The sequence below is a fragment of the Eumetopias jubatus genome, unplaced genomic scaffold (assembly GCF_037043125.1).
Source record: "Eumetopias jubatus isolate StellerSeaLion01/CBP00866 unplaced genomic scaffold, mEumJub1_p1.0 scaffold_11, whole genome shotgun sequence".
Taxonomy (NCBI): Eukaryota; Metazoa; Chordata; class Mammalia; order Carnivora; family Otariidae; genus Eumetopias; species Eumetopias jubatus.
Genome location: NW_028274817.1, coordinates 14,252,889 through 14,315,957, shown reverse-complemented (window position 1 = coordinate 14,315,957; position 63,069 = coordinate 14,252,889). Strand labels below are relative to the sequence as shown.

Here is a 63,069-nt window from a genome sequence, read left to right as displayed (position 1 = left end):
AGCAGGGTGACTGTCACCCAGGAAAAGCACTCGATAAATGTTGGCAAATTTACTTGTACCTCCAGCACCAAAGGCAGTCTGTTACCTGCCATGCAAGCCACAGGACCCTTCCCACTTGCGAAGCAAGATGGGGTGTTGGCTTTACGGTCAGACTTGAATTTGAGCATCAGCCCTGCTTCTTCCTAGTTGTACGAGGTTGAATAGAGTGCCAATCTGCACCAATCTGTGTCCTCCTAGGTAAAAATGAATACCCACCCTCACAGGGCCTTAAAAGATGACTAATAATATAATCCCTGGCACATGGCACGTGTAAATTAACTACAATTATTGCGAGACTTGGGGAACCCCTGGACACACCCATCCGGGAACACTGCAACAGCAAGGCGGCCTCTTCCAGGGCCTGCTTTGACAAACCAGGCCTGCATGGCCCCGGGGGCCGGGGCGGGGGACCCAACAGGGCCACCACCGGGAATGGGCCCCTGATGGAATGTGGCGTCCAGCCTGCCTCCAGGCTTTGGCTTCTTGGCACAAACTCCTGTGGCACTTTCTGCCTCACCTCCTGATCTGGCTCTCGCCACAGGGAGGGATTCCTCGGGACTAAAAGGGGACTCCGAGATGATAGCACAGTCGCATGAAAACGCAAGCCAAGGGGCGCCTGGGTGGCTCAGTCGGTGAAGCTGTCTGCCTTTTGCTCAGGTCATGATCCTGGGGTCCTGGGATAGAGACCCGCGTCGAGCCCCCTGCTCCGCGGGGAGCCTGCTTCTCCCTCTGCCTCTCCCTCCGGCTTGTGCTCTCTCACTCTCAAATAAATACTTAAAAAAAGAAAGAAAGAAAGAAAACGCAAGTCAAGTCCCAGAGCAAACTCCCTGCCCCCTCAGCGAAGACTCAGGACTTGCAGTCCCTGCGTGGCATAGCGCTCGGCGGCGGCGGCCCGGGGGCGGGGCCGTCCCAAGGCTTCGTACCTGCCCGAGATGACGCAGGGGCAGGAAACGGGCTCACACGCGGAACCCACTGGCAGAAGCTAGGGACCTGTCCCTCAGGGGCAGGGACCCCAAGAGACTGCCCAGAGAGGAAGGAACACGTGAGGCAACCAAGGTGTCCTGTACCCCCACCAGGTTCAAGGGCACCGGCCCAGGGAGAGGAGGGGGCCTCGGCCAGCGTGCACCACCTGGGAGCTGTGGGCGTGTTGCGGGTGGTGTGCGCGCCCCGGGGCGTCCCGGGTGGGCAGCCGCAGCAGCTGGACCAACAACGTGGAAGGCCAGGTGGGGCTGGGTGCCGCTGTTCTCCTCGGCACCAGACCCCAAAGACGGGATAAATGGGGACCTCGTCCGACGAAAACAAAACCGAGCAGAACAGAGCATGTCTCCCATGTCTCCGGGTGGGACACTAAACATCTGCAGTAGGTCAGAACATGGGGTTTAGCCACGCACGGGAAAGGGGAGGTCAGGAAGAGAGATGTGCACGTTAACAGCCACGTCACCACCTGAGCGCACGCGCAGTTCTCCTCCATGCCAGGCGCCAAGAGTGAGGCGCCTAAAGGGGCTGGGGAGAGTGTGGGGAGTGACTGCTTAAAGGGGACGGGTGTTTTGAGGGTGATGAAAATGTTCTGGAACCAGATACAGGTGGTGAATGTGAATTTCACCAGAGTTAAACAGATACTTTTTAAAAAAGCTTTGTCAAAGATTTTTTTTTTTTTTATTTACTTAGAACACGCGAGCTGGGGGGAGGGACGGGGGGACGCGGGGCTGGATCCCAGGAGCCCGGGATCATGACCTGAGCCGAAGGCAGACGCTTCACTGACGGCGCCACCCAGGCGCCCAACAGAAAAATACTTTACAATCACCGGCCTCAGGGAGAAGAGCCACGGCTGGCAAGGCTAACAAGCACCGAAACGGGCACAGAATGCCAAGGCTCGCACCTCCGCGCCACATCACCGGGAGCTGGGGGGTGGGGGGGGCCAGCGGAGGATCTGCTCGCCTCCCACTGAACTTGCCACTTGCCTCCATTCAAAGCCTGGTTACCTATTACGGTCACCTTTACACCACCAGCAGTAAGCAGTACGTGTTTTGTGATTAGAATGAAAAAGAAAACTTGCTTTATCTGCAAAGTTTATTTCACAGAGCACACATACAAATGCGGGGGTAACAGTGTTCCAACATGTGACATTTGTGCAGAAGAATACCAGAAACTCATTTGTCAGGATGATTGTCTCTGCCTTCTATACGGAAGAGCTAGTGTATAAAAACAGTTTTCAAATCTAAGGCACCAAGCTCTAATCCACAATGGTACAGTCCTCTGAATGGCCAAGAACTAAGGGATCAGAAAGAATTCCTTCCTTTTACTAATCCAAGGCTGGTGGCTAGAAAGGAACATAGGCCTGCTTGAAACTCGTTGTGATTCACCAGAAAACCCATTAGGAATAGGAGTTTGTGCATTCAAGTTTTAGTCGATGGTGTGTATAAGCAGAATTTGACGGATTTCAGGAAACCTATCCTGTGTGTGTGCGCATGCATGCAAACGTGTGTGCGCAGATGTGTATGCACATGCATACGTGCGTACACGTGTGTGTGCGTGTGTGTGCACGCCTATCTATCACGGGGACCAAAGAATGGCACTGCTTCTGTGCTCACTCGCAGCCAGTGGCTAGGGAAAGGCAAGCAGCTCTGGGCCCGCATCCCAAGGCTGAGTGGGCACCAAAGCACAGGCCTGGTGGGCACAAGGACCCAAAGACGACACGCTGCCAACAACTAGGGGAATGACATGTGCCCCACCAGACAGCAGCCAAACACCGCTTTAGGTACAATAAAAACACCGCACGTTTTTGGAAATAAACCCCCAAGGTGCACTTCAAAAAAGTAACACTGATGAGCACAGCAGGTGCTAACACTGTCCCAAGAGCACACTTCCTAGGACCTGGAGCATTTGGGGGTGCCAGGGCCTGTGCACTCGGGTGATGGCAGAGTTAAAAACAAACAATACATAATGGTAACATGTGACGTACTGTATTTTGCAACCTCCTGTTTATGAGAAACAAGCCAGGAGAGCTCTTGTGAGCAATCCTGAGTCCCTCGCACACCCCATACGGCCTCTACGAGATCGAACGTCCGTTCTGAATTGCTTAAGTAATGTAACTGTTAAATAGGATAAGCAGTATTTTAAGAGAAAAAAATTCCTCCTCAGCTTAGAAACTCAAGAGTGACCACTTCTGGGTGCACTCACACACCCCGGCTGGAAAACAAGAACGAGACAGTGGAGGTTTTTACAGGAAAACAAAAATGACTCTTTACTCAGAGCCCTTGCTGTTGGCAAGAGTCAAGATGATAACATGCTTCTGAGATATACATTAAGGTGTCTGTCTGATGTTTTCCCTGTTTTTGATGGTCATTTTGGTAGTCAGGTTCAAGTCAGAGGCAGAAAAATTAGGGGGTCTGGAAGTTGAGATCCAAAGTAGATGAATTCTCTTCTGGGCTGCGCGAAGTTTAACATATCTGACTGGAGGGAAAAAGAAAAAGAACAGTAGAGAAGATGCTGGTCTTACTGCCACTGGGCCCCAGCCTCTCTTCGCGGTGGGTCCGGGACCTTCGGCAACGGCCCCCCTCCTCGACCCAATGTTGCTGACACACTGGTGCCCCCAGGACCCCAGCCCCCAAACAGGCCCAAGCTGCCTCTCAATTTCAAAGAAAGCTTCTTAAAAGAAAGAAAAGCAAAGGCCTTTTGGTTTTGGAAAGTCAGGCTGAGAGACTTAAGTCCAAAGGGCTGACTAACCCTGTGCCCTAAACGATTATCTGCATGCTAGAAAGCAGTTGGTGGATCAGGGGGGCTGACGAGAACCTACTCTGTGTATCTGGTAGGAAACGCAGGGCATCAAAACTAGAATCAAGTCATTTACTCTCTCAAAACCAACTTAATGGAAGACCCTTTGATACCAACCTAGCCTTCAGACTCACCACCGTCTCCCTACTTGCCTCAAAGTTACAGGGTGCCAAGAAGGCCCTGGAAGCGCCATAAGCAGGAGGGTTCATGGCCAACTGCCTTTCAAGCAAGGTAAAAACAGGAGGAGGCCTTACCCGATGGAGCAGGAACAGATTTGCTTTTCTTGTTGTGTAAAGGCAACGGGGGACTCTGGTGGAATGTCATGGAACCTTTCAGATGGTATTTTCGGCTATCAGGAGGGATACTGGACATAAGGGACTCTGCCTCATTTCTGATGTCAATAATTTTGTCACAGATCCACTCCTGTGCCTCTGGATATAAACTCTTGGAGGGTCCCACGGTGTTACAGGTTTCACTTGCCTTTCTGGTTTTTGCTGCTCGGCTGGTCATTCTTTAGATGGACGAGCTGGAAAGAGATGCCTGGGTTAGAATCCTGACTATCCCAAAACCAAGGTTGTGTCCTGAAAGAAGCTTTATCCTTAAATGAAGGGTAAGGAACTTCTTCAGAATCCTAGCATGGGAAGGCAGGAAGGGAGCCTGGAGACCACAGAACACACTGGTTTCCAAATTGTGTCCTGCCAAGTCCCAGGGTTCAGCAAACACTAAGCAAGGCCAGGAGCAGCTGAGCACGCAGGGCTCCAGAAGCCCCGTCCCCATTTCACGCAGATCCGGGACTCAGGCAGAACCGTGGAGGGAGAACGGACACGGCTCTCCCCGCTCCAGCCCATCACTGCGCCTCTCGGCCCCTCATGTTCCCGTGGGCCTTGGAGGTTCATGTCTTTTTAAGCAACCCCCAGGGAGCCTTCCTAAGAACCTATTCCCACTCTTCCGACCTAACTTCTGACCCTCAGTTTCCCCGTATGTAAAATGACATCCATACTAAAGTCAGAGTTGCAATGAGCATCAGAATAGGCAACATCAAACACCGGGTATGCAGCAGTCACTCAATGCCCCCCACCCCAGGTTTTATGAGCAAATGCTAACCAGTGGGCACAAAAGCACAGCTTAGAGCCGGATGTATCTGGTTTGAATGTGGGCTCTGCCCTATCACCATGGCATGCTGGGCAAATAAGGCCCGTCATCTCTCCGTGCCTCAGTTTCCTCATCTGTAAAAGTGAAGATGATAGCCCTTACCTAGTAAGGCTGCTGTGGGGATCAGTTTATTTCTGGAAGTACTTGACACAGTGCTTGGTACAAACTAAGAGCTCAGTCAATAATCTCGTATATGACTCCCACCAAGTTTATTCTGATAAACTTGCTGAGTGACTCACCTGGTACCCTTTGCCTGAGCCAAAGGGTCTTTCGCACTTTTTTGTCTGAAGTTTTTCATGTCGCCATTAAAAAATGTTTTTGTCTCTCTATGGACTTGGCCAGAAGTGGCGTCTAAAAACACCAGCTTGGGAGTGTTCTTCTTCATGTTTTTAAAATGTGTTTTGAGTTTTGTGGATGAATCCATGCCATTTATAAAGGCTTGGAAAACAAAAGGAAGAAGATTAAAACGGGAGTTTTGACAACGAAGGCAACAGAGGCGAAGGCTGTGATGGTGGTGGGCCAGGGCACAGCGGCCGCCTACAGGCAGGGAGGGCCATGCAGCGGGATGGTTGGGGTGCAGGGTGCCGCCCAGCGCACAGGCCTGCTCCGGCCTCAAAGCACAAAGGGGCCACCTCTGAGGAACCTGCCCTCCTTCCTCTGCCAGGCAAGAGCGGTAGCCAGACGGCAGCGGGCAGCGGGCTGCTTCCCCCTCCTCCCGCCTCTTCTTTTAGCCTTGATTCTAGTTGCTGCATCCTGCCTGCACCTGGCCCTGCTCCACCTGCTCTGTTCTCGCCGCGTCTGGGCCAACCAGCCGGCGGCCACTGTGATGTCACTGTGTGCTCCTCCGTTTCGCCACGGGCTCCCTCGAGGAGAGGTCCCCTCCCCTCTGTACCCTTGCTGCCCCAGTAGAGGGCCTGGCTTGCATGTTCGTTTCCGTTTGTGGGGTAAAGAGTGCCTCGTACTGCTGCCATAGAGCGGTTCCTACCCAGGGGGGACTCGGCCAGGCCTTTCGGACAGCTGTGACGGTTCTCTCAGGGAGGTGGAAAGCGGCAGTCCGCCTGTGGTCGGTCATGAGTGCCGTACAAGGCCGGGAGCCAGGACGTGCTCGTAGGCCTCACATCCGGGTAAGAGCTACTACCTACAGCCTAACAGCACAAGCTGTACAAGAGTAACGGTCGCCACCACGGCGGGCTTTCCCGAGAGTTGTCTATGCGTCAGGTACTGTTCTTAGCATGACATGGATCAGCCCACTGCAATCTCGTGCTACCCTAGGAGGACCACATTCGCTTCCCCTTTTTCAGGTAGGAAAACTGAGTACAGAGAGGTTCAGTAAGTTGCCCAAAGCCACACAGCTCAGAAGCAGAGGAGCCCCTAGATGAACCCGGACAGTCCAACTCCCACATGGTGACTAACAGAGCTCCAAAGGCAAGCCAACCTGATGGATGCAGGTCATCAAAGGAACCGTTGTCACTTTCGTCCGCCTCGTCCTCCTCGTCCGTGTTATCAACAACCGGTTCTGCAGCCTAGGGCAGGAAAGGAGGTCATGACTACATCTAACAGTCCATCAGCCGGACTCGGCTATTTCAAAGAGAACAGGTTTCATGCTGGATTCATGGCTATTTTTCATCATTTCAATTAAAAGGTAAAAAAATCTAACCCCTTGGGCCCCAAGACTACAGGGGACAGAACAGGTGGCCCTGGCTGCGTCTTTCAGTTAGGGAAAGACACTCAAGAATGAAAGACTTCCCCGAGTGGGAGCCACGGTTGGCATGGGCCCTCGGCCTGCTCAGAGTCCGAACTAAGCCAACATAGGGCCAACTGATGGAACGGCTGAAAAAAAAAAATTCTTGGCTGCCTCTTGAGGGGAAACTCGTCAGGCCAGCAGGCTAAATGATCTTTCAGATGGTGACTCGCTGCATTTTCCAGAAATGACATTTGTAATTCTAAATTGTCATGATATGAATGACCACACTGGGGAACTGAAAAGAGCTAAAATACCAGTCTGGTAGCACAAAGGGTAAAGGGCACAGAATTTGGAGGGAAAAGGCCTTAGAGGCATGCGATGCCTCAAAAGACAGGATGCTGGGGTAAGCAAATACTTGTGAGATCGACCCCAAAAAGCACTTACCATAAAGGAAAAAAACTGCTCAATTTGATTTCATGAAAATGAACTTCTGTTCATCACAAGGCATTATAACGAGAGTATGAGGCAAACTACAGCAACACCATTACGCACGTACAGGGCCCGTAAGCAGAGGAGGTAAAAACTACCCATCAGTAAGAAGGAGGCCAGCCACCAAACAGAAACATGGACGAAGGGCTTGACAAGGCACTTCACCAAAGCAGATCTCCAAATGGCCAAAAAGCAGATGAAAAGGCACTTGAGTTCATTAATCATCAAAAACTACTGATCAACTCGGTGCAAATGAAGAACTGTGCGACAGCAGACCGCGCGTTAAGACAGGCCGCGAGCTGGCAGAAGACAGATGCAGCACACACAAGCAAGGAAGTGGTAGCGTCCGGAACAGCTGAAGAACCACGAGGGAGTGAGAGAAAGTATCAACCCAAAGGCTTTGGGCACAGACCCGAACAAGCGTCTCCCACAAGAAAAAAAACAGGACAGCTAATTAAGGATAGAATGTGCTCCACCTCTTTCATAATCAGGGACATGCAAGCGAGATGCTTGAGTTACCACCAGACTGGCAAAAATGGCAAAGTCGGCAAGAAGGTGAAGCGACAGGATTTCTTACGCACTGCTGGTGGGGACACACAGACTACCTTTGAGGCATTTGAATCTGTCTTTCTCGTCCGCTTCATAATTTCCTCAATTCTCTATTTAAAGGAAAATAAAAATTCAAACATGAATACAGATGAAAAAAAAAAACAAAACCAGCGGTCCCGAAGAAGTTGATTACTTCCATTTTCCACAAGCAGATGCATCAGAACTGCTCCCAAGCCACCGATTTCACCACCTTGAGACCTCGGGGCGGCTGCCGCGGCCCTCCCAATCCCAGGGTCAGTCATCCAGAAAACATCTGGAGGGGTAGCAGCTACCCTAGCCATCTTAACCCCGAAATCCAATTACCTTTCACTCCTAATTTTGTAGACTTAGAAATCCATGACTTAAAAGAACATACTATTGCAAACCAGTTAAGACTTTTTAACGTTTTAGTCTGAACAGACCATGACTGAAGCAGATATTAATGAAAAGAATGCACCCCAGTGATGTGACATTGTCAGAAGTCTGTGGCTGCAAAGAGCACACACACACAGGAGGGAAAGAATTTTCTCCTTGGCGCACACCTGGCCTCCTCAGGGTGACCTATCTCCCAACAGAGAGGCCCTGCAGCCTGGACTAGGGCCTCCTCTGACCCCAGACGAGCGAAATGAGTTGCACAAAGTGAGGTCCCACCTTACAAACGGCCTGCACCTCGGCCTTTGAGAGAAGCCTGCACCTGCTGCTCCCTCCCACTCAGTTGCTGCAGTTTCCAGCCCAGTCCAGAAGAAACTAACTTCTACCAACCACTCCCATGACCGGAGTGATTCTGTTCAAAGGAGCTTTGTTCCCAGGGGTTTGTGATATTGAGGTGTCACTGTACTGGTCGCCAGTGGTCCGTGATGGACAGGTGAGGTCAATAAGAGGAGAGACCCTTCTACATAGGAAGGGTGAGATCCTTGCAAGTGGGAAAACTACCAGAGGCTAGCACACCACTTACTTGTGACTTTGAAGAACACGTTTTAAAATCATGTGCCCAACATTATATTCGAAACGAACCAAACTCCCAAAACAGAAAGAGTACCTTTTTTCTCTCTAATCTCTCCTGCAAATTCTGTAACATAATTCTCTCCTGTTCCTTCTTGCGTTTGTCAGCCTCCTCCTGAGCTTTTATTTTGGCGGCCCCTTTCTAGAAAATTTGCATAAAAATACCACTTACTCTCAATATATGAGTGATAACTGAGAACAACAGCTGAAAAAGTTAAATAAAGGTTATCCAACATAAAAGAATGTAACCTTCTGATTGACAGTACCTATATACACGACATTTGTAAATTCTCAGTTTTCAAAGCATTAGCTAAAAATGCACAAAACCAGGCTAACCATCGTCTTGAGGATTTAGAAGCCATGTCAGTCCCCTCCAGGACCTCAGGGTCACCATTCCAGCACAGGGGTTATCAGGCCACTACAGTTCCAAAGTCAGTGATTATGTAGCTATCCATTAACACAGCAACAGGGGCCAAAAGTCTTACACCTTTCAAAAGCACTGAGAGGATCCTTAAAGGTAGCTTCCTGAGGAATGCAAATGCACACAACCATTTATGCGACATACAACTGATTTTATTAAGTGATACACTAAAACTGGAATATTAAGTAGGCTGTGTTAGTGATTCAAGCTGAGTGGAGTCTGAGCTCAGTTTGTGGATTTATTTACCAGATGATCTGAATGTGCATGGGTGAGACAGTCTTACTGAGGAACTGGAGGACTTAAACTTTTAGAGGCATTTGTAATTTTTATCGTCCCTGTCCAGGGGGTATGTGGGCTGCAGCTGTGAGCATCACCAAAGAGCGCAGGATTGGGAAAACTCACACAGGACATTTAATCTGTGTGAGCAATGTGACTTCCTGAAACCAAGCTGCAATGTTGTTTATATAGACAAAATAAAAAACTACTAATTTATAATTCTCAGCTTTCTGCTTCTGTTTCACTTGGAAAATATTCTAGGATTTTGCCAAGGGTGGCTGGCCATGACCTGCAGCAGCACTGGGTAGCAGCTAGACTATAATGGAAAACTGCAGCCAGAGAAGGCTGCATCTGTTCACCATCTTTCTTGGAGAAACAGATTTTTGCCTTGGGTTTCAAATGAATTTTAGAATCTGGTACTCAACCCCTGATAAAGTAGAGAGCCAGCAAACCTGTAGTAGCACTTGCTGGTCTTCTGGATCTGGACATCCTTTCTTTATTTCCTTCTGTTGTTGCCCTTCTTCCAGTTTCAAAAATTCTTCTTGTTGGCCTTCCACAGCTTTCTCTGCTACGTCCTTCACTTTGCTAATGACACAGCACATTTAAACAGCTCTTAGTATTTGTCTCAGTCTCTACCATATACAGCTTGCAGCAGTACGTGCATTTTTTTAAGTCATCTCTCCGTCCAACATGGGGCTCGAATTCCCGACCCCAAGATCAAGAATCGCGTGCTCCACCAACTGAGGCAGCCAGGTGCCCCGTACATGCATTTTTTTTTTTTAAGATTTTTATTTATTTGAGAGCGAGAAAGCGAGATTCACTTATTTTAGAGAGAGAGAAAGAGTGCACCGCACACGTGCGCACATGAGTGGAGGGAGGGACAGAGGGAGGAGGAGGAGAGAGAGAATCTCAAGCAGGCTCCATGCTCAGCACGAAGCCCAATGCGAGGCTGAGATCTGACCTGAGCTGAAACCAAGAGTCAGATGCTTAACCAACTGAGCCACCCAGGTGCCCCTGTACGTGCATTTTTATAGTGAAACTGCTTATATACAGGAACACAACTTATACTTACACCAGACTCACTTGACATTTTCTATGTTACTGCACAGAATTTACAAAATTTCACCTTTTTATTTTTTTAAGATTTCATTTATTTAGGGGCGCCTGGGTGGCTCAGTTGGTTAAGCGTCTGCCTTTGGCCCAGGTCATGATCTGGGAGTCCCGGGGTCGAGCCCCACATTGGGCTCCCTGCTCAGCGGAGAGTCTGCTTCTCCCTCTGACCCTCTCTCCTCTCGTGCTAACTCTCCCTCTCAAATAAAATCTCAAAAGATTTATTTTAGAGTGCACATGCACCTGTGCAAGTGGGAGGCAGAGGGAGAGGGAAAGAAGCAGACTCCCCGCTGAGCCTGAAGCAGGGCTCAACTTGGGGCTTGATGCAGGGCCTGATCCCATGACCCTGAGATCATGACCCAAGCTGAAACCAAGAGTCAAGACGCTCAACCGACTGAGCCACCTAGGCACCCCAATGTTACCCTTTTTAAACGCGGGAAACTAGCTCTTGGTAGTAGAAAAGGATTTTTATCAATTAGTGGGCTACTCTGCATTTTCAAAAGAGAGGAAAAAATGGCACTCCTTAACTGTTAAACACATGGGGCCCCCAAAAGGCCTCATTATACACATGTTCACACCCAATCTCACACATGATAATTTAAAGGAGGGTCCGGTGGTGCCCAGAGGGAAGCCCATCCACAGTGACCAGTATGCAGGGCTTTTAAAATGTTAAATGAGCTGTTTACACGAAGCAATGAATGATGTTCTTCAAGTTAACATGTTATTTTTGCTATTCACAACATCCCCTTCTTTCTTCCAAACCCATATAAAGTGTACTGAAAGCATGTGACTGCATTTCAAACACTTAATACTTCAAAACAAACTCAGGCCTGTAGTTATTCGGTGCAGGAAGTGAACAGAAGTTTATATTCCAGAGCTCTAAATCAAGTGAGCTTCAAGACTGAGGGTCAAGAAACCTTGAGATGGAGTTAGAATGAACCCAAGTGTACATGAGGTTTGCTGCCCACAGGCAAGCCTTCTGGCAAGGACTGATGAGACTGAGGTGTCACAAAAGTCACTGGAAAGCACCCCTAGCAAACCATGAGGAAGTACACTTTCCAGGTTTACAAATTCTGAAGTTACAAAAGACTTCTGAAACAAAGAAAGGGGCTGACCCCAGTGAATGCCAACAGAAAGAGCCTGGCACGATCACTCGGGTGTGCCTGCTGAGATATGGGACCCTGACCCAAGTGCTGGCCTCCTTATGCATCTTTTCGCACAATGCATGGCTACCACAGACGACTACACCCTCTCTCTACAGACCAGCGTCCTCTCTGCTGGAGATGGTCCCCACATTTGTTTCGAAGGCAACAAGTCATTTCTGATTCACACTGAAGAAAAAGTCAGTTACTCTTTGATTATCTATAGTACATCTAACCTGAAGGTACATTTTGACTTTCAAAATCTGGGCCCCAGGCAAGACTGAGTGTAATAGGAAGAGTGGGTTTGTGCTGACCTTTGCCCCCTTTCCTTTTGTATTCTTTCTTCTTTATCTCTTCGTTCACGAGCAAGCCGTCGTTTTTCTGCCAAAATTTTTGTTGCTTCCTTGGCATTCATGGTCCCTGGTGTACTTTTATTACTAGACTCTAGTAGAAATTAATACATAAAACAGTTAGCTTAGGGAACTTAACACCCTTAAGTCCAATAAAGAGATGCAAGACAAACCAAAACATTAAAAACCCAAACAATATGCACACGGTCTATAATTTATAAATAACTAGCAATCTAGAAGTAACAGGTTTGGTTCAAAACCCCAACCCCACTCCCAATAACAGAATTAGTAGTTTGTCTCTTTTTAACAACTACTTGCTCCAAAATGAAATAATGTACTCCCACTCTGGCTTAGCCGTTTTGAGAGATATCTGACTAAACTGACCTTATGGGGAAAAAGATTAAGATACACTGAATATAGAGGAAGACAAACTTATGAAGTAGAGAAAGTCTATATGAAGTATATAAAGTATACAAAGTCTATATGAAAGTATACAAATACCTGACTAAACAAAATATCCAGCATGCATTTTGAAATTTGTGCATAATTTTTACTAAATAATTACTATTTAGATGAACACTGGTAACAGTATATTGTATCTGATTGATCATATAGTGGCTAACTACATAACCAAAGAAACTAAGACATTCAGTAAAATAAGGTGACCACATGGAGGCAGACTGTAATTATTTCAGTCCAAATGATGACTATTTTAGATAAACCACATATGACAAGGATCTTAAGACATCAGGAATGAGTAATTTATAATAAAAAGATTATTCCTGTGATTAAAAAAATCACTGTGAAAATCCTTCAAAAAGAAAAATTTATTAGTGTATTTAAAATGTTATGGCCTTGGGGCACCTGGGTGACTCAGTTGGTTGGGCATCTACCTTTGGCTCAGGTCATGATCCCGGGGTCCTAGGATCAAGCCCCGCATCGGGCTCCCTGCTCGGCGGGGAGCCTGCTTCTCTCTCCCCTTCTCTCTCTGTGTGTGTGCTCTCTCTTTCTCTAGTTCTCATTCTCTCTCATATAAATAAATAAAATCTTTAGAAGAAAAATAAAAGATAAAACGTTATGGCCTTTGTATGGAAATGACCGTCAGCTCTCAATGGACACCTGCTCAGCCACAAATGACCAGATGTGCTCTCTCCAAGTATGGACAGCACCTTAGGGCCATTCACGGAACCATCCACTATCAGAGCTGGAAGGGACCCCAGGGATAACCTAGAGCAATGAGCTCATCCAACCAGTAGTTTTTTGTTTTTTAAGGTTATTTATTTGAGGGGAGGGGGCAGGGGAAAAGAGAGAATCCCAAGCAAACTCCATGCCGAGCACAGAGCCTGACACGGGGCTCAATCTCACGACCCTGAGATCACGACCAGAGCCCAAACCAAGAGTCAGATGCTTAACTGACTGTGCCACCCAGGTGCCCCCCAACCAGTACTTTTACATCAGTTCCAAAAATGGATTTCCCAAAACAACAAGGGGGTGGGGGTAAGAAGCTCTGGCAAGGAAAAGTAAACAGTGTGCCAATGACTGGTTAAATTCTCTTTATCAAGAGAAGGCTCGCTCCCTAACGTCCTCAGAATTGGGGAATAAAACAAAGTCGACCATTCCCAAACTACCTTAAGATTTTCCCTGTTGCCAAAATAAACTTAGTAAAGGAGCTTACCTTCACAGACCATCTGCTTTTGGCTCACAGCCTCGGAGCTGTTAGCAGCTTTAGGCACTCCTTCTCTTTTCTTTCCAAGAGTACCTAATGCATTTTGTGCCAAAAGGCTACGCTGAACAGGGATTATTTTATAGGAAAGAGGAGACTGTGACTGTTTTGACACGACAGGTGACGGTGATGGGGGACGATTCTTTTGCATTTGCCTGCTGGGAAAAAGTAACCGTTAATGGGGGAAACCTGATATGGTTTTGTAATAGGTATGTGCTAATTAAGTTTATAATGTGCCATTTCATAAAATATCATGTCTTGATATTATGAGATACTATTTTAGGATGGGGTAAATCCATTTTTAAAGGTTTTTTCCTCTTTATATTTACATTGTGATGTATACTACATTATTTCATTTGTGAAACACTGATGTAAAATTTATCCTGGTAAAATACCTATGAGGAACAGGTGCAAAAAAGCCACTTACTTAACAGTGATGGGGGAAGGCGGGCGCCGCCCACTCACAGAAGAAGACGGCCATTTATAACACGGTATGTGCGACACCGGGCGCTTCTTGGTAGCGGGCTTTGAGGCCTGTTTGTCCAGCTCTGATTTCTGAGCAGAGCAAGATCATCAGATTAAGAAATGAGCATTTACTTTACTGCAGCTGGCTTTTTTTTTAGACAAAAATACCCTGAATATAATACAATTAGAGCTCCTTAAACTCATTTTCTTTTCAAGCATGAGAATTAGGTGCAGATATATTCTTCTCGACTAACTATTCAGATTACAAAATTCAAGGTCACAGAAATAATTATCGTAAAACATCTTTCACTTCAAAACCTAATTCTATTTCTAAATCCTGATTAAGAGGTTTGCAATATTTCTCAAAAAGACTTTTCTTCACAGTTTAGAAACAGTTCAAATAACAGTTACTCCCTGCTACTAAAAATGACCTAATATTCCAGCTTTGAGGGGAAACTATACAACAAATATCACAGAATTTTAAATGAAGTTAAGTTATCCTATTTTACTAATTTTATGACAGAATGCTATAAATATTAACAAGTTGCTTATGTTGTGAAACCTGACCTATCATGACCTACACAACTAAATATACAGATTTTAATAGAAAATTTGTTAATAAAGGGCACTTGACAAACCTGTGGAGAGTCGTTCACTTTCACCTGGGAAGATGTTTCCGTGCCCACCTCGGGGAATGCCTCGGGGGACGCTTCCACACCCTCTTTGGGGAGTGCTTTCACACTGGCCTCAGGCGATGCTTCCACCGTGGTCTCAGGTGACAGGCCCACACTAGCCTTGGGAGCCACTTCCACGCTGGCTTCCACACTGGCCTCAGATGACACTCGCATGCTCACATCGGGGGATGCATCCATGCTCACCTCAGGAGACGAGTCCAGGCTCACCTCAGGGGATGGGTCCGCGCTCACCTCGGGGGACGGGTCCACGCTCGCCTCGGGAGACGACAGGTCCGCGCTCGCCTCGGGGGACGACACGTCCACGCTCACTTCAGATGATATTTCCATGCTCTCAGGGAGTGCTTCCATACCTGCTTCACGTGATGCTTCCATGCTCCCCTCAGAGGACCCTTCTGTGCTCACCTTGGGGGTGGCTTCCACATTCACCTCAGGGGTCGCTTCCACTCTCGCCTCGGGGGCCACTTCCACGCTTGCCGCGGGGGCCGCTTCCACACTCACGTGGGGGGCCACTTCCACCTTCTCCTGGGGAGGCCCTGCCACTGCTGCCTTGCGAAGCACTGTGGTATTCTTCAATTCGTCACTGCTATGGCTACGCAAGGGCATGTTTATATACTGGATTAAAGTACTGTGGGTGCCTGTGGGTGAATGAGGACAGAATGAAATTGCATACACGCAGAAACCGGACAAGACAGAAGTGCACCACGTAACAGTATAAGAACAGGAAGAGAAAAAAGAGAGACTATGTTCATTAGTAAGTTGCAGGAATTACCCACAGCAAAGAGGCGTTTAGTGAAAAGGAACCCAGACAAGGGACAGAAGCATCTCGAAGTCGGTTACTTCAGAAGCGCCACCATTAAGAGGTGTTGTGAAAGCAACAATCCACTACAGATGAAAAGAGGATGCTTCTCCAAAGTTGATGTTTGCAATAAGCCAGTTCTCTTTTAATCATACTATGGTTTTGAATGATTTTCATAACACAAGATATTCAATACTTTTAAAAAGTAATCTAGAACAACTTCACCAGGGCCAGAGATCTTACCATTTCAAGTGATTATGTAAGAAACTCCATATATGGCTATTTTATTTTTTTATTTTTTTTTTTAAAGATTTTATTTATTTATTTGAGAGAAAGAATGAGAGAGAGAGCTCATGAGAGGGGGTAGGGTCAGAGGGAGAAGCAGACTCCCTGCCGAGCAGGGAGCCCGATGCGGGACTCGATCCCGGGACTCCAGGATCATGACCTGAGCCGAAGGCAGTCGCTTAACCGACTGAGCCACCCAGGCGCCCAATATATGGCTATTTTAATGTTAAAAAAAAAAAAAAAAAAAGAGCACTTTCTCACCCATACTAAAAACTATAATAAGACATTAATCAGAATGGGCTAGATTTTCAAGGTCTCTTCCATCTTTAACAATCTAAATATTTTTTGCCTAATAAATGGATAAAAAAGGTAATACTTAGTACCAGCAGAGGAGGAAAGAAAGTGATAGTACCAATGTTGGGAACCAGGCAGCCCCACACTGCTGGTGGGGTGTGGATCTGTATATGCTCCTGGTAGGAGGGATTGGGGCAATAAGGCATCAAAAGCCATTAAAAGGACATATTCTTTGTTCCCACAATTTTACTTCCAGATCTATTCTTAGGAAAAAATCAGACATGAAAACATATGTAATAAGGTTACTTATAGCATTATTGATAATATTGAAACAAAACTATAATCCAAATATTCAACAGGAAATTTAGAAAATACTAAGGCAGTCATTCACAGTAATAATACACAATTTCTAGACATAGAAAATGGTTTTAAAAGATTTTATTTGAGAGAGTGCCTGCACACACGGGGGAGGGGCAGAAGGAGAGGGACAAGGAGACTCCCTGCTGAGTGGGGAACCCAATGCAGGGCTGGATCCCAGGACCCAGAGATCATGACCTGAGCCGAAGGCAGACGCTTAACCAACTGAGCCACCCAGGCGCCCCCAGAAAAATGGTATATATTTAGACAAAAGCAGATCAAAAAAACAAAAACAGGTTACAATCCCATTTTGTGAAGAAAACATATCAACAAAATATTCAGTTACCAGTGAGTTACTGGGATAATAATAAATTACATTTAAAATTTTTTCTACACTAAATATTTATTGCTTGTATAATAAAGAAAAGTAAGTATTTTTTAAAGTATTTGGTGGTAGCTTTTTTAAGACTTGGTAAATTTGTCACCTCCTCTTTAAATCTGGGTGGTAAACTTTTACATGATCTCATCAAATAATCAAAATAGAACAAATTACCAAAGACTGACTACTCATGAATAAACAATCTGACTGACTTAAACGTTATTTTTTAGTCCCCCCACTTTTGGTGGAAAATGTATTTTATTTACATATCTGTATGTACCTAAACAGTCACATTATTTAACACTGACAATCTGTGCTACAAAAAACATATTAAGTATAGGTATAGAAATTTAAGATAAAATATTACATTTTAGATGGAAGTAACAGATTATTAAACAAGAATGAAAGTTAATACAAGAAATATCTTACAGGTGGGCGCCTGGGTGGCTCAGTTGGTTAAGCGACTGCCTTCGGCTCAGGTCATGATCCTGGAGTCCTGGGATCGAGTCCCGCATTGGGCTCCCTGCTCAGCAGGGAGTCTGCTTCTCCCTCTGACCCAACCCCCTCTCATGCTCTCTCTCTCTCAAATAAATAAAATCTTTAAAAAAAAAAAAGAAATATCTTACAGGAGACCGGGGAAAGACTGGCAGAAAATAATCTGACATACATATAACAGGGCAAAAACAAAGTCAGGAATCTGAACCAAAACAAGTAAAGCTGCACTACCAGAAAGTCTATGATATAGCACTGTAATTTATTTTACTAATCATATGAATATTAACAGAAGAAAAAATAAAAGAATAAAGGTGGTGGGATAAATTCTGGAAAGAAAAAAGTGGAAGATAAAAGACAAAGAATGATGGGAATGGGGCATTTGGGCTCTCCACTACTGAGGACTTCTTACTACCCACAGGCATGTCTAACACTCTATGTGATCTCTAAGTGAGAAAATCCACATAAGCCTGAAGATGGGTTTTATTTTACTAGCTATTAATAAAAAGCTGAAGAGCAGCTCAATGTCATTCTTCCGCATTTTAGGGAAAAAAAGGGTGGAGTAGGAAACTTTCTCCCTTGATATTATAAAAATTTTTGATACTCTTAACATCCCGTACCTTTTACTGGATGGCACACTGAAGCACAGGTCAAGAAACCCATAGATCTTTAAACATTTAGGGCTGAGGGTGCCTGGGTGGCTCAGTTGGTTAAGCGACTGCCTTCGGCTCAGGTCATGATCCTGGAGTCCCGGGATCGAGTCCCACATCGGGCTTCCTGCTCAGCGGGGAGTCAGCCTCTCCCTCTGACCCTCTTCCCTCTCGTGCTTTCTATCTCTCATTCTCTCTCTCTCTCTCAAATAAATAAATAAAATCTTTAAAAAAAAATAAAATAAACATTTAGGGCTGAGGCACGTGGATGGCTCAGTCGGTTGAGCATCCAACTCTTGGTTTCAGCTCAGGTGATGATCTCAGGGTCCTGGGATCAAGTCCCGCGTGGGGCTCCCTGCTCCACGGAGAGCCTGCTTCTCCCTCTCCCTCTGCCACTCCCCCTGCTTGTGCTCTCTCTCAAATAAATAAATAAAATCTTAAAAAAAGTCTTTCAAAAAATCATTTAAAAATTTAACAACCACCACACCACAACTACCTTATCTCATCCTAGCAATTAACTATCACCCAGATAACTAATCTACCACGCTAGGATAAAATAAACATGCAACATAAAATGTTGGGTATAATCAGTCATCTGGAAACTACTGCTTCAAATTATTTTTATGCCTTACTGCAACAAATCAAATGACATAACCTGCTTTTTCAGTGCAAATACTAACACTTTCAGGCTTTCTGCTTTGTGCCTGTTACCTGGAGTATCTTTCCCAGGGACTGACAAGGAAGCAGCACTTTTGCTCCTGGCTATTGATGCTTTTGTAGGGACAAGTAGGCGAGTGATTAAATCATTCTCCCGAAGACTGGTATACGAGTGTCGAGCTAAATGAGAACAAACAAAAAAGATTCAAGTTGAGGTCTCACAAATAAATGCAAAGCAAGAAAGAGCAATGTGAACTGCTGCAAATGAAAATTTTCCCAGCCTAAAAGTAGAAGCTACGAAAGCAACATATATATATATATATATATATATATATATATATACACATATATAATGGGACTGAACACCGCCACTGGATCAGACTGCCTTGCTAGGGAAGAGAGCACCTGAAGTAAGGGTCAAAGGCCCTGGCATACACAATAACCCCAGTGAAGAAATCTAGGTAACATATCTAACGAAGTCCTATCCAATGTATAGTCTCTACGGAGGAATTCACATATGGAGAAAGAAGTTGTATGTGACGAAACAACTTTGGCGTGGATTTCTACAGATATGCCACTGACAGTCAAAGTGGTCAAGTTCATTACCAAAAGCTCCAAGGGACTGACTGAATTCTTTTGTTAAAAGTGCATCTTGTAAATACCTTGCTCCAAAAGTTTTTAGGTTCCTAACGATCCCTGTGACAATGGCATTTGTTATAATAGGATCTGACCTGACTCAACAAACTGGAAAGTATTCTGTAAGTGAATGGTTTGGTATAAAACAAAAAGCAACAGTCCTGTTTGACAGAGAAAAGTTGTGGGGGGAAGGTGTTAGAAAGAAACTTCTTTAAATAAATAAGTACTTCAAGGGGCGCCTGGGTGGCTCAGTCGGTTAAGCATCTGCCTTCGGCTCAGGTCATGATCTCAGAATCCTGGAATCGAGCCCCGTGTCGGGCTACCTGATCAGCAGGGCGTCTGCTTCTCCCTCTCCCTCTGCCCCTCCACCCCTGGCTCATGTGCACTCTCTCAAATAAATAAATAAAATCTTTAAAAAAAGAAAAAGTACTTCAGTAATAAGTATGAAATTTTGTATATAATAATCAGCAGTGAAACCATGCACAAAGGTTAGATGTGGGTAATGCTATGAAGCAACACAGCAAAGCTTTGAAGTTCAAATTATGGTCAATAACTTAAGACCTTCTAAACACTAACTGATGAAATGTTTGAAGAGAATCAAGTCCTCCAGCACAAATCTTTATCTATACCAACACTCTGGGATCTAGTCCCTCAGCTTCATTACAGACTTCTTGCTCAGATGACAGCAGAATTACATATTTCATTTAAGGACAGACTCTTGGCTTCAGCCAAGTAAGTATGGCATCAAAGGACATTTTTTAGTTAAAGAAGGGATATCCTGGCTTCGAATTTTAGGAACGACTTCTCAAGCAACCAATGTTGACATAGATCCTTTTTTTCTGAGAGAGAGAAAGACAGAAAACACGGGGGTAGGGAGGTGCAGGGAGAGAAAATCTTAAGCAAGCTCCAAGCTCAGCATGGAGCCCAACTCGGGACTCTATCTCCCAGCCCTGAGATCATGACCTGAGCTGAAATCAGGAGTCGGAGCTCAACTGACTGAGCTACACAGGCACCCCAATAGATCTCTTTTAAACCACTATTTAAGACTGGTACTTAGAAATAACTAACCAGTTGGTTTTTCTTCTACTTGTACACTGTCTGCAGGTGTCTGCAGTTTGTTAGATCTTCTATTCAAGGATGAGCTTCTCTTCTTTTCTATTTTTTCTGGAGATCAAAGGCAAAGGAATATTATTTTTTTAACAAATTATTTAAATATATTATTTCAGGAGTGAGTCACTCCTCTTTTCAAACATTTTTTATCTTCTCTACTCTTGATTGTAAAAATTTAAATTTCAAATCTTATGTAGATTCTACATCCCCAAACTTAAAACTAGTTTACTCTTTATCTGGAAAATAAAATTAATTAGGAAAAAAAACAGTTAAAAATTAAGAGGACAATGTCTAATACTACCTGACAAGATCAACATTCCCAAATTGGGAATATACAACCTTTAATTTTGGACACAATCCATGACATCTATTACTAAAGTAACGTATACTTTAGTTATAATGGTTATTATTTTAAACAAAAATGATCATTAACTTTTGGCATAGATGGCACAATTTTAGCAAACTAATGAAAAACACGGTTTGTGTAGACACTTTGCCACTTCACTTGAAATACTCTGGCCCAGGATACTGAGGAGTGTCTACTTAAAGAATAACTTCTCTTTTGGGAACCTGTAAATTAAATTGGGGACCTGTACATATTGACAACATAGCACCATTTGAAAATTCCTGAATTGACAATGTAATTGAACAGCATGAACCAGAGGTATAATCAATTCAATCATGTGATTAAATCACACATCCTTTATTTTCATACTGCACGTAATGACAAGATAGTGTGAACTGTTATTATGAGTCAGCAATGAGCAGAAGAAAAATAGACAATTTGAATAAGCCAAGCTTTAAAACAGGGCTACTTAAAATATTACAGGTTATTAGACTATGAACTTCATTTGAGTGTGAAATGTTCATCTCTCTGGATCAAACAGGTTTCATTTCAATTGGCAGAGATTTTACAAAGGTAAGCCACCACCAATACGGATTTTATTTTCCCTGACATCATTAATTACAACATTCACTGTTTCAGAGTGTGCAATATACTGTACCTGTAGGTTATTTCACAAAGTATCTTCCACACATACCTTCTCGTATTAAAAACTAGTAAAAAAATCATTTAAAAAGTTACTTGGAATTGCTCTTTCAGTGTAATTTAACTAATTATTATCCTAAAAGTAATCACCTGTTCCTCCTCTTTACAAGTCTCATTAATACAGCATGAGGCCTATTAATAAAAGCATACTAGCATTTGCTCATTATATTAAAAACGTCATACACATCTGTGGAAGAAATATTTGCTAACTCCTCAAAGCAATTAGATAGTGAAACAGAGTGAATGCTTGTGAAACAAATAATATATATCAAAATGAATGTATATACATATATAAAATGAAAGTATATAAATACAACATTACAATGAATGCTATCTAATTTTTCTAAAGGATTGAACTGGTGAACAATAAATTAATTTCATTATATGACAAGGAAGGTGCTAGAGAAAACCTTCCCACATTAACCTACAAATGAATCCAGGCTACACATAAGTGCTCTGGGAAAGCCTATCGAGGGTTAGGGTGGTAAGTGGATCAACTTTTGTTAGACCACTAAAAGAAAAATGTGATAACCCCAGATGGGGGGGCTCCCTGCTCAGTGGGGAGTCTGCTTCTCCCTCTCCCTTTGCCCCTCCCCCCACTTGTGCCCTATCACCCTCTCGCTTGCTCTCAAATAAAATCTTTAAAAAAAGATTTTTAAATTCAAACCGTAATTATGTCTTTTTGTTTTCAATGCACAAGGCACTAAAGTGGGAATAATGTGGAATATGTTTGCTGTGTCTTCTTCCTGCCAAGATCACTTCTGTTTTTGCCTCTGGAAAGGATTTTTTTTTAATTCATTGATGGGTATGGTTGCCTAATTCATTTCAATTATCAGTGGGATGCACCATGCACAACAAGCCAGAAATGGTCACTGACAGTCAGGTGAAGGATTTTTTTTAAAAAGGAACACTAATTAAAAGGGCAAACACCAGAAGCAAAAGGCATGAGGTAGTCATAGTAGATAGTCTCTTTTTCTTTTAAAGAACACCACATTAGCGGGGTGCCTGGGTGGCTCAGTCGTTAAGCACCTGCCTTCAGCTCAGGTCATGATCCCAGGGTCCTGGGATCGAGCCCCACATCGGGCTCCCTGCTCGGTGGGGGGCCTGCTTCACCCTCTCCCACTCCCCCTGCTTGTGTTCCTTCTCTCACTGTGTCTCTCTCTGTCAAATAAATAAAATCTTAAAAAAAAAAAAAAAAAAAAGGAACACCACATTAGCACTACTAAGAGTTGTAAAGTGGAGGTCAGCAATGCTTTGCTCATTAAACATGGGTACCACTTTATTTGCTTTGGAGGAAAACACAGGCTTATTATTGAAATGTGCAATTTCAACATCATGATCCATCTATCAAATGACCAAAATATAATCCATAAACGAGCATGACAGAGTAAAGAGCACTGAATTTCTTGAGGTCTTAACTCTAAAGCCAGGAAGGTAATTACACTTGCCTGTCACCTTTACAAGGTTGTCATGAATAAACAAGTATGACATATGTGAAGCAGATCAACCTGCCTACTGCTGTATATATGCTAACATTTTCCTTAAATGAGGTGATATTCGTGAAACTTAATGGAAACTGAATGACCAGGCTAGCTACTCTCTAGGAAAAAGGATTTCATTTACTGGTTAGGTAGACTATGAATCACTTTTATAAGAAGTTATTGTGCCAGGTAATGGCAATGTCTTTTGTTTCAGTTTGGGCTACCTGAACTCAACAAACCCCTCTGATGATTCATATGCAAATTATGAAACAAGGATTAATACCGATGAAAATACAAAATAGTAATGACCATCTCTATCTACTACAAAACAGGTGGTGCTCTTCTGAAATAAATCTAAATGTTCCACAATCTAAAGGATAAGTGGTACTGTGAAAAGATGTAAAAAGAATTTATTTCATTGGTTTAAAATTCAGCAGAATACATGAAATAACTACTTACTCTTAGCAACAGAATTCTGAAGACCTGCAGATGACACAGACATTTGTTTGTGTAAACCAGAAGTCTCTTGTTCAAGTTTTTCAGTCGATACGGAACGTGTATTAGCTGAGAAAAGATATAATATTTACTGTACTCATACTTAAAGAAAGCATCATTAGCTGAAACAAAGTACGTTCATGATGTAGTTCTATGGAGTATGAGCATTAATTAGGTGCACAACGTTCACTGTCATTCCTTACAAATAATATAAATTTGAGTTTTATGAAACTGTAGAATTCTGTCCATTTATAGGAAAATTTAGAGTACCCTCAATAGTAAATGGGGCAGACCTATTTTTAAAATATGCATTGGATAAAGCTGTATAAAGCTTAATCATTTTTACAGAGATTACAAATTTAAATGGTAAGATTTTGGATATACTGGATAAAATGATAATAAAATTTCTTTTGCAGTTTTACATGACACAAATTTAAACATAAATTTACTGTGCACACCACACACATGGCAGCATTTTCACTTAAGATACAAAGCTCAAAACCTTGTTGTAAATGCAACCTTGCAGCAATAGCCAATATCTAAATAGGAACATGAATGAACTTGAGGTTAAACAGTGGTATTAATTACCAGTTTTGGTTTCTGGGTTCGTGGATGTAGAGCCTTCCCATGACCATCTTTTTTGACGATGATCAACGCGGTTGCTCCGTTCCAACGTCCGATAGAGAACAGCTTTAAATCTCTCCTATTTAAAATAAATGCCAACAAATTTTTACATATTCATTATATTGGTTAGTATAATTTAGATCTGTGGATTAGAAAACCAACCCATTACCAAATTTTTGTATCAAGCAAAATTTGGGGGGGGGGCAATCAGGTAATAGTTAAAAATGAAGACCAAAAAAATAAATAAATAATCGAAGACCATATTTCTGGTATCAATCAATGTCAATGCTTCTCTTAAATAACAGGCTTTAAGCAAAATTTGGGGGGGGGGCAATCAGGTAATAGTTAAAAATGAAGACCAAAAAAATAAATAAATAATCGAAGACCATATTTCTGGTATCAATCAATGTCAATGCTTCTCTTAAATAACAGGCTTTAATCCTGTGGATATGAATTGAGGAACAGACTGTGCTTCCCTCTGCTTATATCATTAGGAAATTAATTAATGCATTAATTCATTAATTTATCTGACAGAGAGAGAGAATGCGCACAAGCAAGGGGAGTGGCAGGCAGAGGGAGAAGGAGAAGCAGGGAGCCCGATGCAAGCCTCAATCCCAGGGCCCTGGGATCACGACCAGAGCCAAGCAGATGCTTAACCAACGGAGCCACCCAGGTGCCCCTGTGGTATGTTTTTTAAAATACACCTTAAGGGGCGCCTGGGTGGTGCAGTCAGTTAAGCGTCCAACTCTTGATCTTGCCTCAGGTCATGATCTCAGGATCATGGGATGGAGCCCCACACTGGGCTCTGCGCTCTACATGGAGTCTGTTTGGGATTCTGTCTCTCTCTCTGCCCCTCCCCCTGCTCTCTCTCTAAATAAATAAAATCTTTAAAAAATAAAATAAAATACACCTTAAATTCTCTGTAGCATCAGGCAGGGAAAAAAATCAACTAACATACACATAAGTGAAATCTATGCCAGAATCATCTATAATACCCATGTTTGTAACACCTTAAATTCTAGTGATAATAAAGTTTAAAAGAAAGATAATCGGTGTGCCTGCCTTGACCGCAACTTTATTTTTTTTAAGTTTTCTTTATTTAAGTCATCTCTGCACCCAACGTGGGACTCCAACTCAGAAGATCAAGAGTGTCCGGCTGGCTCTTCTGACTGAGCCAGCCAGGTGCCCCTTGACCTCAACTTTAATTGCAAGGGGTCAGGATGATAGCTATTCAACTGTAAACACCACACTGTGGCAAAACAGCCCCATCACCAGAAAGAGGCATGCCTGGTTTTCCTTTCTGATATTTCAAGTCCTTGTGCTGTAACAGACTGCGGACTATACTCAGGTAAGCAAATCAACTGCAGGGCCAGGAGGCTTTCTATTCTTCCCTGACAACGACCATCATCCTCACAATGCCCCCACCATTTCTCTGAGGGAAAAGATAAACATACTAGGAAAATGGAGAGTCATCCAGGTCCTCTGAGGAGAAAAGCAACTGCAATTCTTAAAATAAAATGTATCTAATGGCAATATTTTACAATTATATTTTTTAACAGAAAATAAGTTGCTCAAATTACTGAAAACCCAGAAAGTGTCATAAAGACTGAAAACAATGATTCGTCTTGCGTTACTGAAACATTTCTGATTCGTAAGAACCCTATCCCCCTGCTTCCAAATGCACTGGCCCTCTGTGCTCTCAGGTTCCTCTAGCACCTGTGGCTCCTCCAGGTCTCCTGTCCACAACCCCCCCCCTCCTCGGTACCACCCCTGCTCTAAGGAATCATTCTCTATGCGCAGGCTGCTCACAGTGTCCCACGGACCCTTCCTGCTCTGCCGGGGACCACCCCGCCCCACCACACTGGTTTTGTGAGGCTGATTCTCTTTTGCCCCTTTTCTCCCTGTCCCTCTGCTGCTTTTCTCCCACCACACCTCTGGCTCCCTCAGCCTCTGCAGTGCTGTTTTATCACATTTTCTCTGGGATCTCTCTCAGGTTCCCCTCTCTAAGATTGTCTTTTTTTCTCTCGGTCCCTGGGAGTCTCTCTCCTCCAGGGACACTGTGCAGTGTTCTGTTTTACGTTCTTTCAGTCTCTTAGTTCAAATCTATTTCTGGCCTTCATTCTCTTCACCACAGAAGTAAGTTAAGGAGCTCTTTCACAGAGGAAGATGGCAAGTGATAGAAATTCTGAACGAGGGGCACCTGGGTGGCTCAGTTGGTAAAGCGACTGCCTTCGGCTCCGGTCATGATCCTGGAGTCCTGGGATCGAGTCCCGCATTGGGCTCCCTGCTCGGCAGGGAGTCTGCTTCTCCCTCTGACCCTCTTCCCTCTTGTGCTCTCTCTCTCTCATTCTCTCTCTCTCAAATAAATAAATAAAAATCTTTAAAATAAAAAAAAGAAAATCTATTTAAAAAAAAAATTCTGAACGAGAGTTCATCAAATACTGGAATATGAAAAAACAGCATAAACAACCATAGAAAAAGGTAGAGAAAGAGAGAGAAGTGATAGTGGACCATGGGTGGGGAAGAAATGGCATGGGCATGGGATCTTCCTAGAATAAGGAAGATCCACAGATGAGGCAGGGGCTGGGGGTGAGGTGTGTGAGAGCAACTGTGTGCACAAGGAGAAAGAGTGAGCCCCACAGAGAAGAAGCCTCATGGGGACAAATGACAACAAAAAGAAAAGACAGAAAAAGAAAATTTAAAATTAGAGCAACAGGGGCGCCTGGGTGGCTCAGCCAGTTTTAAGTGTCTGACTCTTGGTTTCAGCTTAGGTCATGACCTCATGGATCCTGAGATCCAGCCCTGTATTGGGCTCCACACTTGGCAGGGAATCTGCTTGGGGAGTCTCTCCCTCTGCCCCTCCCCCAACTCGTGCTGCTTGCTCTCTTGCGCACACTCTCTCTCAAATAGGTGAATCTTTAAAAAAAAAAAAGAGCAACAGAAGAAAAGAGGGAGAGATAAAAACACACATACTGAGAGAATAGGCAGAAAGCCCAAAGATGGGCGGGGGGGGGGGGGGGGGGGGTGGAGGGAGGTGGGGGGAGGGAGAGAGGGAGAGAGGGAGGGAGGGAGGGAGAGAGAGAGAGAGAGAGAGAGAGAGAGAGAAAAGCTAAAACAAAGAGGAAGGAAGAGTAAGGCGCCTCAGGCTAAAAAAGGTCACAGTCGGCCCCGGAGTACCAGAAGACAGACTAAGACTTAGGGACACCTGAGAATCACTGGAATAAAGCCAAAGAGAGAATGTCAGGAAGAAAGAGAATGGTGTCCCAGAGAGCATGGCAGATTCACAAGGAGTCAAGGATCCACAGAGTGAAGTAGTGGAATGACCTACAGGAGAAAACTCTGGTGTCAGAGAGCGTCAGAACAAGACAGGCAGCCTTTCAATGCCCAAGCACGGACACTAAAAGACAAACAGACTGAAGAGGAACAGAAGGGGAAAGAGAGGGCATCATGAAGGCAGTGACTCATACCAACAGAGTGCCAGACACCAAGAAGAGTCCAGGAAGGTAAAGAGAGAGGCAGGGCCCCAGCACAGCAGGGAGGAAGAGCGTGCCAGGCAGAAAGGCAGGGGAAGGAAGCCGGATGGGAGAGCAAGCACCGTCATCTGACTGGCCTGCACTCAAGTCAGAGAAGCCCCTGTGAGAAGTAAGATGGGGGCCTATCGATGGGTCCGTGAACATGAGGGCGCTGGTATAGAGCTCAGAGCAAACCCTGGGCTGCGACACCAGGGGGCCACACCCCGGAGGGGGGAAGGGCTCTCTTCCGGGGCCCGTGAAGCTCCTCTTTAGCTCAGCTGGCAGGTCGAAACTCAGGGATCTGAGAGGACAGGGACAAGAGGCTCTACTGCTGAAGGAAAAAAGAGAGAACTGGGGCTGGGTCTTTTGGCGCGAAGGGGGGCGCAGGAAAGGCAGTAAAAGGCTAAGAAAAAAGTATTCCAGTGCCAGGCTACACCGCGTAGCATCTGATTAACAGGCTAGGAAACATGTACTGTACCCTTTCTTCCTGTAATTTTTGTTTCCTTTTTTCTTCGGCGGATATTCTCCGCTGCTCATCCTTTTCTTTTTGTTCTCTCAGTTTCCGCTGCTTCTCTTCCATCTGTTTTTCATACTGGATCCTGGACTTTCTTTCTTTTTCAAGCAGTTGTGTTTCCTTATTAGCTGAAAAATTCCAAATACATCTGAGGTGTAAGAGCCAAGAAAATATTTAAGTTTTCCACAATCCTCAAAGTTAATGCATCTCCTTCTCTTTCTTAAAAAGAACATGACCTATGCTAAGAACAGACGATTACATTATATAAATGAATGAGAATGGCCACTAAAGAATCATTTGCACTGCGTGTTCATTTAACTCCAGAGAACAGAGATGGCTTAGATGACCCTCATATCCTGTCCAAACGAAAATTCCAAATTAAAAACAAAGATTTTCTTTCATGTGATATTTCCGCTGATTTGAGCTGAAGTTAAACCCCACCAGATTAACACGCTAAATACATTAAAATAAGAATTAAAAAGAAAACACATGGCCAGAATGTTCTTTTTCTCCTTCTACTAGGAAACTTCTTTCAAAGGCCTCATCTATGCAGACCGTATTTAAGCACGCCAGTTTTACACTCACGGAGTTAAGACACCACACTTGGAACAGCATGATATTTTCCTATGTCAAATTTCCCCTCACTAAAGCCTGCAGAGCATCTCTGCAGTTCTAAAATAGTCTCCTGAAGAGCTCCAGGAAGAAATAACCCCTCACCAAAACAAAGACAAATGATATCCATCTGAATAAAGCTGAGCACAAGTTTTGTCAAGGGATTTCAAAGGCCAGCGAAAAATGGGTAGTAGTTGAGAAAAGCATTCTCCTGAGGTGTAAAAAGATTATTCTTTTAGATCCTAATTTACACTTGAGAAGCCTATGTTAGGATTATTAGCAACTTCATTTTCCTTTTTAGAGGCATTTTTATTGAAACCCCATTCTGCTTGTTTCTACAAATGTTGAAATGTTCATACCTTAGTTTTCAGAAAATTAGAGCTAACAGAAACTACTACTTCAAAAATTAAACTAATCAAGTACTTTTCATAGGCCTTCTTTATCTTAGTATAATTATTGAATCCAATATAATACATCCTAGAAAAAATGTAATCTGTGATATAAACGGACTAAGAAAAGTAGATAAAATCATTTTGAAAATATGTAACCTTGACAGAAAACTTATTCATTCCGATTTTTTTAAAAAGTCTAAAATATACCTTCTTGCTGTCTTGTCTTCTCCTCTCTACGCTCCTTTGCCAACCTCTGCTTCACAACACTTTTAAGCACGGACCCATCTATTACTAAAAACAAAAAAGGAAAATATAGTAAAGCATTAACAGATCCAATTTTAATGACATGACACTCTGACATCTATCAAAAAACATTCTAGAAATTACACCTGGTTTAAAAGCTGATCTTATATTTGCCGACTGAGATGGAAGAGAGCAGAAACCACTCTGACTCCGTCTTTCATCAGCAATGGCTTGCGCAGCAGCAACTAGAATACAGGGAGATAATGGGAAGGGATTAGATGCTATGAATACAAACAGCTAATACAAGGGGAGGCAAAACTCCAGCAATCATCCTTGATGATACAGGATAGCATCTCTCATCTAGAAGACAAAATCATGACAGATTAATCCAGGTCAACAACAAAGCCATATTGAGTTCCTGTGATGTTCAACAACAGTTGAAGAAAAAATTAAAGCTGTTTATTGTGGATGTGCCAGCCTATCTGTGGACTTAAGAGTTGTTAGTGGGAGTGGCAGCACAAGCTTGTGGATGAGTAGGAGCTAATGATTAACAGCTTTCAAAAAGGCCTCAGATAAGACATTACACCAAGTACTAGAAAAACTGAACCGGGACAGAGTTGGAAAAACTGTTTTACCATAAACTGAGAATTTAGAAAAGACTCGGTGTTTACGGATCTGAATTTGGAAGCAGAAGTGTCAACAGTGAGATCCTCAAGAGATTGGGCCCAATATTATAAAGTACATTTATAAATTACCTAGATGTGGGGTTTTCTTCACCTAAGTTGCTTTAAAGATATTAGCAAAGCCTGCCTTTCCCCACCCCCAGTCTCTGGGGTGGAGGTCCAGGCATTTCCAGTTGCTAAAAGCTCTATTCTAATGCAGGGAAAATGGAGAAGCACTCAAGGAATTTCCATTGAAACAGTATTATTCTAGGTAGAAAAGTGTCAGGCAAACAAAGATAAATTTACACATGCCTTGTAAAACAGGCCCAAAAGTGGTAAATAAACTTCAATAAAGGTGAAATACAAGATTAGGGGAGCACAATTTGAGGGAGAGTAAGAAAAACAAATGCCAGGATGACACACACACACCAATTATTATAGGGGATTCCTGAGCCCTTTAATTCCATTTATGGCTGTATCTAAAATGCCCCACAATGCTGGGAATCTTCAGGAAGGATCTGGAGGTTAACACTGAAAACTCTCCTCTACCTTTGTGAAAGCACAGGAAATATGCCCCTGTGATACTGCACACAATTCTGTTTTCTATATATCAGGAAAAAATATAACAGTTGAAGATGGGCAGTTAAAATAATTAAAGGAACAGAATAGCTGTCATTGTCACTAAAGAATGAAAGGACTCTGAGATGTTCCTTGCCACTGAGGAAAGATATCTGGGAGTCATTTTACAGTCATTTTACCTTGAAAGTGATGTCATAATTGCTGCCATAGGGACCACTATTTCCAAAAGGGAAAAAGGAATTTTTTTTTTTTTTTACCCCAGAGACCTAACAGCTCAGATAATCCATGATTTAGCTAAATTTGAAGATTAGACTCTTCTCAGCTTCCTTCGACTACCAGCAATTTTGTGGACCACAGATTATCCTCTGAATTTGCATCCTAGTATATTAGGAACAATTCTTAAATATAGTCTATAAATTAATTAATCCCTCCTACACTCTCTCCCACTTGTGACATCTCTATGTGAGCACAGAAAAAAACAACAGTTGGTTTTGCACATTCCGTTTTCCTGCTTAGAAGTCCCAAAGAAAGTTCATATTTTGGCACAAATTACCTGACCATAAGGACAATTTCTCTCGAAAGGTAGAATTTTACCATATTTAAAGATCTTATTAAAGAGCAGTAACCTCAGAATTAGCTGTGGTAGGAATAATGAACTAAATAATTTAAAGGTTAACGTGGTAATAATATCAAGTCTGATTTTTAGGACTTCATAGAACTTCATATCCAAATTCCCACTGGCAAGAAATATATTCACCAAAAGGACAGGCTCTAGAAGTTATTTAAAATGTCCAGGCAATGGGAGAAAGGCTTTATGTCTGAACTTAACAGAGTATTTTATTCAACTCCGTTGAATGAAGGAATTCACTTACCATTCATTTTAAAGCTACAGTAAGGTACAGTTTAGGTATACTACAGTTATTTCTGTAGTTCCTATACTAATTCTGAGTCCCAAATTAAAGTTAAAAGTTACCTTTTGCAGGGCGCCTGGGTGGCTCAGGTCATGATCTCAGGGCCCTGGGATGGAGCCCTGCATCCATCCTCCATCCCGCTCCCTGCTCAGCGGGGAGTCTGCTTCTCCCTCTCCCTCTGTACCCGCCCAGTCATGTTCTCTCTCTCTCTCTCTCTCTCAAATAAATAAAATCTTAAAGAAAAGTTACCTTTTGCCAGTAAGTTAAGAAAATGCATAGTTTATTACTAAAACGGAAATATGAACCTTAATCTATATTTATGGTACTTTCCTAAAAATTGCTATAACAAATAATGTATATCACCTCACCATTTACGAAATTCTTTTCATTTGTATGACTTCATTAAATTCTAACAATCCTATATTTTTTATAGATAAGGAAAACTGAAGCTAAACATTACTTTCCCAGATCACACAGGTAGTAACTGGTAAAGCCAGACCTTGATTCAATTGTGGATTAAGAAACAACTTTCTTATCAAGGACCAGACTGTACAAAAACCACATTAACCTTTATACGACTTAGTTCTCTATTCCCACCTCTGCTACTTCTAAGGTTACTTCTGTTTCCCCTCCTAGGAGGGGAAAATTAATTAAAAACTCAATCATCCTGGATATCTAGCCCAATAAAGGCCTCAGAATCAAATGAACCAAAAATAGGCACCACTAAAGATGCCAAAGTTAAAGAATGCTTTACATTAAATAGATTTTTTTTAAAAGATGTCATTGAAATTTTGAGGCTTCTTTTGGACATAAAGCATTTTAGCTCATTACCAACTTCAATATAGTGGAAATTTCTGCTTCTCTCTGCCACCCCCTCCCCCAATATGCCCTGGATCTGTGTCACCAGGGCAAGCTAAACACAACAAAGGAAGAACACTTTTCCGTGACAACTAGTTCAAGTATGGTAATAATCTTCCTAAAGCTGCACAATCACTTCAAAATGCTTAATCCCATGAGATGCCAATGATAAATACTCATCCCAATATTTATTCAGCAATTCTATGTTGTCTGCCACAGCTGTTGCTCTTGATATCATCACTCAGAATTCAACATAACATCTGTAGCCCCATTTCACCATGACCTTTCTTCCCCAAGATCCTTTCTTCTGTAGTCATTAGAAATATTAGATCACATAAACTAGTATTTTTATTAGGTAGCAAAGGGCCGTAGATTGCAAAAAATGACTGAAAGGTTGTTGTTGTTGTTTTTTTAAATAGAATGGCTACCATTGTGGCAGAGAACCACTATACTATGAAACTTAATTGTTACAGATTAACAGATTTAGTGCTACTCACTGTGATTTGGAAAACAGAATAAGCAGCTGCAATTGCCACAAACTCCTATCATGGGCTCCTGCTGGATACAGTGCACTGGGGGGGGTCTAGCAGTAGACTGTTCCAGCAGCTCAATACCTGACCCCCCCTTCCCACAGCTGCTGGCTCTGTCCTAATCCACTCTCATTCAAAACTGAGCAGTTGAGAGTGGCGTAGTCCCTGGCAGATCCATTCCACCCATACCAAGGATCTCTCCTCATGGCATTAGGACAGTCATTAGGCAAGGAAGAGGGTGGGAAAATATTTTTTTAAAAAAAGGAAATCAAAGATATCTGCAATTAGGGGCCCACAAAAATAAGGCAGATTCACGTAGTTTTGCCTAGAACAGCAACAAAGTCATAGGGCTGAGAGAGATTTCCTAAAGATCCCTAGAACCAATCCAAAGATGGCATGTCTTGGGGCACCTGGCTGGCTCAGTCAGAAGAGCACGAGGCTCTTAATCTCTGGGTCCTGTGTTTGAGCCCCATAGTGGGTACAGAGATCACTAAAAAATAAATTTAAGACAAAACAAAAAACTCCTCAAAGACAGCATGTCTTAAAGTAAATTACAGACAGTTTCCTACCATTCAGAGCTGTCTACAGTGGAATGGCTACTTGGAAAACTGTGAAGCTATTAGAATACACATTCAAGTTGTAGAAGCTGCCCAGGATTTTATAGCTGGGACTCTGGGTGCTGGACTTGAGAACCTTAAGGTTTCTCCAGCTCTAAAATTCTATAATGATCTGACTCAATCTTAGTAGCTTTTTCTGTATTTGTTTAAAGTATTCTGAGTAACTTACCCTAAACTTAGAAATTACTTGAGAATTTAGAAAAACAAAAAAGGTGACAAGTCAGTGGCAAAGTTTCTTATGCTCATCAGGTTGAAACATTCACATAAGTTATCTTAAAACAATCATGTATAAAAATATAAAACACATGTTTTGTTAAAAGAAGTGTATTTTGGGACACCTGGGTGGCTCAGTCAGTTAAGTGTCTGCCTTCCGCTCAGGTCATGATCTCAGGGTCCTGGGAACGAGCCCCACATCGGGCTCCCTGCTCCCTGCTTGGCGGGGAGTCACTTCTCCCTCTCCCTCTGCTTCGCACCCACCCCCCCTCCCCCCTCATGCTCCCACCCTCCCCCTTTCAAGTAAATAAAAATTTCTAAAAAGTCTGTTTCTTCAGTATGCTACAGTCTTAGCACAGTGCTATGCACAGAAAACATAATTCAATTAAGGTACATAATTCTTGCACCTGAGAAGTTATTTGTTCAGGGACAATGTTTTAACTCTTGGAGCCAGGCTCCCAGCAGGAAATAAAATTTACCAGATTAACAGATTCAGGGCTACTCATGGTTATTTGGATAAGAGAATAAAAAGCAACTGTCACAGTGGCATTTCATTTGCCACAAAGTGGCAAAACATTTCAATGACTCCTTGTCCCCTTCAGGAAAACGCTGAGACCATGAGGGCAAATCTAGTTAAAGCTGGTACTCTGTGAAAAGTCTAACATATAACATGTGATGTTTTCAATTCCTAATAGGAAATGGGCAACAAGGAGTCAATTAGGGTTCTGGGTTAAGCCCTTTTTGCATGACTAAGTTTTTGGCTTGAAATACTGTGAATCCAATCAACTGTCTCATACAAGATTTTAAAATACTTCACAACATTGAATACCCAAAAATGCTTGGGAGGGGGGTTATCCACAATGTTGGTTACTTTAAATCACTGAAATAAACCAATGGCGGAGAGCCTTAGGTGTCGACAAAACAATAAAACAATCCGAATTTACTGCAAACTCTTGACTCTCTAGGTAAAGATGAAAGTGTATTTGCTTCTGATACGTTGGGGAGTTGATTCGAAGTAATCTGAAATAACACAAAGCCTCCCCATTCGCAGCCAATTTTTCAACTGCAAATGAAAAAATCCCTAAGGATTTCAATAAGATCACTTAAGATCGTCTTATTCTCAAGTTCATAGTACTAGGAAACTAGCCTGACAACAGCAAGTAATCTCTCAAAAGCGAGAAATACCATTTCCTTCAGCTAGCAGAGCAGTCTCCTGGGCTAAGCCATGCGTTGCCAAATCTTATAAAATTAACGATTTTAGGGGGAAAAACATTTTGGCGTTGGGACCAGTTTAGAAGAAAGCACACTGAAGTGCTGCTTCCCGTTCATTGCAGCCTAGGGTCTGCAAGATGTCCCACGGAAGGTGACATCTTGGCGAAGTCATGTGCTACAGCAGGCAAATCAGGAGCAGCGGAGAGGCAAGTTTCTTCCAACTTTCAAAGCAACAGCCCCCCAGGGCTCCGTCCTCACCGGACACTGACCGGGAGGGTGCGGCAGATTAAGCCCTTGGGAGAGGCAAGGACTGCGACCGTGGGAGAGGATGCGAGCGCGAGCGCCCCGCGCAGAGGGAAAACTCCCGGCTCTCGGAGCCTCGAAGGGCTGCCCCCGCGCGCGCGGGGTCTGGGCGGGCGCCCGCACATCCCGGGCTGTGGCGCGTCAGTTCGGCGGCTGCGCGGGCGTCCACCGCCCCCCCAACGGCAGGCGGAGCTCGGGACCGTCCGCGGGGTCCGGGGTCCCAGGCCCTTCCACCACCACCACCCTCCAGCGCCCGTTAGTTCCCTCGCGCCCCGCCCGCGGGGTTCCGCCGGTGGCGGCGACCGTTGGGCCGTCGGCCGCGGGACTTCGGCCGTCGGTGCTGCCGGCCGGCCGTTCCCCCCCGCCCCCACCCCCGCCCCACAACGGTTCTCCCTCCCGTCCAGGGGAACTCCGGGGCGGGTGAGGAGAGGACCGGACGGCGCGAGGCCACCCCGGAGTAAAAGTTTTCTGGCGCCCTCCGCGCCGCTCCAACGGTCCCCGGGGCTGCGAGAAGCCCGCCTCCCGCGCGGGCCCGAGTTCCCCCGGGAGCCGCCAGGCCGCTCACCCATCCGTTCGCGCATCCCCCTCAGGGATGTGCTGCCGCCGGCGCCGGGACGCTCCGCCATCTTCCGAGCAGCCGCGTCTGCAACCGCTGGTGGCGCTGGAGGCCCAGTGCGCAGGCTCCGGCGCGGCCGTCTGGCCGGCTTCGGCCGCGGCGCCGGGGGGCGGGGGGCGGGGCGCGGCCCGCAGAGCCGCCGCGCCCGCCTGGGACCCGCAAACTCTGCCGCGCTGCTCCCTGCGCACCACGTCCTGACCTGCTGGGCAGGGACCTCCTGGTCTAAAGAAACCCTCTCGTACGTTCCATGCTCTCCTCGCAACCCTGTGCGGGGAGCCAGCCAATCATCAGCCGGCTTGGCCCTCCAACATTCCTTTTTTCCTTTCATCCCGTCTGCATAGGAACGCAGTTAACATTCCTTCCTTTCCTCATTTGTTCCTTCGTTCCTTTAGGGAGCATTATACTGAGTGCCTCCTGGGTGCGCTTGTATCCGGAGTTTGCTAGTCTTTGAAACACTACAGAATGACCCAAGTTAGGGGGAAGAGGCCCGAAGACAGGTTGCGGAGGGCCGGGGAGAGGTTCCTGTGAGGTGCTAGGGGCTCAATCAAGAGTAGAGCCTTTCTTTAAAGTGTTGCAAAATAGGGGCGCCTGGGTGGCTCAGTCGTTGAGCGTCTGCCTTCGGCTCAGGTTATGATCCTAGGGTCCTGGGATCGAGCCCCGCGTGGGGCTCGCTGCTTGGCGGGAAGCCCGCTCCTCCCTCTCCCACTCTCGCCTGCTTGTGTTCCCTCTCTTACTGTGTCTCTCTGTCAAATAAATAAATAAAAATATAGTGTTGCAAAACAAATCATGACAGGTTAGGTCTCAAAGTTGCATGAATTATCTCTAGGGTGTTTGTGGGTCTTTACAGTGAAGGAGAGGGCTTACTGACATTAATCTCTCTAGGTTTTGGAGGAGGCCCTTCAAGATTGCAGAATGTTTTTCCCATTCACAAGGAAAAACTTAATTTGCCTGGTGCACGTTTGAGGGGCAGACATCACTTCCTGGGTGCTCGCCTGTAAAAGGTTGAGTCACCCCTGTTATTAGTGTGGTGTGGCACATGGTTGTAGGGAAGCAGTTTATGATGGGGCTGTAGGTATGGGGCAGGAGGCCACTTGTGGGACACGCACTTTGATGAGCCCTCTGTATCTCAAAATTACATGGGAGCTGTAGGGCGCCTGGGTGGCTCAGTTGGTTAAGCGACTGCCTTCGGCTCAGGTCATGATGCTGGAGTCCCGGGATCGAGTCCCACATTGGGCTCCCTGCTCAGCGGGGTGTCTGCTTCTCCCTCTGACCCTCTTCCCTCTCGTGCTCTCTATCTCTCATTCTCTCTCAAATAAAAAAATAAAATCTTTTAAAAAAAATTAACATGGGAGCTGTAAAATGGAAGAAGCTAATAACAGCAAACATTTATTGACTCTTGCTATGTGCCAGGCACTGTTCTAACTGCATTACCTATATTCATTCTTTTAATCCCCCTACTACCTGACAAAGTAGGCACAATTATCACTCCCATCTCATAGATAAGGAAATTAAAGCAGAGAGAAGTTAAATTATTCACCGTCACACTGTTACTATCAGAACTGGAATTTGAACCCAAAATGTCTGACCAGTAGTCTCCATTTGCTTAGCCTTAAGCGATACTGTTTCATGAAAGTTGGAGATTCATATATATATATATAGTTCATAAATGATTAGCATCCAGAATGCATAAAGATCTAAAAATACATAAGGAAAAGACAACCTCCAAGAGGTGAGCAAAAGGCATAAACAGGTCTCCCACGGGAGAGAAATCACAAATGACCAATAAACATAAAAAATGCTCAAACTCTTTAGCAGTTGAGAGAATACAAATGAAACCCACAAGACATCATGTTACACCTACAGATTTAGCAAATTTAATGAGTGGACAGTAAGTGTTGGTGAGGTTGTAGATTAATACTGGGGATGGAGAAAAAAAATACTGGGGGTGGATGTGGGGGAGTGAGGGGATTCCGTGGGAGTCGGGGGGGGGTGTAGAGTGGAAGTGAGGTGGGAGTGGGGGGAGAAGGAAGTTTGGCATTATAAAGTACCCAAAGCCCTGCTCCTATGTGTATGCAGAGACCAATGTTTTGCATGATGCACATGATGGTAGCCATGACTGTGAATATGAAACACATGTGATTAAGGCGCCAGCAAAGCAGATACACATAAATTCAGCTTTGATGAATTTATCTGGAACTTCACAAACGGACCATCTATGAAAACTGCAACATCACCTTTATGGTTTCTTTCTTTTTTTTTAGATTTTATTTATTTACCTGAGAGAGAGGGAGAGCGTACAAGCAGGGGGAGCAGCAGAGGGAGAGGGAGAGGCAGGCTCCCCACTGAGCAGGGAGCCCAACTCTGGGCTGGATCCCGGGACCCCGAGATCATGACCTGAGCCAAAGGCAGATGCTTAACTGACTGAGCTACCCAGGCGCTCCATCTTTGTGGTTTCTTGCAAAAATGTTCAAAATGTTGAACCCATTGTGAGATGTTGAACCCATCTAATAATGAGTAAAATTCAGACAAATCCAGACGGTGGCATATTCTATGAAACAACTGGCCTGGATGCTTCAAAATGTTAATGTCATGAAAGATTAAAAACATCAGAGAGTGTTCTGGATCAGAGGAGACTAAAGAGACCAAGCGCGAAGCATGGTCCTTGATTAGAAACTAGATTAAAGGGCGCCTGGGTGGCTCAGTCAGTCAGTTAAGCATTTACCTTCAGCTCAGGTCACGATCCTTGGGTCCTGGGATGGAGCCCTGAGTCAGCTCCCGCTTCTCCCTCTGCCTGCTACTCCCCCTGCTTGTGCTCTCTCTCTCTCTCTCAAATAAATAAAACCTTAAAAAAAAAAGAAACTAGATTTAAAAAAATAGCTTTAAAGAGCATTGATTATTGGGGCTACGAGGAAAATTTGAATATGAACCATGTATTAAATAATATTGTATTAAGGTCAAATTTCTTGGGCATGAGAATGATACTGTGGAAAAATGTCCTTTTTCTTAAGAAATCAATGCTGGGGCGCCTGGGTGGCTCAGTTGGTTAAGCGACTGCCTTCGGCTCAGGTCATGATCCTGGAGTCCCGGGATCGAGTCCCGCATCGGGCTTCCTGCTCAGCAGGGAGTCTGCTTCTCCCTCTGACCCTCTTCCCTCTCGTGCTTTCTATCTCTCATTCTCTCTCTCTCTCAAATAAATAAATAAAATCTTTAAAAAAAAAAAGAAATCAATGCTGAAGAGTTTAGGGGCAAAGTATTTTAAGGTCTGAAACTGTCAAGCAGTTCAGAGGGAAAAAACAGCAAGTATCACAAAATGTTAAAAATCGGTGAATTATCTAGATGTTTGTTTTACTATTCTTTCAACTCTTCTGTGGGTTTGAAATTTTTCAAAACCAGAAGTTGGAGAATTTTTTTTAATCTAGAAAGTGTGGCTTCAGCTGACCTGTAAACACCACCACTTTGAGTAAAATAAAATTGATTTTGAAAGTACATACGGGGAAGCGCCCTCCATGATCTTTTCAGCCTTTAGAGCCTCTAAAGGCCTTAATCCCACCCAGGTGTAAGGGGAGTGGGGAGGAGGGGTAGTAAGAGGTTTACAAAAAAACAAGTATGGGCAGTGTTTGCTGGGAGCTGGGTGAGTAATTAAAATGTGTTCCAAGAGCTCAGAGGGATGAAAAATCACTTCTGGTTGGGGTGTTCAGAGAAGACTTCATAAAGAATTGGCACTTATGGGTGCCTGGGTGGCTCAGTTGGTTAAGCGACTGCCTTCGGCTCGGGTCATGATCCTGGAGTCCCGGGATCGAGTCCCACATCGGGCTCCCTGCTCGGCAGGGAGTCTGCTCCTCCCTCTGACCCTCTTCCCTCTCGTGCTCTCTATCTCTCATTCTCTCTCTCTCAAATAAATAAATAAAATCTTTAAAAAAAAAAAAAAGAATTGGCACTTATTTCTGGACCTGAAGACCAAAAGAGAACAATCACTTCTTCATCCCAGCCCATGGGAGCTGAGTGAGGAGACGGGCCTATCTGTGGCCAGATCTTCCCATTTGGAAATCTGGATTTTAATGTGAAATCTCTTATTGTAAAAATGATGACAACGTTAAAAGTTTTGGAAAACACGTCGCAAGGCAAATAAAATGGTCGGCTATCTCATCAGTGGTCAACTTTCCTAACTGTCTCCTTTTCTATGTTTGAATAAAAACCCGAACAAGGTCCATACACGGCATCGATATGCCTTTGAAAAGCTCTTTTAATCTACAGATAACGTGAAGTTTAGCATTCATTTGTTCATTCCATAGGCGGAGTCACTCAAACTGGTAGGTACCTGAGAGGGAAGGAGCCCCGCCCTCCATTGATTCTATGCTGATTATTAGACATCAGGGCCCCGCCTTAGAGATTTCCTTGGGACTAGGGCAGCTCCCTAAGGAGCCCCCATGACACTGTATATTTCTCAGAAAAATATTGGAACTAAAGGCTGTCAGCTTGGGTAGAGTGAGTCTGTTCTGGAGCCAACCCAAACTCAGCTGGAAAGGAACCCAGGCGGCTCCTCTCCTCCTGTGTTTGGAAGGCGTATGTTCCCCAGTGAGCAAAAAAGAACTGGAATCCTGCTCACTTTTTTCCCCACTTGGTTATTTTTTCCCCTTAAACCTGACACCAGCAGGAAGAACATTCAGAAACCACAGGCACAATAGGTCTAGGATTTATCACATTTTTTTTTCTCTCAAATGGTGACGTTTTTAAAAGTGGAATTCACGTGTGTTACAAACACTCGGTGGACTGACCGAGTCTAACAAATTTGCATAGAAACTGCCACCACCACAGCACTGTACTGTGATTTTAAAGCTCCACAGCCATGAGATGGCTCTCCTCTCCATCCCTGAACTACCTGTCAGATTCATCCATCAGGCACACAGTGGAAGCAGGGATCCGGTTTTGAGTTCCTTGGCATCTCATTTCTGACTCTTACCTCCCATCTGTTACAGCTTGGCCGTGACACCGAGGGGATGGTCGGGGGGAGAGTAAGGTTTCATTCTGGACTCATCTCTTGCCAAATCTACTCACATTTTCCTTTCTTTCCTCAAATCTGCACTTTTCTTCCCTCCTAAGTTACAGGCTTACCTCAGGCTCTGGTCATTTCTCAAAGCTTTCCCAGCTCTGGAATTCCCACCTCAGCAGCACCCTCCCCCGACCCATGCCATGACCCTTCACAGCCATCCCCTCCCATCCCCCTTTCTCTTTGCCTGGAGAACCAGGGTGGCCTTGCTCTCCGTACCCTCTCCTTTCTCCTTCTTAGGGAGTCCGCGGCCCTTCCTGGGGTGGTCTGGAGGGCTGATTGATCATCATGGCCTGAGCTCACCAGGGTGGGGGCAGTGAGCTTCCGGGGACAGGAAGAAGAGGCCACCACCACCAGTTTGGAGGGAAATTCAGACAAACCTCAGAGGGGAAAGCGTGTGGTGGCAGTGGTGGCCCTCTGCTTGGAGCAGGAGGTGAGTCTTGGACACTTAGGGTAGATAGTAAGAGCTGTCATTTATCCCATGCCTACCCAACGGCAGGCGCAGTGCTGAAGGCTTTGCATGGATCCCTTCACATAATCCTCACTGTAATTTTGAGATAGCTTCTGTTCTCATCCTCATTTTACAGATGAAGAACGGCACGGGGACGTTGACTAACCCGCCTATCCATGGTTAGTGCAGCCAGCAAGGCTCAGAGCCAGGACTCAAGCCCACGTACGTCTAGTAAGCCTTCTGCTGTGTCTCCCAGTTTACTAGGTGATGATCTCCAATCCACTCTTAACTCCTAACCCATGTCTTCTGCTTGGTCATTGATCCAGTCCCCCCACTCAGGCACCTGAGCCTTTTCAAAGCTGCACTTTCTATAGTTGGCAGTCTTCCTACAACTGCATCTTCCAACCCAAGTGTCTGTAGCTGTCTCTTAAGCCTTTAATAGAATTGACGCAGGGCGCCTGGGCAGCAGAGTTGGTTAGGCCTCTGACTCTTGGTTTCAGGTCAGGTTGTGATCTCGGGATCCTGTGATCAAGCCCCGCCCCTGTCAGGTGTCAGCCTCCGTGCCCAGCACGCAGAGCCTGCTTAAGTTTCTCTCTCCCTCTCCCTCTGCCCCTCCCTGCCACAGGCTCTCTCTCTCTAAAATAAATAAATCATTAAAAAATTTTGACTCAAGCTCTTGAATAAGAAACCATTGTATATGGGTGTTTAATATAGGTCTTGCAGTGGAAATCAATAGGAATCTTAAACAGCGTTCCTCTAGAAAGGCTCAGCAGAGTCAATAAATGAATGCTGAGTACTCAGGACTGGATTCAAAATGCACGTGTTAAAAAAAATGCACGTGTAAAGGGAAAGGTGCCCCATCTATTGTAGTCTATCCTGCAATGAATGTTGGTTGAATGAATGAGAGCGAGTACTAAAAGCCTCTACAGTACTGGAGGAAGAAATGAAAATATTTTGGATGGCCACCAGGGGGTTGAAAAGGTCTAGACTTAAAATTATTAAAGGGCAAGAAAATGTCCTCATTTTTTCCCCCTTAACTTCAAATAAAGTAGAGCAAACATGGGCTGGGCCTTCTCATTCTAAATATGGGCCTGTAATATAAAGGAAGCTTCAGAGGATGCCAAAAAGCATAAAATATCAAGGAATGTCCTTTACAGGCACTTCGGAATTTCTAATAGAGCTAAAATCGGTGAAATCCAGATGGGAGAAAAATGAGAAGAAAAGAGGAGTTGGGATAGTTTGTTAAAACGCAGATTGCTGAGCCTCATTCCCAGAGTTTCTGATTCTTTAAGTGTTATTAGTTGTATAACATATACCTCTAAGGGAATACACCAAATAACGTCCAGTGTGATGTCAAGTACACCTGAGTACTTAATGTTATTTCACTTTGATGATGATAAATCTGAAAAATTCTAATACAGACCTAGTGTCTCCTAGTTCCTGATACTTAACCTTTTTTTTTTTAGACTGAGGGCAGGCAGATGCTTTGCCCTAGAGTGCATTGAAAGCCAAGGTATTGTCATGGCAACGCCTGGAAGTGTCACACAGGGGAGAGCATCACAGTGGAGGGAGGGGCACCACACACAGGGAGGCGTGGCCGGGATGCCGGAGGGCATTTTGTACCACGGCTCCCTATGCCAGTCTCTGATACAACACACAGCACCCTCGGTTTTCCTTCTCTTCCCCTCCACCCCACAGCACAGTGCACGCACATATGCACCTACATTTTAAAAGGAGCTGGTTGGATGACGGAGGGGAGAAACATCCAGGTCACACACAGCAAGTGAAATGCAAAAGAAACTCCTCTCTTGGAGAGAGAGACTGACAGAGAAACAGACATTTCCCAGGGAACTCTGGTCAGATTTAGGGTAGATCCTGTCCGTTTACCCACTACACTCAGCCCCTAGTTTATCATGCAGTGAGCTCATGCCTCTGAAGCAGAGGGAATGGTTTGTTGCTTTGGGTTTGATCTAGAAGTTTGAAATGTGGATAGAAGGAATCTCATCCATATTTATATATTACACTTCATTAATCATGAAGTTTTATCTGGGACTGCATACTGTTCTAAAAACTCCTTAGGTCAGGGCGCCTGCGTGGCTCAGTCATTAAGCGTCTGCCTTCGGCTCAGGTCATGGTCCCGGGGTCCTGGGATCGAGCCCCACATCGGGCTCCCCGCTCGGTGGGAAGCCTGCTTCTCCCTCTGCCACTCCCCCTGCTTGTGTTCCCTCTCTCGCTGTCTCTCTCTCTCTGTCAAGTAAATAAATAAAATCTTAAAAAAATAAAAAATAAATTAAAAAAAATAAAAACTCCTTAGGTCTTTAAGACTTTGAGACTCAGGGCATTTGGCTGGCCCAGTCTGTAGAGCATGTGACTCTCAATCTCAGAGTTGTGAGTTCAAGCCTCACTTTGGGGGTAGAGTTTACTTAAAAAAGAATTAATAAAACCATCGTCAGTTTTTGTCAGTCGGTTAAGTGTCCGACTCTTGATTTCGGCTCGGGTCATGATCTCAGGGTCGTGAGATCAAGCCCCGTGTTGGGCTCCTCACTGGGTGTGGAACCTGTTTAAGATTCTCTCTCTCCCTCTCCCCCTCCTCTCTCTCCCTCTCTAAAAAAAAATTCCATCCTTATTCTGGCTCTTCTTTTGTTTTTTTTTTTTTAAGATTTTATTTATTTATTTGACAGAGAGAGAGAGAGACAGTGAGAGAGAGAACACAGCAGGGGGAGTGGGAGAGGGAGAAGCAGGCTTCCCGCTGAGCAGGGAGCCCGACGCGGGGCTCGATCCCAGGACCCTGGGACCAGGGCCTGAGCCGAAGGCAGACGCTTAACGACTGAGCCACCCAGGCGCCCCTATTCTGGCTCTTCTTAAGAATGTCCCTTTGCAGGAGTCAGGGCGGCGGGGCGGGGAGGGTAGGGGCTGGCTCTCCCAGTCTCGAGCATGCAACTCTTGATCTTGGGGATATGGGCTCGAGCCCAACATTGGGTGTAGAAATTACTTAAAAATAAAAATAATCTTTAAAAAAATTTCCCTTTGCAAAACTCAATTGTTTGTCAATGGGCTGATACAGTGGTAGTGGAAAGCCTACACTGTAAAGCCCCTTTTTTTTTTAAGATTTTATTTATTTATTTCAGAGAGAGAGAATGAGAGATAGAGAGCACGAGAGGGAAGAGGGTCAGAGGGAGAAGCAGACTCCCCGCTGAGCAGGGAGCCCGATGCGGGACTCGATCCCGGGACTCCGGGATCATGACCCGAGCCGAAGGCAGTCGCTTAACCAAATGAGCCACCCAGGCGCCAAGCCCATTGTTTCTTGAGGGCCAACTTGCAGATCTATTTAGAGAATATGTACTTTCAGAAAGAAAAAAAAAAAAAAAACGGGCCTGAGAGTACAAGGGAAACTTGTGTGCACACTCCTCAGGCCACGTGGGTCTAGCAGAATGCACACTTGGCCAGCCAAGAGCCCAGGCAAGTTTCACCAATGGGTTCTCATCCATGTGTGCGGCTAGGGTGAAGGACTCAGCAACACAGAGCAAAACTCAGGGTCAGAGTTGCCCAACAGCCAGCCCCTCAAGGCCCGAGGAGTGTTTTCAGAGAAGACTCTCGGGGTGGATGAGGCGGAGAAGAGAAAGCGCAGGTTATCTCTGAGGCCAATGGGTAAACAGACCATCGTTCTCTGCTCTCATGAAAGACACACACCCTTGATTTTGCTTTTCTGTAGTTTCTAGATATTACTGTCGAGACAGCCACAGAAGGTAAGAACTGGGGACGACCGGCAAGGCCACGGAGTTTAGTCCTTCACTTCGACTCCAGCCCCCATAGCTGGAACCCTAGCTAATGCTCCCTTCCCTGCGCACACGTGAAAGGCTGTCCAGATAATCTTTTGGAAGAAAAAAAAGATGAGAATTGCTGATCTGGTGCTGGGAACCATTATGTAATCCAGCTGGAATTTGCCCCATATCCTCCCAATGAAACAGAAAAGGGACACGGGAGGGAAAGAGACTGAGATACAGCTACGCTGGCAAAGGCGTGCTTAAAAGGATGTTGAGCCACCAGGATTTTTGTGAGGGGTCCAGTGAGTTGGGCCCTGTCTGCTGTGCTGGACTCAATTCTCATTACTTCCTCCCGGGAACTCTTCTCTGCAGCAGCAGAACCAGGCAAACACCTTGATTCTTGGGCGCCTCTTCACTCTCCCCCCACCTCGCAGAGGTACGATTCAGATTCAGGATAATCTGATTCCAGAGTTCTCGAGCTTTCCAGAGGTAGGAGGAGTCAGAGCAAGAGAGAGCCCCTAAAAACAGTGCCTGGCAGCCTATGCCAAGGGCAAAAGGGGTAGCAACATCGAATCACTCTTTGAGTCTGGGAGTGGGCATGGGAATGGGGGAGATGGCCAAGCACCCGCGAAGCCTGAGAGGCTTCCCGGAAGAAGTCGCTCTTACAACCAAGGCTGTATAAATGGTTGCTACTTATTGGATGGTAAATTCTTACATGTGGTATCCTCAGAACTCTGCACGGTGTTCTGTAGAGGGTTTGTGCTGTTATTGATGGTATTTATTATCATGCCTGGGGGTGATTAATTCAACTGAAACATACCCAGGAGGAACTAACTAGTTCTTTCTCTGGGAGGAGGAGGGTATGTGTCAAATCCTGGTTCCTTCTGGATGTGTGTATCCCGGGATACTGTAGCTGAGCCTGACTTCAGAAGGAAGGTGTGAGAAATACAGCACTGATTTCAATTTTAGTTTTGTAGAAATATTTGGGAAGCCTGCTTGGTGGTGTTTTCATGATTAAAAATGACCCAGTGCGTGAGCTTGACAGGAACATGGGCCACAGCAGGCCTGACATATGCTTTTTCCCATCTCCATATGTTTCATTTATATCTTAATCCACAGCCTGCTGGTAAGATAGCACTTTGGGGACCACTGTCAGTTGGTCTCATGCTATTTTCCTAGCCTATGGTATTCACACATCCTCCACTAGGAGCTGGAATTTGGCCCTGGGCCTGTGGAATTGCCATAGGGCTGACTGCAGGGAAAAGAATATTCGAAATGTGAAATGAATTTGTTCAAATGTGAGTCAGGGATGTGTTCAGTCTGTTTATAGAAGGAGGAAATGACATTTGAAGAAAATTGGTTCTGGGAGAAATGCTGTCATTATATAAGCTTTCAAAATTTAGTAACCGACTGGCTAGGAGAGTAACAGATTGGCTAACTTGTGAAGTACCCAAACATGCCCTTTACCCATTACGGTGTGGTGGCCTGGTTCCCAGTCCTGCCACTTAAAGACTATTCGACCCTGAGTCTAAGTTTCTGCATCTGTAAAATGAGAATAATAACAGTTGCTTAAAATGTTTTGTTGACAGGGCGCCTGGGTGGCTCAGTTGGGTAAGTGTCTGCCTTCGACTCCGGTCATGATCCTGGGGTCCTGGGATCGAGCCCCGCATTGGGCTCCCTGCTCAACGAGGAGTCTGTTTCTCCCTCTCTCTCTGACCGTCGCCCCCCACTTGTGCTCTCTCAAATAAATAAAAAAAATCTTTTAGAAAACCTGTTTTGTTGATAGAAAGGATCAGGTGCAGTTCCCAGTACGAGCTCAATATAAAATAGTAGTAACAATAGCTAACATTTTGGAGGCACGTATCACGTGCCAGGCCTGAGTTACATGCTTTTTTCACATTGTCTCACTTATTGTTGACAATTAGGTTACAAGACCAATAGAATTACCCCCTAAAATGCCCAATACCATCAGTAATGACAAAACAGCACACAACTCAGATTGGAATAGATTAATTCCACACTCTCTAATCCTGCCTATTCGCCCCCACACCTTCCGATACCGAGTTTTCACTTGTGGCTGGAGGGCTGGAGATGTTTCACAAAGCAGTAGGATAATAAAGACAGGAGACCAAGAGAACAAGCATTTTGGAGCTCAAACGCTGGAAGAGGGTTTTGCAGTCAGAGACAAGAGGTGGTCAGGTTTTCACAAAAAGAATAACTGTGTGCAACTAACAAAGAGGCTTGTTTGGGGGGAAACAAACATGGGAATCATTCACACACTTGAAATCTTGTAATAAACCAGAAGAGTCACTACCCTTTGCTTCACTGCTCCTCACCCTCCCTCCTTCTCTGCTTTCCTCAGCTGTAGGGGAGGGGAGGCCTTTTTCAGAAGGGAACAAGGTCCGGTCTATTCCCTTGAGGTGGCTTGCAGTCACAGACCCCATCCCCCACCCTCAGGTACATCTCCTCGTGGGGAAGGCACAAGGAAAGAGCAGATAGAGCCCAAACATGTAGTTTGCAGCCACTAGGATGCTGGCACTCCCCTCATTTCTTCCCAATGGACATGGTCTTATTAGATCTTGCAAGAACAGTTCTCTTAAGAGAAAGGCAACGAGGGAAGCACACGGGCCTTGAAGAACCTCAGGTCTGTTGGGGTTAAGCCAGGTCACATGACTAAACACACCCCTCCGCCCGTCCCAGAAGGACAGCTTGCACTTGCAGGACAGACACATAGTGTCTCTTTCATGACAAGATTATTTTAATACTAACTGAAACCAAAGCAGGTTCAAATTTCCCTTTGGCCTTGGGGATGTCACAGCACAGAATTTCAACATTTTTCACTTACACTGTCGCTGCATTGTTCCAAATTTTTTCTGAGTACATTTCCCCCTCCCCCCCAACCTCTGCCAATTCTCTGGGTGTGGGAGAAAGGAAGCGCTTTCAGTCTGGTCTCCAAAAGTCGTGGAAATATGAATGACAGTAATACGATATTTGGAATTGTGTATTGTTTTAAAATAGGAAAGTCAGTTATATTTTTCTCCGGTGGCCACACTTTTCAAAACAACAAGTTAAGGAACACTTTGGGGTGAGCATTCTGAGCTGGGATTCCTCAGAAGCACCAGAGAGAGAAAAACTTAAATGATGGCTTATTTGATAGCTCAAAGGCACTCGATTTTGAGAGCTTGAGATTTAAACCTTAGTCAGCTTCCTCTATTTTACAAAGGAAACAATTTAGAGGGAGCGACTTGTCCAAGGTCACATGGCTAGCAAATGGCAGAGTCATATGTTTTAAAGTCCCATTTTCAAAACTGTGTTATACACAATCCAATCCCAGCAGGGGGCCTTTTTGTGTGTGTGGAAATTGACAAGATGATTAGTTGCCATGAATATTAAATGAGATAATGTCTGTAAAGCGGGGAGCATAGTAGCTGCACAAAACTGAATGAACGTGTTCTAGGCACTACACATTTTCCTTCCTTTATATTCACGTCCACATATATTTTAGGTTTACATGGTTGTAATGTTTGTGTCTCTACCACATTGTGATCTCCTTTTTTCACTTAACACAGCCCGCATACTTACGATTTTGATGTCTGAAGAATGTTCCATCTGGTCGGTAGACTCCACTTTTTTTAGACACTTTACCATTATTGAACATTTGGGTTGTTTTCAGTTTTTCACCATTATAAATAGTGGGACTTGGAACAATCTTACATAGCTTACCGCCCTCCCACCCCTGTACCCCTTTTGGGGTTGTTTCCTTGGAATATGTTCTCAAAAATGGAATGAGACAGAGAAAGAGCTCTCAAACCAGATTGCTCTCCAGAGAAATACTACCAGTTTACTGTGTTTGTGTGTCACCAGTCACGGGTGGCTATATTATTGCAAAAAAAAAAAAAAAAAAAAGTGGTTTAACTGTTCTGTCTAGGCATAGAAAAGGAACTTGGGGATTCTTGCCTGAAACTTCCTTTCCCACCCCCCCCCACCCCACCCCTGTACCCTTGGCAGTAATCATGCTTTCCTGGCCTTTTTCTGACTTCCTCCCCCTGCTCAGGGTCTTGGAGCAGAAGTGACGGTGCTAATACCGAACAGGATGAACAGTTTCTGTACTAAAATCTAACAAAAGCCTTACATGGAGTGTGACTATCCCAAGGGCTTCACCAAATCAAATGCTGGAGATTCACTTGTGAATTTCCATCACAAACAAAATGGCGATTTGGGTTTTGAAGAAAAGCCTGCCATTTCAGAAAGAAAGATCTAACTGTGGCTCTATGTATCTGTGGGCTTGAATTCAAACATTCAGCCCACTGGGCTTGGGGGGTGCCTGTTCTGACTTCTGTCACTTACAAATTGTCACTGATTTAATAACAGTAAGTTACATTTTTGAGTGTCAAGGCCCTTTGCCTCCATGCAGCATCTCATTTAATCCTCACAACCATCCTTGGAGTGAACACTATTATCATCCCCATTTTATGGATGAGGAAATACGAATTTAGAAAGATGATTTAACTTGCCCAGAGTCACACAGCTAGGAACTGCCTGAGCTGTGATATGAACTCAGGTCTGTTTGACTCCAAGACCTTCGTGCTTCCTCTTGTCTTGCCTCTCCCACTCTCATTTAAGATATGGTGACTTATCTGCCACGTTGACTCCAGTGTTGTTTCAAGGATCAAATGAGACCAGAATCCCCAAGTGCTTTGTAAAGGGTAGACTAAACATCGTACAGATGGGTAGGCATTTTGTCAGTGTCAGCCCATTATTATCACTTGGATTTAAGTTAGCTGAGGTGACTCTATAGGATTCTACACCAGGCCACATCACTTAGCAGGGCCCTAGGCTTTCTGGAGAGACCTGGTGGTTTCTATCCTAAGAATAATTTCTGTGAAGTGGGTCCCTGATTAGAGTTAGCCGATGTTCCCCTATGATGGGGCTCTACAGAGGAAGATGAAACTCACCTGAATTGATGTTCTTGTTCTTGATGGCTTTTTCCATGTTTCAGAAAGAGTTCAATGAACTAGACAGGACATGGTACTCAGAGATTCATTTTCTGAGCAAGCTGGGCTCTCTCCCGCAGGTCTTATTGTTGTGGGCGAGTGATGATGTTAAGGGATAATAATGGAAGGAGCCTCTGTCTCTCACTTGTTTTCCTAAGGAAGAGACCTGGAGTTAGACACATTTCACCTTCATACCGAATCAGAGACTGCTGAGAGACTGTTAGCTTTGAAAGAGGCCTTGAATATCCTCTCCTCATTCCTGATTTCCTGAGGATGGCTTTACTGCTTTTGTTAAAAAATGCACGTGTACGTAGTATGTTGTATCAGACTCTGTCACGTGCCTCTCTGTCCCTTACTCACATGGTCTCTAACTCTTTTTTTTTTTTTTTTTATTTCCTGAAGTCATCTCTACCCCCAGTGTGTGGCTTCAAAACTCATAACCCCGAGATCGAGAGTCGCATGCTTCACTGACTGAGCCAGACAGGTGCCCCTGGTCCCCTGGTCTCTAATTCTTGTAAAATCCTAGGAAGTGGATACTGTCATTATGGCCTTATTACAGATGAGGAACTCCAGGCCCAGATAGGTTAACTAATCTGCCTCAATGCGCACAGTTGCTAAATGAAACCTTTGGGCATATTTACCTCCCCAAAGAAGGAAAGTGGAAGAGACTGGGATGCAGAGTTAAGAGACTGGAGCTCTTCCCACTCTGCCACTTTATCCACCCGTATGATGTTGGCCAGAGCCGTTTCATCCTCTGCAAGGTGAAGCTTCCTACTCCTTTCTGGCTTTGGTTCTTTTATGGCTTTTTCCCCCCCTGAAACCTGTATCATTTACAACTACTAGTTGTTCAGGAAAATAAAAATAGAAATAGAAACAAACAGTATGGCGATGCTCCCAAATCAAACATGAGATGATAGAGATCCTCATACTAGTGACAATAGACCCTTTTTCTCTTTGGCAAAGCTAAGTGTTGCTGCCACCTAGTGAGGAAAAGGAGCATGGCCTCCGGGCAAGGTCTGGTCCTTCTGTGGTGGCCTAGGGAAAAACTAGCAGAAATCATTCAATTGACCAGATGATTTATGGGATTTCACAGTTAAACCTTATGTTGTTTCTGCAAGCCCATCTCTCCCTCTATCTAAAATGAGGTTAGGAGACGGGCGCCTGGGTGGCTCAGTCACCACCAACTCTTGATTTCGGCTCAGGTTATGATCTTGGGGTCCTGTGATGGAGCCCCGCTAGCAGCTGCGTGCGGGGCATGGATCCTGTTTAAGATTCTCTCTCCCGGGCGCCTGGGTGGCTCAGTTGGTTAAGCGACTGCCTTCGGCTCAGGTCATGATCCTGGAGTCCCGGGATCGAGTCCCACATCGGGCTTCCTGCTCGGCAGGGAGTCAGCCTCTCCCTCTGACCCTCTTCCCTCTCGTGCTTTCTATCTCTCATTCTCTCTCTCTCTCTCTCAAATAAATAAATAAAATCTTAAAAAAAAAAAAAGATTCTCTCTCCCTCTCCCTCTGCTCCTTCTCAGTCTCTCTCTCAAAAAAGATTAGCTTTAAAAACAAATAAATAAAGTGAGGTTAGGAGAAGAGCTTCTCTGGGTGGTATTATTAAGTACAAGTGACCCATCTCTGGCCTCCTTCAAATGTGCCTATACTGTTTCCCATATCCCCCTCCCACCTGTAATCCTAGAACCCTAGGTCTGAGCAGGAAAGAACCATCCTCAGAGAATTTCTAGGGCAACCCATTTCATAGTACAGAGAACGAGTGTTTTGGACCGAGGTCACACAGGTAGTTAACGTAGGCAGCGGTGACAGTAGACTGGTCCCAGAATTCCGGAAGGTGGTCTGATAAAATCCACCCAAAATGGATGAGATTAAATTATTTGCAAAATCACCTTCCCAAGAGAATAGCTCCCAGGCCTGGAGCAAGGTTTGGAGATGTAATCAATGATATTTACATATTTAAAGAAAGCCTGAGTAGTTCCGGTGGGGAAGAGAGGGTGGTCAGGCCGGAAACCCCTACCCCCGCCAGGAGCCTTCGCTTACCCGAGCTTTAAGCTCAACGGGGTGCTCGGTGCTGAAGGAAGTGCTCCCCGGGACTCCCTGAGGCCCCCAGCCCAGGAATCTCAATTTCCGGAGAGACATTTCCCACCCTTGGGGGCGTGCCCAGGGCCCCAAGTGTAATCTTAGCTTTCCCCTCTGCCTCCCGGAAAGAGTTCTCAGAAGCGAGAACGAAAGCAATGGTTCTTGCAGGCTAACCTGCCGCTGCTAGAATGTATTTTAAGCAGTCAAAAGTTTTTAGTGCGATTGTAATGAATCACTTGCAGCAAACTCACGGTGCCCAGTTGAGGGGATTTAAAGTTCTTTGCACAATCAACAATCTTTAATAAGAAGACTAAAATGGCTGACGTCACCAAGGGCATCCATTGTGAGTCAGGGGCGTTGCATTGTCTGCCATTTACATCTGACAACAGCCCAATGAGGTAATAATTGTTATGATCCTCATTTTAAGCTGAGGCTGAGAGCAGCGTACCCAGAGCCCCAGCAGCTCCCCTTGACGTGCTCAGTCCTTGATCACTACCCTGTACCTCCTCCTCCTTGCCAGCTCGGCCTCCCGGATGCGCGAGGACGGGAAGCAGGAGATGCGCGTGTGCACTCTGGCTAGCGGACACGCACATTTCCAACTCGCGGAGAGGAGGCTGTCCTCGCCAGCCCACCCGCCCCGGACCCCACCCGAGACGAGTGCCAGGGTACTCTGGTGATACAGCCTCCCCTTGGGGAACTGATCCACCGGTTTGGTAGGCTAGTTGCCTGTAGGGGGAGAGATTACCTCGGGAAAACATTTTCCCTAATTTACAACAAATGTTTGCTGGGCGCGGGCGGAGGGGGAGACAGACTGTAGGAGGACAGGTGACTAATTAAGGGGAAGAATTTTTGATTATCTGTTGTTTCAGTTTATCGGAGCAATTGCTTCTCTCTCTTAACGTGGATAATTAAGAATTGACTGCGTAGTTAAGTGATTCAAACCTTCCTGGCTCACATAAAATTCTCTTCGGTAATAAACAAGCACGCACAGAATTATTCGCTGAAAGGGACTGACTTCCTTCCAGTGTTTGTTGTCAGATATAATCCTGTCCTCCTCCCACTAAATTATCAATTAGGTGAAGAGCTTCCTTAAACAAGAACATCTATCTATCATCCATCTCTCTATTACATATACACATATACACATCTCTGTAATTTGATAATTTGTACTGTTGTACATCTCTCGCCCCACCTCTCCCCACACTTTTGACTTTTGTTGGTTCCTTGGGCTAAGGATACATACTAAGGCTTAGATAACGTTTTATGCTGTCTCTCTGTAGTTTTTCTAAGGCTGAGAATAATAAAGGGCATTTGGAAAATGTGAACAGGAAACAGTTGAACACAAGCTGAGAATGCTGTTAAAAAGAGGAAGTGAGTGGGGGACTAAAGGAAACTTTGTGTTCATCAAAAAAGAAAAAGACTTTTTTTTTTTTTTTTTTTTTAAGGAAGCCTTGCCTCTCATGCCTAGGCCCCATGCGCCAAGTCTGGACTACAAGCAGAATTTTCAGCTGTTCCCTGAAATAAGCCCAAGGTATACGACCACAAATTGCCCTCCCGGGGTTGAGATTATGTCTCATATTTCATTAAATTCCCCCCCATTGTCTGGCCTAGTTTTACATGTTTTAGCTACTCAATAAATATTGAATGAGTCAAAATGCAATCAGGTTCCAGGCTTCAAGAATTAAGTTGCTTTTTTTCTTGTTAAGCAGCAAAAGAAATGAGGAACTAGAGAGACTTGATTTCAGAGTGTGAAGGGGAGGCTGTAAAGATAATGTTCTCATCTCATTTTATATGAATCATAACTGTAATAATGCAGCCAGCCAGGGCATGGGCAGCTCTTCAGCAGCTGGTTACAGCCACCTTCCAATCCAGCTGTCTACCTGTAGGGTACAATTCACGGAAACAACTGTTTAATTAAAAAGAGAAAACTGCCTCTGTGTGTGTGTGTGTGTGTGTGTGTGTGTGTGTGTGTGTGTGTTTAATCCCGAGAAGCTAGAATTGAAAAGAATTTTTAGTATTGAAAAGCGTTTTTAGGGGTGCCTGGGTGGCTCAGTCGTTAAGAGTCTACCTTCGGCTCAGGTCATGATCCCAGGATCCTGGGATCGAGCCCTGCATCGGGCTCCCTGCTCGGCGGGAAGCCTCCTTCTCCCTCTCCCACTCTCCCTGCTTGTGTTCCCTCTCTTGCTGTGTCTCTCTCTGGCAAGTAAATAAATAAAATCTTAAAAAAAAAAAGAAAAGCATTTTTAGAATTAGGACAATTCTCACTACCAGAAGTCTGTGTTCACTTACATGGTGTGGTGTGAGAAGTTTCCAAGGACACCCCTTTGTCTCCCTAGCGCCCCCATGCCTTCCTCCTACAGCTCGTGACAGCTACTTAAAATCCCCAGCAGGGAGGTAAGATCTTGTCTCTCGGTGGCCTCTGCTGAAATCGTGCATTTGGGAAGAAGAGGGTAGAAGCCACCTGAAATCTTGGCATGGAGCAATTATTATGTGCCAGGCATAATGCTGGCAAACACGCATATGAAAAGATGCTCAACCTCATTAGTCATGAGGGAAATGCAAATTAAAGCCACGGTGAGACACCACTGCATACCGGATCAGGATGGTTAAAATAGAGACAAAGCAAAAACAAAACTGATACTATCAAAATGCTGGCGGGGATGCAGATTATTTGGACCCCTCGAATATTGCTGTTAGAGGAGAGATCTTCAAGGAGAGCAAGATGAAAATGTGTACTAATTTGGTCTCTTGTCTAGAATGGACCTTTTCTTGGCGGCGGCTAAAATAAAGTATTGTTACAAGCAGGTCCTGACCGGGGCATTAGCTAAAAACAGTAGTGGCCATGTATTAGGTAGGGACTAAATCATTCCAGAATAAAATGAAGAACTCTGGAGAAACAATTTTAACTAAGTTCCTGGTCTCAGCCTGAAGCCTGCTCCAAAGACGGGGAGTTTCATATTCTTTCTATTAGGATTATGTATTTCTGGAAACCTATTTTTTTTAAGATTTTATTTCTAAGTAATCTCTACACCCAACAAGGGGTTCGAACCCACAACCCCGAGATCAAGAGTTTCCTTCCCCACTGACTGAGCCAGCCGGGTGCCCCTGGAAACCTTTTTTTTTTTTTTTTAAAGTAAGCTCTATACCCAACGTGGGGCTTGAATTCACCACCCCTAGATCAAGAGTCGCATGCTCTACCAACTAAGCCAGCCAGGTGCCCCTCTGGAAACCTAATTTCCACCATTGAGAGAATACGCGTCTCCTTTCAACTTTAAGAAATTGATCACTTCTGTAGATTGCTTTTCGTAGGGAAAAGTTTGTGGAATGGGGGCGGTGGTGGGAGGAAGGGAAAAAGGGACAGAGGGAGAGACCTTGTGATCCGCTGGTGTAACTCTCCTTCTGCAGAGCTTCTGGGCGCCAGGTCCAGTTCAGTGCCCCCTCTAATGATTGCCTCCTGCAGCCTTTTAGCCCTCAGGTTTATATACAGATTTACTGTGTCCCAAATGAGTCCCAGCAACCTGAGCTTCCTAGGATTGGTGACCCTTGGAAACCATTTCCTGATAAGGGGCTGCACGTGGCCCCAGGATTTACTGTACCTATCTCAATCAATACTAATTACTTCCCCGCATTAACGGCTTCTGCTTTCAGCAAGAATAAGGCGCCTCCCCAGTTCTGCCATTTCCCTGACAACTATAAATTGCAGTCAAGGTTACGCTCTTATCTCCCCTGGACTCAAATCACCCTCCTGGCTCGGGAGCTCGGGGCAGCTTTCTAGACAGATGTTGCCATGGTTCTGTTTGCCTGACTACCTGCCAATTTGGTTAATGTAGGTAAATACACTTATGCTCTCTGCCTTTTACCTCTGGAGGGGACCTGTCTGGAGTTAATTGAAATAGAGAACGCCAAATAATCTGAATAAATATACATTGTGTTACACAGGGCAACTAAATCAAGCCGAAGAGTAATCTAAAGTGGTAACTACTGGAGAGAAGCGAGAGTCTGTGTTGTTATTACGTGCCTGAATTGCTCATGTGGAGGTCGTTTTCCTGGACTAGAAAACGACCAACGATTGTGCAGTCAGTGGGATTGCCAGTTGCCTGATTTCATTCCGGTTAGTTTGGCCAAATACCTTCGACCAGAAAACAATCCATCTGACCGTGATCATTTCTAATTGTTCTGACAGAATTGATTGAGGATTTTTTCACCCATGGAAAAGGACTTGTTTTTGTATGGTTTTGATATTTAGGAATTTGGAGCCCTTTTCCTCTATAAATGATTCAAAGTTTCCATTCTTTTTCTTTTTTAAATTTTTAAATTTTTTATTATTTTTAAAAAGATTTTATTTATTTATTTGTCAGAGGGAGAGCACAAGCAGGGGGAGCGGCAGGCAGAGGGAGAGCAGGGAGCCGGATGTGGGGCTCGATCCCAGGGCCCTGGGATCATGACCTGAGCCGAAGGCAGACGCTTAACCATCTGAGCCACCCAGGCGCCCCTCCCTCACTTTCTGTAGGCAGAACGCAACCTCCAAATAGTTGATGTAAACTAAGCTGGCCAGGTGGATTTACAAGAGTTGGGGGGGGATGGGGGAGGAAGCAAATGGCACGCTCAGGGTAGCCTGGACTGGCCTAGACTGGCCTATACTGGGAAGATGGGGGTTGTTAGTATGAGTGGGGCTGGACCTGCACGATTTAGTGCCTCCTGTTACTCCTCGAAGCCTCATGGGCGATGGGCAGGAGGCTGTGCTCAACAGCAAACTGAAGGGAAAAGGTGCAGGAAATCAGAAAGCAGTCAGTGAGCATCATTAGAATGAGCTAGTCATAATCATAATAACTGCCATTTACCAAGTTCCAGGCCCCATGCTCCATACTTTCCCATACATTATCTCATATCTTGCTCATAATGAGCCTGTGAGAGAGATATTATCTCCATTTCGTGCTGTGGAAACTAGGACTCCCGTTGGTACAGAGCTTGGCGGTGTTCCCATGGAAGTCCAGGGCACCCTAACCCTGGTCTCTCTGAGTTCAGAGCCAGAACTCCCTTTTAAACACTGTACTATTAGCCGGAAGAAGAGTCTAGAAACATGCAGAGCCTCCTGTGAGTGGGGGGGGGGGGAGGGTCCAAAGTAGCTTCCAGGGTGCACTTTGATCGGTTGCTAGAGAGCCCGACTGAAGAGAGAGATTTGTTGCCCACTGGGCAGGGGACCTGTGGGAGCTGGATTTGGCCTGAGCCACTGACTAGGCTGGAAGCGGGGTGGGACCAGGAAGGATGAGACCAGTAACAATTAAAGGGAGCTATCCAGCACCTAGGAGAGCTCCGGGCTGGCTTCTCTTCCGTGGGAGCAAAGTTGGACCTGGCAATGCTGTTGGTCCTCCCGTTTGCCCAAAGAGCTCCCCCAGGTCAAGCAATGTGTTCAGCGATGTGACAGGGTGGCATGCAGAAGTGGGAGCTGGGTGTTAAGGAGATAAACTGCACGTCAGACTTCTAAGTTGTAGCCTAGCTACGTCCCCGAACCCAGACCCTGCCCTGAATTCTCGAGCAGTGGAACAGTAGTGACAGCTGTGAAAACAGGCAGCCTTGCTCAACTTGGCATTGAGTTATAGAGCACATCGTCATTATGGAGGGAATCAGAAACATCTGTCTTTCCTGGCCCTTATTTAACTTATTCTACTTAGGAAGCCTCGCCATGTTCCCACTCGGTAACTACTGTAAATGATGCAAAAGAGGAGTGAGAGACAGAGACAGAAAGAGGGAGAGAGAATTAATTTACCACTGGGTGAAATGAAAATGTACTGAAGTGTAATGGAATTTCATTAACTTCGGAAATGATGATGAATGCTGTCCAAATAATTCTTACTAATGCATAATTCACGGCTGAAAATAGAGCCAAACTCTCCTAAAAAGCACATCCATTTATGCCCCCAAATTAATTTGGTGTGTTATTCAGGATGGTTGACAGGATAAAAGATCTACTATGAAATGTAATCATCTATTAAGATTGGGAATCTATGAGTCTTTCTAGTTTAGTAGATGAGGGGAGCTGATAACAAGTGGCATCTTAAGAGGCAGACACCCACAGTCCTCATTCTCATAATTTGAATCTCCCCAAAGACATAATTTCAGACATAACCACGGAGAAGTTAGGATGAGCTTTGAGATCTCCATAGCAACCACGACCCAGTTCATATATATATCCCAAAAGGAAATTAAAATCCCTTTCAACAGATTCAAATGGGGTCAGGAAAAGGCTCATACCTTTCCTGACTGGCAATGTTTTTTACATTATATGTTTATATAGTATATAAATTATATAGATCATATGTTATATACATTTACATATAATTACGCAGAAAAGGTTTAAAAATTACTTTCCCATTTTGTGTAATACTGTCTTTCCTATTCCACAAACTCTCAGCGACATTTATCACTTAATGTCTCAAGACATAATAATCCCTTCATTAAAACCCACTTATGCTTTTTGTATACTCAAGAGAGAGGTAATGGGGGAGAGACCTTTTCACCTTTAGATCTAACACAAACCCCCACTGTGGTTGGCAGAGAGAGACCATTATTAAGTAGGAGGGTAGCTATTGGCCTAGCTTCCACCAATGGGAAGGCGTAGCTTCAGAGGCCAGTCAACACCTCACAATGGAGGCGTCATGACTCCTCGCCGCCTTCAGCCAATTAGAGAGAACCTTGGTCAGACATATGAATAGTAATGTCAGGATGACTTCTGGAACACTGTGAATTCCTTCCCCAGGGTGAATTGTACTGTGTGGGGGTGGAGGTGTCACGGGGGGACCACTACCTTCTAAGGTCACCCCTATGTGTCTAAATGGCCGAGCCTTATGATTTGAGGTTCTGGGGCGATAAAGAGTACATTGGTTGCTGATACAGGGTAGCTGATTCAGGAGGCAGCCGCCATTGGGCAGCATCCACCAATGGGAAGCCTTAGTTTGTAGGACGATCAACATTTCACAATGGAGGCTCCTCCCCACCATGGGTCCCTCAGCCACTCAGAGAGTACCTAGTTGCTGACATACGAATAATGATATCAGGGATGACTAATGCTACCTTCTCAGGTCTTTCTCCTAAGATGAGGTCTAGCGGGTAGAAGTGAATGTATCATGGGGCCTACTACCTTCCAAGGCCACCCCTATTCCTCTTAATGGCTTGACCCTATGATTTGGAATGCGCGGGTGGTAAATGAGCATATTGGCTGCTGATACTGAGGATGTGATTAAGTAGGAGGCAGTCATTGGCCAGCTTCCACCAATGGGAGACCTCAGAGGGGCCATGGGTGCCTCACAATGGAGGCATCATGACTCCTCCCCTCTCCCCCCCTCAGCCACTCAGAGAGCACCTTGTGCTGACATATGAGTAGTGATGTCACCAATGACTTAAGCTACCTTCTATTCATTCTCCTAGAGTTGGGTTTAGTGTGAAGATGGAATTGTTATGGGGGGGGGGACATTCACTTCTAGGGCCATCCCTATTTACCCTAATGACCCTTCGCTGTGATATGGGTACTGAGGTGGGAATCAAGTGCATTGGCTGCTGATACTGAAGATGCGATTAAGTAGGAGGCAGCCATTGGGCCAGCTTCCACCAATGGGAGACCTTAGTTTGAGAGATTGACAACACCTCACAATAGAGGCATCATCAGCCCCTACATGGGTCCTTTAGCCAACCAGAGAGCACCTTGTATTGACATGTGAATAGTGATGTCAGGGACGTCAGGGACGACTTCTGCTACCCTCTCAAGTCCTTTTCCTAGGACGAGATCTGGCACGTAGAAGTGGATGCGTCATGGGGGACTACTACCTTCCAAGGCCACCCCTATTGCTCCTAATGACCTACCATAAGGAGTGCTGCAATTAAAATCGAGCCCATTGGCTGCTGACATAGAGGTCTTGGTTAAGCAGGATGCAGCTATTGGGCCAGCTTCCACCAATCGGAGACCTTACTTTGCAAGGCCATTAATGGAGGCATCACGACTGCCCCCCCCCCCGCCCATGTGAATAGTGAAGTCGGGAGGACCAATGCTACCCTCTATTCCTACCCCTAGAGCAGGATTCAGTGCATGAGGTGGAAATGTAGTGGCAGAGGAACACTGCCTTCTAGGGTCATCCCTATTCCCCTTAACAGTCTTACCCTATGATATGGGTGCTGAGGTGGGAGTCAAGCACATTGGCTGCTGATACTGAGGATGTGATTAAGTAGGGGGCAGCCATTGAGCCAGCTTCCACCAGTGGGAGTCCTTAGTTTGTTAGGTCATCAACGCCTCACAATGGAGGCATCATGGTTCCTCCCCTTCCCTCTCCCACCGTCCTCCATGGGTCCCACAGCTCTTCTGACAAAATCTGGTGCTGACGTATGAATAGTGATGTCAAGGATGATTAATGCTGCACTGTATTCCTTCCCCTAGAGCAGGATTCAGTGTGTGAGGTGGAAATGTTAAAGTTGGGGCGGGAAGCACTAGCTTCTAGGGCCATCTCTATTCCTTTTAACAGTCCTACCCTATGATATGGGTGCTTTAGTGGGAATCAAGCCCACTGGTTGCTGTTACATACAGATTATGTGATTATGTAGGAGGCAGCCATTGGCCAGCTTCCACCAATGGGAGTCCTTAGTTTGTTAGATCATCAACACTTCACAATGGAGGCATCATGGCTGCTTCCTCCTCTGGGTCCCTCAGCCCCTCTAGAGAGCACCTTGTGCTCACATATGAATAATAATGTCAGGAAATGTATCTCTCCCTCCGAACAGCTTCCCTTGTGGGCAAAAGTGCAAATAAAGAGAGCCACTATCAACTAAGAGATCCCTGAAGTCTTTCCCGCCCTGGTATCTCCACCCAGTATCCCTGCTGCTTTTCTGTGATGTCATAGACTCCTTACATGACAGTAACCAGGTAACCCTTGTTGAAGATATTTGTCTCTGCCTGTTCCCATACCTAGGGATTTACGTGGAGACAACTCATTTACCTTATAAGTCCCACATATTTTCTAAGGTGTATCTCAGTTTTTCACACCTCAGAGCCTTTGGAAACTGCTGTGCCCTTGCCAAGGAGCCCAGTCCTGCTCCTTAGCAGGCTTTCAGGACCCCATGTGGCTTGCTTGGTCCCCTCCACCACCCCCGCCCCCTCCCAAGGCTCCTCCCACCGTCTCTGCTCTAGGCGCACAGGTATCAGGGCTCGCCCCTGGCCTGAAATGCCTGTTACTTCATCTTCACCCATATGAGTGCCACTTACCCTTCCAAGTCCAGGTTCACCTCTCCTTCGAAGCCCTCTCCCCTCTGATTGAAATGCTCCCTTTTGCTGTGAGTTTGAGCTGACCCTCGGTGTCAGAACTGGATCTTTAACTAGCTTAGCTGCTTAGTACCTTTATCCCTCGGCCCTCTATCTCTTTCTTTCTTTAAAATTTGTTTAGATTGCTATACTGGAAAAAAAGAAAAAGATTGCTATACCAAATGAGTCCTACTTGCTCCATGTACCCCACCTGCCGCACCCCTCATTACCTTGTTCTTCTGATGGGACTGCTCACCTGGTAGGTGGGTAGATGCTGGTCGTTCTCTGGATCCGAGCCTTCCCTCCACAAAGGTGGGTTCCAGACGTCTTCATCTAGGCTCTCTCCAGTGTCTGAGCTATCCCGGGGAGTCAGCCTGTATTTATACCCAGGCCCCACCCAGACTGCTCTATTGTGTGCTAATCACCCCACTAGGACCCGGCCTGCACTATGACATAGGCGGACCAGGACTAGGTTGTAGATGGATATATTTCAATGGCCGAATACTTTTCAAGGTAGAGGGAACATAGTTATGTATAAGCACAAAGACTGATACAATAACCTTCCCACAAACTTGTTCAGAATTCTGGATTCACAATCCTACCTGTTCTTCTGTTCATAAAGAGTGTAAACAGGCATCGGGGCTGCTGCCTTACAAGCTCCTGACACTCATCAGAGGCCTATTGCTTATTTCAGTCTTTCATCAGCCCCAGTAGCCAAGCCACATCCCCCTCGCTTCAGAGCTATGCCAGCAGTAGCTAAATGTGAAACCTCAGCTAGGTCAGTTCTAGTTAAACCTAATGGTTCTTCATGCTTTTGTACTAAAAAAGCCCTCTTGTAGGGGCGCCTGGGTGGCTTGGTCGCTAAGTGTCTGCCTTCGGCTCAGGTCATGATCCCGGGGTCCTGGGATCGAGCCCCACGTTGGGCTCCCCGCTCTGCGGGAAGCCTGCTTCTCCCTCTCCCACTCTCCCTGCTTGTGTTCCCTCTCTCGCTGTGTCTCTCTCTGTCAAATAGATAAAATCTTTTAAAAAAAATAAAAAAGCCCTCTTGTATTAAATTAAAAAAACGATGGTCACTTGGGGGCGCCTGGGTGGCTCAGTCGGTTAAGGGACTGACTCTTTTTTTTTTTTAAAGATTTTATTTATTTATTTGAGAGAGAATGAGAGATAGAGAGCACGAGAGGGAAGAGGGTCAGAGGGAGAAGCAGACTCCCCGCTGAGCAGGGAGCCCAATGTGGGACTCGATCCCGGGACTCCAGGATCATGACCTGAGCCGAAGGCAGTCGCTTAACCAACTGAGCCACCCAGGCGCCCGGGGACTGACTCTTGATTTCTGCTCAGGTCATGATCTCAGGATCTTGAGATCAAGCCCTGCATCAGGCTCTGCGCTGGGTGTGGGGCCTGCTTAAGATTCTCTCTTCCCTTCTCCCTCTACCCCTCCACCCCTGCTTGTGCATGCTCTGTCTC

At 45.0% G+C, this 63,069-nt stretch overlaps 2 protein-coding genes across 4 annotated transcripts in view; one reads left to right on the top strand and one right to left on the bottom strand.

Annotated features, from left to right (window-relative positions):
* Positions 1 to 4,227: 4,227 nt before the first annotated feature.
* Positions 4,228 to 36,028, bottom strand: MAP7D3 (MAP7 domain containing 3). 3 transcript variants are annotated; one of them, XM_028094116.2, is made up of 18 exons: positions 35,938 to 36,028; positions 29,634 to 29,732; positions 29,452 to 29,535; positions 28,205 to 28,368; positions 24,179 to 24,293; positions 23,555 to 23,659; positions 20,525 to 20,620; positions 18,875 to 19,000; positions 14,854 to 15,545; positions 14,178 to 14,305; positions 13,703 to 13,908; positions 11,992 to 12,121; positions 9,878 to 10,010; positions 8,766 to 8,870; positions 7,744 to 7,797; positions 6,401 to 6,488; positions 5,205 to 5,403; positions 4,228 to 4,339 (listed from the first exon to the last, which is right to left on the bottom strand). In XM_028094116.2, the coding sequence occupies exons 1-18, from the start codon at positions 35,996 to 35,998 to the stop codon at positions 4,327 to 4,329; spliced, it is 2,598 nt and encodes an 865-aa protein (XP_027949917.1). In that variant the 5' UTR covers positions 35,999 to 36,028; the 3' UTR covers positions 4,228 to 4,326. The 3 variants fall into 3 exon arrangements, with proteins under 3 accessions (XP_027949917.1, XP_027949921.1, XP_027949919.1); XM_028094120.2 differs by lacking the exon at positions 5,205 to 5,403; XM_028094118.2 differs by lacking the exon at positions 8,766 to 8,870.
* A 16,609-nt stretch (positions 36,029 to 52,637) lies between these two features.
* The window catches only part of ADGRG4 (adhesion G protein-coupled receptor G4), a 118,527-nt gene continuing 108,095 nt past the window's right edge, over positions 52,638 to 63,069 (top strand). The window contains 2 exon segments of the mRNA XM_028094135.2: positions 52,638 to 52,720; positions 52,843 to 52,987. Of these exon segments, the coding sequence (XP_027949936.1) occupies positions 52,638 to 52,720; positions 52,843 to 52,987 (228 nt within the window).

What these genes read in the sequence shown, in the direction of transcription:
- MAP7D3 (XM_028094116.2), bottom strand. Translation starts at nt 35,998, where the DNA reads ATGGCGGAGCGTCCCGGCGCCGGCGGCAGCACATCCCTGAGGGGGATG. An exon ending in AGTAGAAGAAAAACCAACTG is followed by an intron (nt 19,001 to 20,524) that starts GTTAGTTATTTC and finishes GTTCTCATTTAG; the next exon opens with CTCGACACTCGTATACCAGT. An exon ending in AAAGCAGATGGTCTGTGAAG is followed by an intron (nt 12,122 to 13,702) that starts GTAAGCTCCTTT and finishes AATTTCTACTAG; the next exon opens with AGTCTAGTAATAAAAGTACA.